Source organism: Eriocheir sinensis, chromosome 1 (assembly GCF_024679095.1).
Source record: "Eriocheir sinensis breed Jianghai 21 chromosome 1, ASM2467909v1, whole genome shotgun sequence".
Lineage (NCBI taxonomy): Eukaryota > Metazoa > Arthropoda > Malacostraca > Decapoda > Varunidae > Eriocheir > Eriocheir sinensis.
Window position 1 is genome coordinate 36768715 of NC_066509.1, and position 71943 is coordinate 36840657.

The window sequence follows — 71943 nt, forward strand, 5'->3', positions numbered from 1 at the left end:
AATCAGAAAATAGAGGAGGAGGAGGAGACAGAAGAGGAGGAGGAGATGGAGGAGGATAAATCAGAGAGAAAGAAAGACGGGAAAACCCAAACCCTAAGGAAGGGATGGGTAGGTAAGGGAAAGGATGTGACGTGTAGGTAAGAGAAGGGTATGGAAGGGAAGGGAAGGGAAGGGCAAAGAAGGGATGGGAAGGAAGGGTAGGGAAGGGACGGGCAAGGAAGGGAAGGGAAGGGTAAGGAGGGGAAGGGAGGGGTAGGGAAGGGAAGAGGAAGCAATGTTTGGAAAGAAAAGGGGGAGGAAGGGAAGAGAAGGGTAGGGAAGGGAAAGGAGGGGAAGGAGGGGTAGGGAAGGGAAGGGAAGGCAAGGAGGGAAGGGAGGGGTAGGGAAGGAAGGCAAGGAGGGGTAGGGAAGGGCAAAGAGGGGAAGGAGGGGTAGGGAAGGAAGGGAAGGAAGGGAAGAGGGAAGGGGAGGGGAAGGGAAGGAAGGGCAAGAGGGGAAGGAGGGGTAGGGAAGGGAAGGGCAAGGAGGGGAAGGGAAGGGAAGAGGAAGCAATGTTTGGAAAGAAAAGGGTGAGGAAGGGAAGAGAAGGGTAGGGAAGGAAAGGGAAAAGGAGGGGAAGGAGGGTGAAGAGGGAAGGAAGGGCAAGGAAGGGAAGGAGGGGTAGGAAGGGAAGGGGAAGGCAAGGAGGGGAAGGAGGGGAAGGGCAAGGAGGGAAGGAGGGGGAAGGAAGGAAGGGCAAGGAGGGAAGGGAGGGGTAGGGAAGGTAAAGGAAGGGAAGGGAGAGGAAGGGAAGGGAAGGGAAGGGAAGGGCATGGAGGGGATGGGTAGGGTAGGGGAAGGGAAGGAAGGGCAAGGAGGGGAAGGGAGGGTAGGGAAGGAAGGGCAAGGAGGGGAAGGAGGGGAAGGGAAGGGAAGGGAAAGGAGGGGAAGGGAAGGGAAGGGAAGGGAAAGGAGGGGAAGGAGGGGTAGGGAAGGGAAGGAAGGGCAAGGAGGGTAGGGAAGGAAGGGAAGGGCAAGGAGGGGAAGGAGGGGTAGGGAAGGAAGGGGAAGGGAAGGTAGGGAAGGGAAGGAGGGGAAGGAGGGTAGGGAAGGGAAGGAAGGGCAAGGGGAAGGGAGGGGTAGGGAAGGAAGGGCAAGGAGGGGAAGGGAGGGGTAGGGAAGGAAGGAAGGGCAAGGAGGGGAAGGGTAGGGAAGGGAAGGGAAGGGAAGGAGGGGAAGGAGGGGAAGGGAAGGGAAGGAAGGGCAAGGAGGGGAAGGAGGGGTAGGGAAGGGAAGGGAAGGAAGGGCAAGGAGGGGAAGGGAGGGGTAGGGAAGGAAGGAAGGGCAAGGAGGGGAAGGAAGGGAAGGGAAGGAAGGGCAAGGAGGGAAGGAGGGGTAGGGAAGGAAGGAAGGGCAAGGAGGGAAGGAGGGGTAGGGAAGGAAGGGAAGGGCAAGGAGGGGAAGGGAGGGTAGGGAAGGAAGGAAGGGCAAGGAGGGAAGGAGGGGAAGGGAAGGGAAGCGAAGGGGAAGGAGGGGAAGGGAAGGGGAAGGAGGGGAAGGGAAGGGAAGGGAAGCGAAGGGGAAGGAGGGGAAGGGAAGGGAAGGGAAGGGAAGGGAAGGGAGGGGAAGGGAAGGGAAGGGAAGGGAAGGGAAGGAGGGGAAGGGAAGGGAAGGGAAGGGAAGGGAAGGGAAGGGAGGGGAAGGAGGGGTAGGGAAGGAAGGGAAGGAAGGGGCAAGGAGGGGAAGGAGGGGTAGGGAAGGGAAGGGCAAGGAGGGGAAGGGAGGGGTAGGGAAGGGAAGGAGGGGAAGGGAGGGGTAGGGAAGGGCAAGGAGGGGAAGGGAGGGGTAGGGAAGGGAAAGGAGGGAAGGAGGGGTAGGGAAGGAAGGGAAGGAAGGGCAAGGAGGGAAGGGAGGGTAGGGAAGGAAGGAGGGAAGGAGGTAGGGAAGGAAGGAAGGGCAAGGAGGGGAAGGAGGGGTGGGAAGGAAGGAAGGGAAGGGCAAGGAGGGGAAGGGAGGGGTAGGGAAGGGAAGGGAAGGGCAAAGAGGGGAAGGAAGGGGTAGGGAAGGGAAGGGCAAGGAGGGGATGGGAGGGGTAGAGAAGGGAAGGGAGGAGCAAGGAGGGGAAGGGAGGGGTAGGGAAGGGAAGGGAAGGGCAAGGAGGGGAAGGAAGGGGTAGGGAAGGGAAGGGCAAGGAGGGGAAGGGAGGGGTAGGGAAGGGAAGGGCAAGGAGGGGAAGGGAGGGGTAGGGAAGGGAAGGGAAGGGCAAGGAAAGGGAAGAGGAAGCAATGTTTGGAAAGAAAAGGGTGAGGAAGGGAAGAGAAGGGAAGGGAAGGAAGAGGAAGGAAGTCTAGTGAAGGGAAAAGGAGGGTAAGTTAGGGAAGGGAAGGAAGGGATGGCTTAGGGGAGGGAAAGGAAGGGAAGGCAAAGGGAGAGATGGGTAAGGAAGGTGTTATGAATACAGTTAACTGACGTCTAGGGGGTGATTTGTGTTGAAAAGATAGCTAACTGGGACATAACATAATTGTAAGGTTAAGTGAAAGCAAATGGTACAATTTCACTTATTATTAAAACTTAACCTAATAAGACAATTAATTAGAACATATGACAAAATAGGCAATGACAAGAATAAGTGGTTTGGTTCCCTGAGGTGATTAGTTATAGTTACAATTACACATAAGGAACTAAGTATGAAAATTATCTTTGAGGAACCAAACAAGAATTACAAATGTGGAACGAAATATTAGTTCACCAAGGTGTTTTAGTTTAGAGTTAAGAATTACACATAAGGAATACAAATATATATGCAAGCGAGAATGGGTATGTGTGTGTAAATGTGTGTCAGACCCCGTGGTAAACCCTGGTTAGCTCACGATAAGTTGAAGAGTCCTTGTGTCCTCGGGGGAAGTGAGCTACCTCGGATGAGACTGCCGGGGTTAGTTCTTCTAGGAGATTTACCCCCTAGGGGAACGGGCCTTTGTCAAACGACGGCCCGTCGTGGGGAACCTGCCGCTGGCGTGCGGCGGGTGTAGGGACGCCTCCGCCGCCGCCACAGCCACAGCTACGGGTAACAGCCGGCGAGCAGCGACGGAGGCACGGGCTATCTGGGCAGGCGCCCAGCAGACACCCGTAGCGGTACTCGTGCGAGCAGCCGACTGGTCGACTTGACCGCGGAGAGGTGGCCCAAAGCGAGGATAACCCCACCAGTCCACCTCGCCTCCGTAGAAGGGCCACCCGGCTGCTCGCCCGAGGAGTGCTGGCGTTCCACTGCCGGGGTTATGTTGTTGTTGTTGTTGTTAAAGATTTACCCCTAGTATCACTAGGGGAACGGGCCCTTGTCCGAAGACGGCCCGTTAAGAGGGTAAAAATGCTCCCTCCCTGCGCGGGGGAGCACGGGCTTAGCCTAATGGCGGCCCGTAGCAGGGTGCCGACAAACCGACTCTATCGACGATCGAAATCTAGCCGACCGAGTCGGTCTGTCGACGAGGACTGGCGTGTCTCTGCCGGGTTTGTTTGTGGAGGTTATTTATAACCTCGGCGGGCGAGACGAGTCCGCGAAGTGTGAGGCTTCGTGATATTCAATTGAATGATGGGTGAAGCCTCGGTGGAGTCACGAGTCCTCGAGTGAATGCGCTTGGTGCGGCTGGAGCTTCGAGGATTCGTGCGTGAGTTGGTTATTGGTGAAGCGGTGAAGTGGTGATGTGTGATGGCGCGCTTCGAGGCTCGAGTAGACGAGGGTACCATTACACCCCCCTGCTTAGGAACGACGTAACGACTGGAAGGAGGTAGTAGTGAGGCGTAAAGATGGTGGGACCTCGTCATTAGGTAGTAGGTGGGCGAGAAAGGGCGTCGGCGATGCAGTTGTCACGCCCCTTGATGTGGTGAACTTCGACGGCGTAGGGCTGAAGCATCAGAGACCACCGGAGGAGGCGTTGGTTAGAGAACTTGTTGCGATGAAGGAAGGTCAGGGGGTTATGGTCTGTGTATACTTGTAGAGGCTGGCTACCGGCTTGTAAACAGTGCTCAAACTTCTGGATGGAGTTAATTATGACTTTCAGATCATGATGTTGCGTTTTCTGATCATCTTGTTGTCCCTCGGCTCCCTGCTTGCAACGATACCCATCCACCTGAAGCCTGGCGCCCTCACGGCACACACATGAGAGGTCTTCCTCATAGAAGATGTGCTCCTCGTAAAATATCCATATACTTCCTTGACCAACACCACAGACACAGTCAGGATAGTCTCAGAAAACTATTCGGCATGGCAGACCCCATACGGGCAACCAAGACAAGGGAATCAAAGGCACCTTCTAGTACCAACTCTCTGAATCCTTTTCAACTACTGGAGGATAGGATTCTGTTCTTACGTGGAAAAGTTGATGAGGTAGACATGGATTATAGTTTTCACTCAGTTCACTCGGGTAAAGAGAGGGTTGCTCAACATCGTTGGGTCCGCTCCAAGTTCCTCTTCGGTACGGCAACCGACGAGGACGTGCGCGATTTGCGGGACAACTACGCCCTTTGCTGCCATTCATATTCCATTTCAGACGGCGGACGTGTTTGAGGCACACGAAATTGTCTAATTTCCTTTTCCGCTAAGGACAGTGTGTTAGCCCTGGACACGTCCCTGTCTCTTGTCTTAATCGCGAAGGATTTCGCTCTGTATTCAACGGTAGCTACTCCCTCTTGCAATATTGCAAGGAGACGGTCTTCAGGGGATTCTATTGCTCTGCGTCTCTTTGCCTTCCTACCGGTTCGGGAGGGTGTGCGAGATCACCACACCCGGGTGAACGCGTCTGATGCTCTTTCCTGTGACCTATAGCAACTACCCCAACACCTGTTTTCCTCTGAATTAATGTAACGGTGTACCGGGGGGCGTTTAAGGGTGTTGATTAAGACTCAGCTTCCTTAAATCGAATATATTCTTAAGCCTATATGTACAGGAGCGTCTGAGCGAGAGAGAGACTGCGGTGTGAGTCATTCGGACTCTCGTGAAGGAGTGAAGAGTTACAGATTGGAAAATAATGAAGTTACAATTGGTCACGTATGTCAAGGTGACCTCCACGCTTAATGAAATGCTTTGTATACAAACTGAGACGGTAAACACTGACGGACGACATTCCTATAAGGTGGCGTGATCTATCTGTCGTGGGTTTTTTCCATTGACAATTGTATGCTAATTCGTGGTGATATTAAATAATAATAATAATAATAATAATAATACATTGATATCCTACTATAACATGCCGGCAACGGGCCCGTGATGGGCCCTTCTTTGTAAACATAATATAGAATAATCAATTTCCTTTGACACACACACACACGCACACACTCACACACACACACCCTACTGTGTGTGTGTGTGTGTGTGTGAGAGAGAGAGAGAGAGAGAGAGAGAGAGAGAGAGAGAGAGAGAGAGAGAGAGAGAGAGAGAGAGAGAGAGAGAGAGAGACTAATACGAAGCGAGTAAACAAACCCAAGACACGTTTCCGACAAGACTGGGCGATAGAGTGTCTCCGAACAGCTGCGGCGCCTTCCAAACACACAAGTTACTGTAAGTGTTTCAGTCACATTCAAGACACGCAACAGTTTTCCTCATTTACTTGATATCCTTCTAAATAATCTCGTAATATCTGAGTCACTGGTCCCGGTCTGGAACTCTTCCCTCAAGCAATATTTTCGTATTAAAGGAATGGCGGAGGTAGGGAGAACCTGACACATCGGCGGCAGTCTCCCCCAACACCCCGCACCTTTACAGGACTGGAGCACACTAACACACCTGGGAGGGGAGGAGCCCGGGCAGCCTAGGAACTCTGGCGCACCACAAGCAGAAGGAACCTGGCTCAGTATTCTCAGACGCTTTCGCCTCGCACATCAACAATTTCCAAAGGCTGAAGAGGTCTAATGCGTGTTTTGTTACATTCTTGGCACAGAGGAATGATCAAACTACCACCAGGGTCATAAAATTACCCCGGGAAATGCCCACAACTCCTAGGAAAACCTTGCCAAATGTGTGCTCCTGGGCGCCCGAAGGTTTGAAAATACGGGTCCTGGCTGACCGCCGATACTGCTTAACTGACCCTAAGGGAGCGAGGGAGAGCTTGACACACCGACGCAAGTGTCTCCTATAGCTTACAGCCTAGACACGACTGATGCTCGTTTTGTTAACCATCTCGGCGCCCAAGCTCACTTATTTGCCAAGGCTTTCGTAGGAGTTTTGGGCATTTCCCGGGGTAGCTTTACGACCCTTCTGGCAGATTAGCCATTCTGCTGTACCGTGAACCAAAGGGAGCACTTTGTGTCGAGTGTGGTGAATTGAGACATTTTTTCCTTATTTGGTTCTGTACTCTAAGCCATAAGAGTGAAGCAGTTTATATTCAAGCTGAGTATGGAGGGGTAAGTGACCAGTTCGCGTGCAAGTGTACAAGACTTTATTTATTTATTTATTTTGTACAAAAATAGAAGGTCACTGATTCAGTCAAGCAAAATGCGGTGAGGTGAGACACTTCTTGGGGTGAATTGAGACATGTGTAAAACTGTTTTATATGGTAAATAAACAAACATCCTCTTACTTGTTGTTGAATTTACTTGATCTCTAAATGAATTAAGATCAGTTCAAACAAAATACACACCTTTCAGACATTTAGTTAGCTGTTTTTTCACCCTTTGGAAAATACCATGATGAATTTGTATACCGGGTAGCTAGTAAAAAAAAGTAACCTACATACTGCTACTTTCTGTAAGTGCCAGGGAAGTGGTTACATCATGCTGTGTTTTACATGCATTTTAAAGTCAGCAGAAGCTTTATCAATTTCCCTAATTGTAGAAGGCGGTGTGCCTGACAATAGCACTGGTCCACTGATCAAGTGATCATATTAACCTCACCAACATCATCACGTTTGGGTCAGTCCTACTGAGTGTTCATCCTTCTTTCTAAGAATGTATTCGTTACACTGGTTTTCCTAACTTTTAGAACTCTTCCTATGTATACCCTCCTATCATAGGTTACTACAAAGTATTTCTCTTCCTCAGGGTAAATCTTCACAAATTTCCTAGGAACAAAGCTCACATAAGCGTCTTGCTCAAACTGTATCATAGTTTTCTTATGTTGTCAATGACAGGATCCACCACCAGGGTGCAGCACCAGCCAAATGTTTGACAGCACTTGCTAAAATGTGTGTCAATTCACCTCACAACTTTTTTTTGTTGGGGTGAATTGAGACAAAGTTATTCAGTCTATATCAGCAAAAATATTGAGGACATTATATTTCTATTTAATTCATATTAAACCTGAACTATTTACCAATCAACATGCAAAAAATTTTGCATTTAAAATCTCAAATAACTTCAGGAGAGTAAAATTACCCAGATTATTGTTTTTGGAACACGAAATTTCGCGGGGTTTAAGAAATCTTACCCTTAGGGAGAATGGATTTTACATGCTTTTAACAACTTCCTACTGAAAAGTTGTATATACAAAATTTGTAGGTCTAGCCTAGGCGTATCTAATGAGCACAACAGCAAAAGCATGTTGAATCAAGCAACTTCGCAATATTGACTGTCTTAATTCACCCCCCAAATGTTGTCTCGATACACCCCACTCGACACTATTAGAATTAGACTGACCTCCTTGTTGATGAGAGGGGTGGAAGCGTCTGACAATACCGCCCTAACACACACGAACAGACATGGAGAGGGAGGGACGCGGGCCACCTAGAAGCTCTGGCTTACCTCAAGACGGAGCTGAACTACCTCGGTGAAGGAAGTGGCGCCACGTGGAGGCGAAGGAGTAACTCGCCTGGGAAAGAGGAGAAATTGAGAGTTAGTGAACACCTCGACGACGGCAACAAAGGGACGAGGCGATGCTAGGCAACTGGGGAAAGGAGAAGAGATAGAATGAAAGAATGGGAAGAAATGGAGAGAGATAAAAAGACGAAAATGGATGCGTGCATTCTGACAAAGAGAAGAAAAGAGAAGACAGTGAGTACCGAACTGAAGAAAGGAAGAGGAGAGATGCGATCCAGGAATGAAAAGAAAATATCCAAAGAAATTAAGAAAGAAAAACGAAAATACAGCTGTTTGATAGGACAAGACAAGACAAGAGAGTGAATTACGAACTGAAGAAAGGAAGAGGAGAGATGCGATCCAGGAATGAAAAGAAAAAATATCCAAAGAATAGGAGAAAGAAAGAAAAAAAACGAAAAATACAGCTGTTTGATATGACACCAAATAAGGCAAAACAAGGCGCCGAGTGGAATTTCCTTAGCCCTCGCGTCTGTTTGTTCTTTTTTTTTCAGTATATTATTTTTCTGCATTATTCGTAACAAACAAGTCTTTCAATGAGTGCATCTATCCATCTGGCTCTCTACATAACACCTGTCAGTCTGTCCGCCTATCTGTCTATGGCCATTTATCTGTCCAACCGTCCACACTGTATTGCCCAACATCGCCTTCACTTTATCTCCACACAGCCGCAGCGCGTCATCAAACACACGAGAAAATAATCCAGACCAGGAAAGGGTTTACCGGCGCCGAGGATCGAACAAGCGACCAACGAGATGGGAAAGCCACTTAACCAGTCGGCCAGAGAGGTGCCTCCTCGCAAAGTGAGTTTTGGGAGGCTGGCCCATCAGGCCGGCCAGCTGCACTGCAATACTTCCACAGCGGTGGGTGGTAAGTGTGAGGGGAGAGGAGTGCAGGGCGAACACACACACACACGCAAAAAAACCCACTTTGTAGCTCAGCAGTAAGGCTTTGCGCCGTCAGGCTTCGCTGCCTGGCAGGCGAAGGTTCGAGCCCCGCTCAGGCCGGGATTATTCCGCTAACAAGGAGCGATTACCGTCCCTTCTTGAGCACGGGGGAGCAAGGGTGTGTGGCGTGTGAAGGTCCCGTCACTGCCCAGAGATCGACTAATGAGCCTTGCTCTAAGCGGGAGGGGACTTGCTGGCGACGACGCGCCCACCTGGCCTGGTGATCAGGCCGTGATGAATTACATGTATTCTAAGCAACAAAATATCACTCTACGGTATATTATTGACATATTTCATTTACAAGTATACATCATTCTCTCTCTCTCTCTCTCTCTCTCTAAGGATGTGTGTGTGTGTGTGTGTGTGGGAGGGGGGTACTATGAGTGTGTGTAAGTAAATATTTATTGCTATTAATAAATACATATACAGAGAGAGAATTACATTTAAAAAAATTCAGCGACAGTCTGAACCGAAGCTCCTGACAGACAGATGTCAATTTATAGATGTTTTATTCCACCTGTAACACATAAAAAATTTGACATATAAAATACAACCTAACAATATATACATTCCTTAGCGAGTAGTTTACTAGTATATATCTTCGTCTCATCAGCTCTCCTCCTACAACTGATAGCATTCTACCTTTTAAATTCCGCCGCGATGTTGCCTCTCTTTCTATCTTCTATCGATATTTCCACGCTGACTGCTCTTCTGAACTTGCTAACTGCATGCCTCCCCCCCTCCCGCGGCCCCGCTGCACACGACTTTCTACTCATGCTCATCCCTACACTGTCCAAACCCTTTATGCAAGAGTTAACCAGCATCTTCACTCTTTCATCCCTCACGCTGGTAAACTCTGGAACAACCTTCCTTCATCTGTATTTCCTCCTGCCTACGACTTGAACTCTTTCAAGAGGAGGGTATCAGGACACCTCTCCTTTCGAAATTGATCTTTTCGGCCACCTCTTTTAATTCTTTTTGGGAGCAGCGAGTAGGGCTTTTTTATTAGTTTTTTTTGTGTGCCATTGAGCTGCCTCCTTTGTTGTAAAAAAAATATACATATATATATATATATATATATATATATATATATATATATATATATATATATATATATATATATATATATATATATATATATATATATATATATATATATATATACAAAAAATGTAGGGCTGCAAGGGTTCTGTTGTATTTTTGTTCTTTTAAATTTTGGGAAACTGCTTGTCTTGAGTAGTTCTTTATATTTAGTGGCAAGCTGTTAAAGAGTTTAGGGCCAGTGCATGGTCTACTATTTTACGTAAAGATGTTCTACACTGTGGACAAAATCAAATCTACGGTACGTTATTGCTTTAGTCTGGTGTAAGTCATCCACAGATTTAAATATTTTATTATCTGAAAATTTGAAAACATTTTATGAATCAGTAATAATAAGTATTTATGTATTAAACCTAATTTATAAATCTCCAGTAAAGAAAAAAATGTCGGACACGAAATCAAACTTACCTAAAAAAATACACCTGACAACTTTCTTCTGTGATACGGGCATATGGCAATCCTGTTTAGGAATGGCGGCCATGTGCTGCCCAGATGGGTACACAGTATGGCAGGCGAGGGCAGCACAATGTGTAATAAACACTGATCAGAGCATCTGTACGTAGTGAGATTATACCGAGTCTTGTACATTATTCCACACACTTTTGAGATTTGAGTGCACACTTCATATATATGTACATACTTTCAAATTCAAATTTTCGTCGATTCGTATCCCAAGGAATTTTGTATGGCTGAAGATACTTAATATTTCGCCTTCTCACTGCAATGGAGGCAGTTTTTTTTTTATAGATCCGTTCTGAAAAAAGCATACAAGTAGATTTAGAGACTGAGTTTTGATCTATTAGATCTTATCCATTGATGGATTAGATTCAGCTCCGTTTTTGCGTTTAATTAAATGTAGGGAGCAAACATCTTTGTCAGCTTATAAGAGACTAGTATCATCTGCGCATATAATATAAAGAAACTTAGAGCTAGCATTTATTATATCATTAATGTAAATAAGGAAAAGAATTGGTCCTAGATTTGATCCCTGTGGTACGCCTCTCGATATAAAAATAAATTGTGAATAAGTGTTGTTACAGATTAGTTTGTGATCTAGGTAGAACAAAGATAACTGAAGAAGTTGTAGTTTGAGTGTGTGTGTGTGTGTGTGTGTGTGTGTGTGTGTGTGTGTGTGTGTGTGTGTGTGTGTGTGTGTGTGTGTGTGTGTGTGTGTGTGTATCCAGTGCTGTGTGTGTGTGTGTGTGTGTGTGTGTGTGTGTGTGTGTGGTGGGTCGAGCTCCTCATTTAACGCCTGTTTACTCCATATTTAATCAAGTTAAAGAATAATCACATATACCAAGACATGCAGAAGACATCGGTGTACCAGTGACTTTTGGGATACAAGATATAATATGTGACACCAAGCCGGATGCCGGTGTTATCAGGCGGTCTGTGTGCGGCGGCTGAACCTTATAAATTACCGACCTGGTACAGGGATATTCTCTGTGCTCTGTAGCCGATAACTGGTGATATAAGTGTATACAATATATACATAATCGCAATGGCCAAATCATTAAGCGAGTTGAAGAAAATGCAGCGCACCCAGTCCCCCCCCGCCTGGGGGGGGACCATAAACTCCCCTTCTGGCTGCCGACTTGAGAGGTGTCCTGATAACTCCTCGAACCTCCTCCTTATCAATTTCTGCAACATTCGCGGTCTCCGTTCTAATTTTCATTCTGTGGAACACCATCTCTCCTCCTCTAAACCTCACTTTCTCTTCCTCACCGAAACACAGGTTTCTGAGGCTACTGACAGCAACCTCTACTCTGTTCCCTCTTACTATCTCTATCCTAAATTTCAATCCAAAGCTGGATGTTGCGCCTACGTGAGCAACGACACCACTTGCTCTCGTGCCCACGACCTTGACTCTTCTGAATTTTCCACCATCTGGCTAAGACTTCATTGTCATTCTATTACTAAATACATCTGTGCTGCTTATCTCTCACCCAACTCTACTAACTATGTAAAACTCTTTGATTATTTGAACTCTAAAGTGGAGCACATCTTGACTCACTCTCCCCTTGCTGAAATCTCCATCTTGGGAGATTTCAATGTTCACCACCAGCTTTGGCTTTCATCCTCTTTCACTGACCAGCCTGGTGAACAAGCCTACAACTTTGCTCTCCTCAACGACCTAGAGCAGTTGGTTCAGCACCCTACTCGTATTCCCGACCGTCTTGGAGACAGGCCCAACATTTTAGACCACTTCTTTACCTCTAATCCTTCTGCTTACTCTGTCAAACTGTTCTCTCCGTTGGGCTCCTCCGATCATAACCTTATTTCTGCATCCTGTCCTATCGCTCCTGTACACCCTCTGGACCCACCGAAGAGGCGATGCTTCTGGCATTTTGCTTCAGCTCGGTGGGACGACCTGAGGATGTACTTTTCCGATTTCCCGTGGAATGATTACTGCTTCCAGGAGAGAGACCCCTCTGTGTGTGCTCTGCGCATCACAGAGGTGATTGTCTCTGGAATGGAGGCATACATTCCACGTACTTTCTCTGCTCCTCATGCTAAAAATCCTTAGTTTAATCACGCTTGTTCTCGTGCTATTAAAGATAGAGAGGCAGCTCACAAAAGGTTCCAGAGCCTTCGAACTCCCACTACCTTTGATTTATACATTTCAGCCCGGAATCGTGCCAAATCTATTCTCCGACTTACCCAAACTTCTTTTATAAATAGAAAATGTCAACACCTTACTTCTTCTAATTCTTCCCGTGACTTCTGGCATCTAGCCAAAAATATCTCCTTTCTGGGCATATTCCTCCTACTCATCCCCCCTCTGACTCCTTTATGCCTGTTATTAAGATTCTTCCAAATAATGTTTTCTATGCCCTCTCTGGCCTCAACTCTCAGAAGGCTTATGGACCTGATGGAGTGCCTCCTATTGTCTTTAAAAATTGTGCTTCTGTGCTGACACCCTGCCTGGTCAAACTCTTTCGTGTCTGCCTATCAACATCTATCTTTCCTTCCTGCTGGAAGTATGCCTTTGTACAGCCTGTGCCTAAGAAGGGTGACCGTTCCAGTCCCACAAACTACCGCCCTATAGCTTTACTTTCCTGTCTATCTAAAGCTTTTGAATCAATCCTTAACCGGAAGATTCAAAAGCACCTTTCCACTTCTAACCTTCTATCTGATCAACAGTATGGATTCCGCAAGGGGCGTTCTACTGGCGTAGCTGTTTCGGTGAAACTTTTTCTGTTGCGCTAGAAATATCGAAAGCCTTCGATAGAGTCTGGCACCAGTCTTTGCTTTCTAAACTGCCCTTTTTCGGATTCTATCCCTCTCTCTGTTTCTTTATCTCCAGTTTCCTTTCCGGCCGTTCTATCTCTGCGGTGGTAAACGGTGCTCTTCCCCTAAACCTATCAACAGTAGCGTTCCACAGGGCTCTGTCCTATCATCCACTCTCTTCCTGTTATTCATCAATGATTTTCTTTCCATAACAAACTGTCCTGTCCACTCGTACGCCGACGACTCCACTCTGCATTATTCAACTTCTTTCAATAGAAGACCATCACAACAGGAAGTACACGACTCCAGACTGGAGGCTGCAGAACGCTTAACCTCAGACCTTGCTATCTTTTCCGATTGGGGCAGAAGGAACCTTGTGTCCTTCAGTGCCTCGAAAACTCAATTTCTCCACCTATCAACTCGACATAATCTTCCAAACACCTATCCCCTATTCTTCGACAACACTCAGCTGTCACCTTCTTCAACACTAAACATCCTCGGTCTATCCTTAACTCAAAATCTCTCCTCTCTCACTAAATCAGCTTCCTCGAGGTTGGGCATTCTGTATCGTCCCCGCCAGTTCTTCTCCCCCGCACAGTTGCTATCCATATACAGGGACCTTGTCCGCCCTCGTACGGAGTATGCATCTCACGTGTGTGGGGGCTCCACCCTCACAACTCTTCTGGACAGAGTGGAGGCTAAGGCTCTTCGTCTCATCAGCTCTCCTCCTCCTACTGATAGTCTTCTACCTCTCAAATTCCGCTGCGATGTTGCCTCTCTATCTTCTATCGTTATTTCCACGCTGACTGCTCTTCTGAACTTGCTAACTGCATGCCTCCCCCACTCCCGCGGCCCCGCTGCACACGACCTTCTACTCATGCTCATCCCTATACTGTCCAAACCCCTTATGCAAGAGTTAACCAGCATCTTCACTCTTTCATCCCTCACGCTGGTAAACTCTGGAACAATCTTCCTTCATCTGTATTTCCTCCTGCCTACGACTTGAACTCTTTCAAGAGGAGGGTATCAGGACACCTCCCCTCCCGAATTTGACCTTGCTTTTGGCCACCTCTTCTGATTCTTTTATGGGAGCAGCGATTAGCGGGCTTTTTTTTATTACTGGGTTTTTTTGTGCCCTTGAGCTGCCTCCTTTGTTGTAAAAAAATATATATATATATATATATATATATATATATATATATATATATATATATATATATATATATATATATATATATATATATATATTGGCGGCACCAGAGCCTGGGAACGGGCAAGCTCAACTACTGGAGCTGGTGAGCAACCTAGTTGGCGAAGTGACAGAGTTGAAGAAAGTTATTACCGCACCTGACAGCAGTATCAACGTGAAGATTGACAAACTACAGACATAGATAGAGAAACAAGGTGAAATAGTTGCCAGGCAACAACGATATTTGGAAGCCATGGACCGAAAGGAGAGAGAAAAGAATCTGGTAATAACTGGAGTGCCAGATGAAGATGAAGCTTTGGAGGGTGCAACAACGGAGCAAGACAAAATTAACAAAATCTGGTCTGAGGTGGATGCCAGGGAAGTTGTCCAGTCACACCGGAGGTTGGGGACCAGAGGTGACACCAACAGACGACGAGCTATACTGGTTACACTTGACAGCATGGAGGCAAAGGACAGGATTCTTACTAAGGCAAGTAAACTTAAGCAGGCGACGGGAGAATTTAACAAGATCTACATAAAGAAAGACGTCCACCCCAGCATCCGGGGAGAGTGGAGGAGGCTGCGTGCAGCGGAGAGGACTGAAAAGGAGAGACTGGAGAATGCTGGGTGTGTGATACGCCTGGACTCACGGGAGAGGAAACTCTACAGGGATGGAGTCGTGACTGACGCATGGAACCTGCAGTTTTTTCTAAGTAGACCACAGCATGTAAGAACTATGAAGATGTTGTCGTGGAATATCAATGGAGTTAAGAAAAAGTTAGAAAAAACATGTTCATGAGCTACTTCAGCAATATGATATAATTAGTCTAAATGAAGTTATGACACCATTACCCGTTGCATTTCCTGGTTATATCTCATAATTATAGAGTTCTGTTAGAGGTTCACTTGAGCGAGGAGGCACGGTGCTATTAATTAAGAACTATTTATCTGAATCCATTGTAAGTGTAGATGTTGGTATCGAGGAGCAGATTTGGGTTCAATTGCGATATGCACCAAAGTATTTATTTGATTTTTGTTACGTTCCCCCAGCGGATTCCCGATATTATTCTCGTGACTCGTTTTCTGCAATACAAGAAAAATTGAAGACAAGTGAAATGTGTAAGGAGTACTGTACACTTGGAGATATGAACGCAAGGTTTGGTCATATGTTCGTTCATTCCTGGTTCAAAGTGAGTTGCCAGATATTGATAATTATTCATACCCAGTATTGCCTGATGATGTACAATTACCAAATGGAAATGCATTTATATTGTCAAGTGTATGTAAGGAATCAAAGTTATTGGTGCTTAATAACTTGCAAACTCCTGCCAACCATTTTGTGAGCAATTAGACATATTTATAAGAAAGGTAATGAATGGGTATCAGAGTTGGACACTTGTGTTATGAGTCCCTCGATGGTGAGCAGAGTGAGCGAGTTTTCTGTGATTCACAATGCTTCGTTACCATCAGATCACGCACCAATTAGTGTAACATTATCTTTGCCCGACGTAGACCTAGAGAACTTGTGTACTCGTGCTCATCAGTTGGGGGGTTACACAGTGCCTCATAATGATTCTGGTTATAGAACGGTGGCCAAACATATAAGAATTAATGATGCTGATGAAAGGTTATTTTTGCATAATATACAACAAACATATGTTAGACAACATTAATGGTGATGCCAAATATGTGACTGACATATTATACCAGTGTGCACGTAGCAGTAAGCGTGAGGCCCGGGAACAGGGTGAAAATACTACACTAGAGAGACGGGAAAGACTGATTGAAAACAAAGATGACTTACAACTGTGGAGAGCCATAACTTGGAATGGGGAATATGAAGGTGAAAATAAGTCAAATGTATGTCCCTCTGATGATGAATTTAAGAACTATTTTGAAAGTAACTTTAATCCCCCCAATATTGTGAGGCTTACCGACTGTGACTTTTCCAGTGATGTGTCTATACCACTGTTAGATGACCTGTTAACCCAATAGAAGTGCAACAACAAGTGAAACATTTGAAATCGGATAAGGCTTCAGGTCCTGATGGTGTATCCCCAGCCATTTCTAAGTTAGTCAGTGATATTTAATAATATATTGTACTCAGCTAGTTACCCATTAGCATGGTCGAAAGCGAAGTTAGTAACAATTTTTAAGAAAGGCGACAGGAAAGATGTAAGGAACCATAGGGGAATAAGTATAATTAACAGTATTGCCAAGGTATACGATATGGTCCTGTGTTCGAGACTGAGACAGTGGTTTAGACCATTTAGGAGCAGGCTGGTGCTCAGGAGAAAAGAGGATGTTTGGAGAATACAGTGGCGTTAAGGTTGTTGTGCGACATGGCAAAGAGGAAGAAATTAAAATTATTTGTAACTTTCATTGATTTCCCCCAAGCTTACGATAGAATACCTAGCCATAAGTTATTTTATATATGTGTTACGACCGTTAGGGTGTGGCTCAGCGATGTTATGTGCATTGATTGCTATGTAGAGTGTGACAGAGAGCTTGGTAGGTAAGGTTTTAGTTTTAATAACACTTGGCGTGAGACAGGGTCCAGCCACCTCTTGTTTACTTTTCATTATCTTGGTCGGTGATCTCATAAGAATCATCAAGGAAGGCTGTGGACACGATGGATTTTTACAATGGTTACATATCCTTGTATTAATGGACGATACTGTGCCTTTATCAACCACGAGGCCTGGCATAATGAGAAAAGTATCTATGTTACAAGACTACTGCACAGAATAAGAAATGAAAGTAAACCCATCTAAGACGAAGTTTTTTGTGATCTGCGGCCGTGAGGGGGACCGTGAACCTTTGGTGGTGGGCGACTTGGTGGTGGAACATTGTGACACGTATGTATATTTGGGTTCACCGTTCACAAGTGATGGTTCACCCACATCTGCCGTCAGAGCTCATGCTAATATTAAGATGTCACACGTATTAAAATTTGTTTCTTTTGTTAGTAAAAATAATGACATTCCTTTTGTAGTAAAGAGACGTGTATGTGACGCAGCTCTCATGTCATCACTGATTTATGGATGTGAATCTTGGATAGGAGCTGACCTAAAACCAATGATCAAACTGTACAATTGGTGCTTGAAAAGACTGTTAGGAGTGAGGAAATTGTTATGTAATGATGTCTGTTACGCTGAGTCAGGTTATCCACCGTTCAAGGATTTAATTCGGCACAAACAACATAAATTATTTTACAATATGTGGCAGGAGAGGCCAAAATATGATGACCCTTTATCATTCACAGTTAGGATCGTCATTAACTCTAATACTCCGACAAGTCGGATTGTTAGAGATATGCCAAACACTAATGTGTCGGACTTAAGCATGTCATTGCAGAGAGTAAGAGATGATATTGTAAATAGTAAATCTTCTAGACGTACAACATATAAGGATATAACCCAGATCTATCAGTGCATTATATATAAGTGGACCTAGTCTGGCGTGTGAGACAGGAAGATGGACGCAGAGGAACATAGGACGCTTGGGGATAAACGAGAGGCTGTGTGTATGTGGTGGTGTACAGACATGTAGTGCAGGATCGTCCTTTAACTCAACATATAAGGGATGACTATCACTTCAACATAGGAACAGTTTTTGATGATCATTTAGCGCCAGGAACTGTATGTAAGGTCATTCATGATATTTTGTCACTACATTATTGATTATGATGATTGGCTATATTTAGGATGTGATTGTTTATGTTAATTGCATAAACTATGTACTTGGAGGAAAGGCTTACCAGTGTTCAACTATATATGCAATTACAAATTTATTGTATTCAGTTGATGCTGGACTACAGTTAGTAGTTATTATAAATTGTTATTGTGTCAGCTATATACTATATGTATTATCAATTTGTATTATCGATTTTGATGCTGTGGTCAATATCTGTCTATCTATCTATCTATCTGTGTGTGTGTGTGTGTGTGTGTGTGTGTGTGTGTGTGTGTGTGTGTGTGTGTGTGTGTGTGTGTGTGTGTGTGTGTGTGTGTGTGTGTGTGTGTGTGTGTGTGTGTGTGTGTGTGTGTGTGTGTGTGTGTGTGTGTGTGTGTGTGTGTGTGTGTGTGTGTGTGTGTGTGTGTGTGTGTGTGTGTGTGTGTGTGTGTGTGTGTGTGTGTGTGTGTGTGTGTGTGTGTGTGTGTGTGTGTGTGTGTGTGTGTGTGTGTGTGTGTGTGTGTGTGTGTGTGTGTGTGTGTGTGTGTGTGTGTGTGTGTGTGTGTGTGTGTGTGTGTGTGTGTGTGTGTGTGTGTGTGTGTGTGTGTGTGTGTGTGTGTGTGTGTGTGTGTGTGTGTGTGTGTGTGTGTGTGTGTGTGTGTGTGTGTGTAGCGCCCAAGCACTAAACCAGCCCGCCACACACAGCCAGATCAATATGCGCAATAAAACACAGACAGACATACGGATAAGCAGAGATTGATATACTGAAGAAAAAAAACAGATAGGTAGATAGATAGATAATAGATAGATAGACAGACAGATGGATATACCAATAGTGATAAATAAACATGAAGGTAAACAGAGGGAACAAATGGTATACAAATCAATGGATGAAAAATAAAGATACACAGACAGACAGACAGCCACGTAGATCAAATCAGGGTAAATGATATAATTAGATTTCCCTTCATTTTCTTCCCTTCCCTCCTGGCTCACGTCACTTCATTCCTTCCTTCTTTCATTCATTCATTATTTCATTCATTCCTCCTCCTCTGCCTTCATTCCTCCCTTCCCTTATTCTTTCATACCTATCAACCTTCATTCATTCATTCTTTCCTATCCTCTCTCTTTCTTTCTTCCTTTCTTCTTTCCTATATAAAGTCCTTTCCTACCCTTCTTATCTATTCCTTCCTTCATACCTGCCTACCTAGATTCCTTTCTTGCTATCTACCTTCCTTCCTTCCTTCCTCCATTCATTTTCCTCCTTCATTCCTTCCTAGAACCCGCCTCTTCTTCGTCCTCCTCCTCCTCCTCCTCATAGCCCGCAGAGGAAGGAGGAAACAATCACTATACCTCTCTCTCCCTTCCTCCCTTACCCCCCTCCCTCCTGCCCCCAACATTCCTCTGATGTTTACCGTTAAGGAATGATGTTTGCTCTCAAGGAATGATGTTTACTTTCAAGGAATGATGTTTACTTTCAAGGAATGATGTTTGCTCTCAAGGAATGATGTTTACTTTCAAGGAATGATGTTTACTTTCAAGGAATGATGTTTGCTCTCAAGGAATGATGTTTACTTTCAAGGAATGATCTTTACTTTCAAGGAATGATGTTTACTTTTAAGGAATGATGTTTGCTCTCAAGGAATGATGTTTACTTTCAAGGAATGATGTTTACTTTCAAGGAATGATGTTTGCTCTCAAGGAATGATGTTTACTTTCAAGGAATGACGTTTACTCTCAAGGAATGAAGTTTGCTCTCAACGAATGATGTTTACTCTCAAGGAATGAAGTTTGCTCTCAACGAATGACGTTTACTCTCAAGGAATGATGTTTACTCTCAAGGAATGATGTTTACTCTCAAGGAATGATGTTTACTCTCAAGGAATGATGTTTACTTTCAAGGAATGATGTTTGCTCTCAAGGAATGATGTTTACTCTCAGGAATGATGTTTACTTTCAAGGAATGATGTTTACTCTCAAGGAATGATGTTTACTTTCAAGGAATGATGTTTGCTCTCAAGGAATGATGTTTACTTTCAAGGAATGACGTTTACTCTCAAGGAATGATGTTTACTTTCAAGGAATGATGTTTGCTCTCAAGGAATGATGTTTACTTTCAAGGAATGATGTTTGCTCTCAAGGAATGATGTTTACTTTCAAGGAATGATGTTTGCTCTCAAGGAATGATGTTTACTTTCAAGGAATGATGTTTGCTCTCAAGGAATGATGTTTACTTTCAAGGAATGACGTTTACTCTCAAGGAATGATGTTTACTTTCAAGGAATGATGTTTGCTCTCAAGGAATGATGTTTACTCTCAAGGAATGATGTTTACTTTCAAGGAATGATCTTTACTTTCAAGGAATGATGTTTACTTTTAAGGAATGATGTTTACTTTCAAGGAATGACGTTTACTCTCAAGGAATGATGTTTACTTTCAAGGAATGATGTTTGCTCTCAAGGAATGATGTTTGCTCTCAAGGAATGATGTTTACTCTCAGGAATGATGTTTACTTTCAAGGAATGACGTTTACTCTCAAGGAATGATGTTTACTTTCAAGGAATGATGTTTGCTCTCAAGGAATGATGTTTACTCTCAAGGAATGATGTTTACTTTCAAGGAATGATCTTTACTTTCAAGGAATGATGTTTACTTTTAAGGAATGATGGTTGCTCTCAAGGAATGATGTTTACTCTCAAGGAATGATGTTTGCTTTCAAGGAATGATGTTTATTCTCAAGGAATGACGTTTACTCTCAAGGAATGATGTTTGCTCTCAAGGAATGATGTTTGCTCTCAAGGAATGATGTTTACTTTCAAGGAATGATCTTTACTTTCAAGGAATGATGTTTACTTTTAAGGAATGATGTTTGCTCTCAAGGAATGATGTTTACTCTCAAGGAATGATGTTTGCTCTCAAGGAATGATGTTTACTCTCAAGGAATGATGTTTGCTCTCAAGGAATGATGTTTACTCTCAAGGAATGATGTTTGCTCTCAAGGAATGATGTTTACTCTCAAGGAATGATGTTTACTCTCAAGGAATGATGTTTGCTCTCAAGGAATGATGTTTACTCTCAAGGAATTACGTTTACTCTCAAGGAATTACGTTTACTCTCAAGGAATGATGTTTACTCTCAAGGAATGATGTTTACTCTCAAGGAATTACGTTTACTCTCAAGGAATGATGTTTGCTCTCAAGGAATGATGTTTACTCTCAAGGAATGACGTTTACTCTCAAGGAATGATGTTTATTCTCAAGGAATGATGTTTACTCTCAAGGAATGATGTTTACTTTCAAGGAATGATGTTTACTTTCAAGGAATGATGTTTACTCTCAAGGAATGATGTTTACTTTCAAGGAATGATGTTTATTCTCAAGGAATGATGTTTACTTTCAAGGAATGACGTTTACTCTCAAGGAATGATGTTTATTCTCAAGGAATGATGTTTACTCTCAAGGAATGATGTTTACTTTTAAGGAATGATATTTGCTCTCAAGGAATGATGTTTACTTTCAAGGAATGATGTTTATTCTCAAGGAATGATGTTTACTTTCAAGGAATGACGTTTACTCTCAAGGAATGATGTTTATTCTCAAGGAATGATGTTTACTCTCAAGGAATGATGTTTACTTTTAAGGAATGATATTTGCTCTCAAGGAATGACGTTTACTCTCAAGGAATGATGTTTATTCTCAAGGAATGATGTTTACTCTCAAGGAATGATGTTTACTTTCAAGGAATGATCTTTACTTTCAAGGAATGATGTTTACTTTTAAGGAATGATATTTGCTCTCAAGGAATGATGTTTGCTCTCAAGGAATGATGTTTGCTCTCTTTTCTCACCGTGGTATTCTAGTTGTCCTCTGCCCTCCTGTCTGTGCGAAAACCATTCTGCTCCTCACCCAGCACTCTCTCTCTTTCAATCCACTTACACAGCCTTTCATTCAACACAGCACAGAAAATCTTTCCCACCGTATTCGCCAGGGCTATCGGCCTATAATTCTTCAGCTCTTTCTTACTCTTATGTCCTCCCTTGTGTATCAGAGTCACTCTGCATTCGTTCCATTCCCGAGGCACTCTCTCATTCTCCCATACACAGTTGAACAGCTCAGTCATCCTGTCTATCGCCACCTCACCTCCATTCTTATACAATTCATACGGGATCTCATCCAGCCCTGCACGAAATAATATTGTATAATCACACTCTGTCCTGCCTGGGGGTTGGGATGGCATGTTCCTCCCTTCTCCCTTGTTGTTTACCTGCAACAATAAACTATTAATCAATCAATCAGAAAATCAGGGCGGGCCGTTGCAAAGGCTGATCCCAAGAACATCAACACAACAACAGAACATGTGTGTGTGTGTGTGTGTGTGTGTCCCCGCCCCTGTAAAGCCTCTTCCCTCGACCTTCTCCTGCCCTCCTGACCCTCACATCCTCCTCAGTGCCGATGATGACCTGCTGCTGACGACCTGCCAAGTGCCAACACGGGGCTGTGCAGGAAGGAAGGAGTAATGGCCTGGGGTGTGTGTGTGTGTCTGGCCGTCAGGGTGAAGGAAGGAGTAATGGCCTGGGGTGTGTGTGTGTGTCTGGCCGTCAGGGTGAAGGAAGGAGTAATGGCCTGGGGTGTGTGTGTGTGTGTCTGGCCGTCAGGGTGAAGGAAGGAGTAATGGCCTGGGGTGTGTGTGTGTGTCTGGCCGTCAGGGTGAAGGAAGGAGTAATGGCCTGGGATGTGTGTGTGTGTCTGGCCGTCAGGGTGAAGGAAGGAGTAATGGCCTGGGATGTGTGTGTGTCTGGCCGTCAGGGTGAAGGAAGGAGTAATGGCCTGGGGTGTGTGTGTGTGTCTGGCCGTCAGGGTGAAGGAAGGAGTAATGGCCTGGGATGTGTGTGTGTGTCTGGCCGTCAGGGTGAAGGAAGGAGTAATGGCCTGGGGTGGGTGAGTGTGTCTGGCCGTCAGGGTGAAGGAAGGAGTAATGGCCTGGGGTGGGTGTGTGTGTCTGGCCGTCAGGGTGAAGGAAGGAGTAATGGCCTGGGGTGGGTGTGTGTGTCTGGCCGTCAGGGTGAAGGAAGGAGTAATGGCCTGGGGTGGGTGTGTCTGGCCGTCAGGGTGAAGGAAGGAGTACTGGCCTGGGGTGTGTGAGTGTGTCTGGCAGTCAGGGTGAAGGAAGGAGTAATGGCCTGGGGTGTGTGTGTGTGTCTGGCCGTCAGGGTGAAGGAAGGAGTAATGGCCTGGGGTGGGTGAGTGTGTCTGGCCGTCAGGGTGAAGGAAGGAGTAATGGCCTGGGGTGTGTGAGTGTAGAGTGTCTGGCCGTCAGGGTGAAGGAAGGAGTAATGGCCTGGGGTGTGTGTGTGTCTGGCCGTCAGGGTGAAGGAAGGAGTAATGGCCTGGGGTGTGTGAGTGTAGTGTGTCTGGCCGTCAGGGTGAAGGAAGGAGTAATGGCCTAGGGTGGGTGAGTGTGTCTGGCCGTCAGGGTGAAGGAAGGAGTAATGGCCTGGGGTGTGTAAGTGTAGTGTGTCTGGCCGTCAGGGTGAAGGAAGGAGTAATGGCCTAGGGTGGGTGAGTGTGTCTGGCCGTCAGGGTGAAGGAGAATGCTAGCTGCTATGTACCGTCGGCTGCTATGTACCGGCTCCTATGCACCACTGCTTTGGCTTATATGTACCATTGTTGGGCTGCTATGTACCGGCTCCTATGTACCACTGCTTTGGCTTATATGTACCAAACAAGGCTGCTATGTACCAGATACCAAGTAGTAAGCTGGCTCTATATGAGATGGAGGTAAGTTTGGCAGCGCCATTATCTGCCGAATGAATTGTCTTACAGTGAGTTGATTAATATAGGCATTTTGTAGAGCTAGTCTCTTCACTCTGCGGTACACTGCTTGGGCCCAGTGAAACCAGCAGCCATGAAGGGAAGCCTCGGGAATGCACACTCGCACTGCTGACCATAGTGCTCTTTCAAAATCCAAAACAACTTCACAAACAGATGTTGACGTTAAATCAGTAATTTTTCTTATGACAGCTACAAAGTCTTTTTTCTTTCTTCTTGACATTAGGACAAAGCACAATGGAACCTGTTTCATAATTCCATCCTCCTTTATAAAACTGTGCACACTAAAAAGTTGAACAAAAGGGGTTCGAACAATTTTAAAAGTTCCGTCCATGTACCAAACTTTAGATTTGGACAGGTGTTGCAACTGAATTGGTTTTGCAAATATGAGATGCTGTTGTCCATTTTCAAATAGATCAGCTTGAAGAAAGTCCTGTGGAACATGATCTGTGTTTAATTCAAAACTAATATCTTCAGGGTGTTTTGGACGTTGTCCTTCCCTGGAGCGATTGGTGCATCTGACTAGAGTGTTTATATTTGGTAAGGGAACATCTGAATTTTCCCAGCTTGAGAGTGCTTTCTTTACTATTTCCCCAGATGATGCAAATGGAAATTCCAAAGCAGACTTTTTAACGAAAGCTTGTGTCAATGCTTTGAGTTCAGCACCAGGATCCTCAGGATGTGTGTGTTGGTGGTGTCCACTTTTGAAGTTCATTGTTCCTAATTGCTGTGAAATTGTTGCATAGCACTTTTTACCACGGTAGCTGCATATCCATGTGACTGAGACAGATGACTCGCTTCCTGGTGTTCGTAAAACCCAAAGAATCAGCGAGGAGAGAGCTGCCTTTTCTTGTTCCACCGGAAACAATTTTGTAGGTCACAGGAGTGTCTGCAAGGATCGTTGTTGGTAACGCTTCATCATCTAATGATGTTTCTGCAGCTGGCGTGATGTCATCAATAGGAAGTGTGATGTTGAAGCCATTGGGTGTGTTGTTGATTGTTGCAGGCTGCTCTTCGACTGGGAAGGCATTAAAAGGATCATCGGCATCACCTGAAACCAGGGTAAAAAATATGAGCAAATGTACAGTGAGAGGGGGGGATGGAAAGTGAGTGGGACAGGGGAAAGTGAGTGGGGAAAATGAAAATAAGAGGGATGAGGGAAAACATGAGTGGGACAGGAAAGTGAGTAAGTAACAAGGTACATACATAGTAATGCAAAGGGGTACAACTAAACCTAAATGACTACAAATGACTTCAAAATACATAAAGGAATACAGAGGAGAGAGAGAGAGAGAGAGAGAGAGAGAGAGAGAGAGAGAGAGAGAGAGAGAGAGAGAGAGAGAGAGTTACAAAGGAAGGCAAACAACAACAGACCTATGAGTCCTCACTACGGCTGTTTGTGTAGAAGAGAGAGAGAGAGTCTATGGGCATAAATTAGTACCCCTCCTCTCCCACCCATCCTTATCTAAATGCTCATGCAATAGAAAGCTAAGGCCCCTAACAAACAGAAAGATAATTGTACCTGAAACTTCCATCCAGTCAGGACAGTCTGGGCAACACCACATGAAAACTTGACCAGCTTTCAATGGTCTGTCTATATTCCGGTACTCAGATTGTGATAGTGCTGTACCACATAAGCAGTGGCGCCACTTGTTGCACCCGTCACAGATAGGGGCTTCCTGTCTAGGGCGAACACACAATCCACATCCTGAGCAAAGGAAAAGTGCTGATGCCATGGTAGTATAAAAAGGATAACTGGAGTTAGGAAGTAAATACTGAGCAAGTTCACTGGAGTTTCGAAGCAAATAGTGAGCAGATCCACTGGAGGTCCTAAGTTACCCTTTTCGAAGCAAATAATGAGCAGAGCTCTATTTGCTCTATTCTCTATTTGAGTGGCAAACAAATAAACATTATTATTAATTATATTAATAATAATGTTACATAGCTATAATCATGATACATAGCAGCTGGTGGTACATAGCAGCCAACGGTACATAGAGGCCTGTTACGGTGAAGGAAGGAGTAATGGCCTGGGGTGGGTGTGTGTGTCTGGCCGTCAGGGTGAAGGAAGGAGTAATGGCCTGGGGTGGGTGTGTGTGTCTGGCCGTCAGGGTGGAGGAAGGAGTAATGGCCTGTGGGGATAAGGCTGGCAGCGGTGAGGTGACGGCGGCGTGGCATGAACCAGCTGGCACCTGTGATGACCTTAAAGCCCTGGAGGAGTGCCAGGCCAGGGTAGAGTCCCTTGATAGAGAGAGAACCAACATTGGCGGCCCTGTGTATAAAGCTGCTGGGCGCTTTTAGTGGCCCATTGAACACTGCGAGGTATTAAAAACATAATTTTACCTATTTTGGAAGCGGATTTGGCTGCTTTTTAATGTGGCAACTCCTTGCAGCCTTGCCTTTGGCTGTAGCAACAGGCCACAGAGGGGATACAAAATTTATGAATTTCCTGCAAGCCCGCTGAGAAGATAGAGTTGTGCTGACTTTTTTTTTTCGTCTTGGGAGGAAACCCTCTCGTTGGTCAGGTTTGTGCCAGACATGCAGTGTGTGTGTCTTGCTGTCATAACTGCCCTCCTGTTGTCCTGATATGGAAATCATTGTGAGAGAGACACAGCTACAAGGCCTGGAGCAACCCTTCGCCTCAGGCCCAGACATCCAAGCTGATGAGGGGAGCTGTACGTCGCCCTTATGACCAAAATTATTGGATTTGATCTCCCCCTCAGGGCTCTAGCTGTTATAACAGACTCACAATGGATACTTCAGTCTCATTGGCTGGACGTGTTACAAAATTTTAGATGAACAGAAGGTAGCTTTTGGGTGTGCCTTACCTGCATTGGTAAAACTCTAGAATCACACCCAACCCACTCTAATGACTAACACTATTTTTTTAATTGTATTTGCTAAGCATCACTCTGATAACTCTTCATTATTATTACTCATTTCTGAAATTTTAAAATGCTGGGAAATATTACTATTTCAGCGGTGATAGGTTACTATTTGGTCATGTGATAGTCTTCAGCGAGAAACTCCTCTAGGTTGGGCTATAAATCTATCTCTATTTAATATCCTAATGTATAAGGTTGCACAGCCTTCATTTCTATGGGTACCAATGTCACTATAATGTACTGAAGACATTTTCCTATAATATTTTCTAAACCTATTTTGATCCTCAAGCAAAATGAAACATGTTTATATGTCCTTAGAATTTTACTGTATTATCTTTTAATCAACAATAAGTATTTCAATTGAATTAAATTCAATGTTAGTGTGTTGGAAGTGGCCTCAAGTACACACAGAGGACGTGTGGTCACCCATCTTGTCCACCTTCATGCAGCTCAGCCACCTTGTCTTAGTGTGTTGGCCAAGAATATCAAAGAATGAACCCAGAGCCTCCTCCTCTCCTGCCTCCCTCACTCTCTTGCCTTGTGTTTTATTATTATTCTGTCTTGTCATTCTTTCTTTGGTTTCTTTCTTGCCTATTTATTTTTGCATCCTTCCTCTGTTCCTTTTATTATTACCACAGAACCTCCACAGCTCACCTCTCCCTGCACTTACAGCACACCTTGGCCTGCACCTCGTCCCTCCCTGCAGGTGCATGGTGCCCAACGGGGCGCTGCACCTCACCTGGGTCAACGCCCGGAGCAGACTGACAAGGGCATCCACCAGTGCCTCCCTGGGTGTGGGCACCTTCATCTCCACCCACGCCAGGCTCAGCATTGTTGGTGAGTGCCACGGCTGTCATCCCTCGCAGTGCCTCTTGACGGGCAGTAGTCAGGCAGTCTTGTGTAGGATTTGGTAAGACTGTCTTTGGCTCAGTGACTTTCTGAGGATGCACATGTTGGTTCATACTCTGTAGAGCAAGGAGAGAAAACTACCTCCTTCCACCTTGTCCTGATTCCTGGGAAGGTCTGCAGCTGTGACATGAACACACTAACAAAATATTACCTACCTACTGGGGTGATTTGGTGTGTGTGTGTGTGTGTGTGTGTGTGTGTGTGTGTGTGTGTGTGTGTGTGTAATTCACCTCTTGGTCTGCTGCGCGTTTCTCTCGAGACAGCCAGCCGTTCCCCTGCGGAAGAGCACAGAGCTCGTAGTACTGATCTTTGGGCAGGACTGAGACAACTCACACACAACACACCGCCACAACGAGGTCACAACTCCTTGCCTGACGTCGTGTACCTACTCACTGCTAGGTGAACAGGGGCTACACGTGAAAGAAGATAAACCCAACTTATCTTCACCCGGCCAGGGAATCGAGCCCCGGTCCTTCTGGTTGTGAGCCAGACGCTCTATCCACTGAGTGACTGGGCCATGTGTGTGTGTGTGTGTGTGTGTGTGTGTGTGTGTGTGTGTGTGTGTGTGTGTAATTCACCATGGTCTCATCACACAATAGACTCAAGATTGTCCGTCACTACCTTCCCCGAGAGGGCATGAAGCTCATGAGTGACGGATCTCCGCATACAGTTTAGACCCCCTCCCCCTGGGGAGGAAGGGCACAGCCCCTGTTAATACCTGATACCCATTCAGTGGTGGGTGTAGAGGTGACTCAGGTTAGAGGAGGCTGCCCATGGTCCCCACTCTGGCCAGGACTTGGCCCTGGAGAGAGCCCTGGAGCTGGTCAGCCAGTCTGTGGGCAGTACTGAGCCTCACTCCCCCAGCCTCGTGGCTCAAGAGGCAGGAAATGGAGAATTCTGGACTAGTTTCATATACATTAAAAAGTGGTTATGCTACTAAGTATCTCTGTAGTATCTTGTACAGGGAAGGTGTCCTTAGTTTTCAAGGCATTACAATAAAACAAAACCTCAGCTGTTTGCCTTGCAAGGAAGAATGGTTTTGCTGCATGTGATGAACTTGTAAATATTCCCATGAGGAATGTATGGCATGACAAATAGCATTGAATAATTCCCTGCCAAGACTCATGCTTGGTTTCTCTCCTCACAGGAAGAGGATGGTAAAGACACCTTGTGCATGTTAATACTCTCTCATACTTGTGCCAAGGCCTAACACTGTGTGGCCAACACTCTCAGCAGGGGCTTTGTCTTGTGATGTATGTTGTTCATTTTGTATCTTGTTCTTTGTAGCTGTGTGAACTGCCTTAAAGTGAGTATTTATGCTCATTTTCATGACAAGAAAGTGTTTGTTATGTTGCTGGCTGCCACAGGCTCTATACAATCATGAGATGTTCATCATTCCACAGGAATATTTTATTGGCTTTACATTTTTTACATTATAGTTTGCTGGAATGTTCTCTTCCCTGCCTGGTGCTCAGCCTTCATCATTTCACAGGCTGACTGATTGAGGGAAGTAAGTGGGTATTGAATTCGATACTGTTTGCTGATGACACAGTGCTTATTGCAGAAAATGAAGGTGACCCACAAAATTTGGTCAGTGTTTTTGATAATGTCTGTAACAGGAGAAAGCTGAAAGTAAATGTCAATAAAAGTAGTGATGGTTTGTGAGAAGTGAGGCTGTAGATTTTGTATGTCCATATAGAGTGGGAATTGAATGTTTTATTTATTTATTTATTTATTTATTTATTGTTTACAACAAAGGAAACAGCTCAAGGGCACAAAAAAAGGAAACAATAATAAAAAAAAGCCCGCTCCTCGCTGCTCCTAAAAAAAGAATCAAAAGAGGTGGCCGAAAGAGAGGTCAATTTCGGGAGGAGAGGTGTCCTGATACCCTTCTCTTGAAAGAGTTCAACTCGTAGGCAGGAGGAAATACAGATGAAGGAAGATTGTTCCAGAGTTTACCAGCGTGAGGGATGAAAGAGTGAAGATGCTGGTTAACTCTTGCATAAGGAGTTTGGACAGTATAAGGATGAGCATGAGTAGAAAGTCGTGTGCAGCGGGGCCGTGGGAGGGGGGGAGGCATGCAGTTAGCAAGTTCAGAAGAGCAGTCAGCGTGAAAATATCGATAGAAGATAGAAAGAGAGGCAACATCGCGACGGAATTTAACCCGTGGGCTTCGGCTATGGGAAAGCCGAGAAGTGGCTGAGAAACGGCACCATTACACTGCATTTTGAGACTAAGAAAAGAGCATGGAACATACATCAGAGTACTCCTCTCATAACCATGAAGCCGTTAAAAATATTTATTTATACTCAAACTCCATTCTTTTTGGGTGGTGTTTGTTACAAAATAAACAGTCTCGTGACACATGGCATCTAGCCGAGAGTCGCTTGTTGTCTACTTTAGATAATTTGACAAGTGATTACTCTATGGATAGCTAATTCAGTCTGCCATGACATTACAGCACCACCTATGACAAATAAGCCCACCTCAAGATCAATCACCCACCACAATGACCCAGGGCATGCATGGTGGGTTGCTCTATGCCGCCACCGCCTACAATTAGCTCGAATTAGGTGTTTTGAGCCGAGCCCCATACGGGGTCCACCATTTCAGCGGACCGACTCGCAAGAGCCCAAAAATGGGTCCACCGACGCTGCTGGGTTAAGAGGTAGAAGACTATCAGTAGGAGGAGGATAGCTGATGAGACGAAGAGCCTTAGACTCCACTCTGTCCAGAAGAGCTGTGTGAGTGGAGCCCTCCCACACGTGAGATGCATACTCCATACGAGGGCGGACAAGGCCCCTGTATATGGATAGCAACTGCGCAGGGGAGAAGAACTGGCAGAGACGATACAGAATGCCCAACCTCGAGGAAGCTGATTTAGCGAGAGAGGAGATGTGAAGTTTCCAGTTGAGATTTTGAGTTAAGGATAGACCGAGGATGTTTGGTGTTGAAGACGGTGACAGCTGAGTGTTGTCGAGGAATAGGGGATAGGTGTTTGGAAGATTGTGTCGAGTTGATAGGTGGAGAAATTGAGTTTTAGAGGCATTGACGGACACAAGGTTCCTTCTGCCTCAATCGGAAATGATAGCAAGGTCTGAGGTTAATTATTCTGCAGCCTCCAGTCTGGAGTCGTGTACTTCCTGTTGAGAGGGTCTTCTATTGAAAGAAGTTGAATAAAGCAGAGTGGAGTCGTCAGCGTATGAGTGGACAGGACAGTTTGTTATGGAAAGAAGATCATTGATGAACAACAGGAAGAGTGGGTGATAGAACAGAGCCCTGTGGAACGCCACTGTTGATAGGTTTAGGGGAAGAGCAGTGACCGTCTACCACCGCAGAGATAGAACGGCCGGAAAGGAAACTGGAGATAAAGGAACAGAGAGAGGGATAGAATCCGAAAGAGGGCAGTTTAGAAAGCAAATACTGGTGCCAGACTCTATCGAAGGCTTTCAATATGTCAAGCGCAACAGAGAAAGTTTCACCGAAATGGCTAAGAGAGGATGACCAAGAGTCAGTTAAGAGAGCAAGAAGATCGCCAGTAGAACGCCCCTTGCGGAATCCATACTGGCGATCAGATAGAAGGTTAGAAGTGGAAAGGTGCTTTTGAATCTTCCGGTTAAGGATTGATTCAAAAGCTTTAGATAGACATGAAAGTAAAGCTATTGGGCGGTAGTTTGAGGGATTGGAGCGGTCACCCTTCTTAGGCACAGGCTGTACAAAGGCATACTTCCAGCAGGAAGGAAAGGTAGATGTTGAGAGGCAGAGACGAAAGAGTTTGACCAGGCAGGGTGTCAGCATGGAAGCACAGTTTTTAAGGACAATAGGAGGCACTCCATCAGGTCCATAAGCCTTATGAGAGTTGAAGCCAGAGAGGGCATAGAAAACATCACTTGGAAGAATCTTAATAACAGGCATAAAGGAGTCAGAGGGGGGATGAGTAGGAGAAACATGCCCAGAATCATCCAGGGTGGAGTTCTTACAGAAAGTTTGAGCAAAGATGTGAAGAAAAAAAATGCAAAATAATTTTGAATGGTGAAGAAATGGAGGAAGTCAATGAGTTTAAGTACCTTGGATCAGTTGTGTGTAAGCATGGAGGGAGAGATAAGAGAAAGAGCATTGCAAGGAAGAAGGGTGGTAGGGTCTTTGGGACGAATCATGAATGGCAGAAGTGTGAGCATGGAGGTAAAGAGGGATTTGAGAAATACAATAATAGTACCAACCCTCACATATGAAACGTGGGTCTGGAATGAAAGTCTAGAGTGCAGGCAGTGGAAATGAGTTATCTGAGGAGTGCTTGTGGTGTGAGTAGAATGGATGGAATGAGTAATGAAAGTGTGTTTTGGAATGTGTCACAGGGGTGAAGGGAAGAAGTGTGGAGTGGTGGAAGAAGTGAAGCGACAGACCTTAAAGTGGTTTGGCCACATGGAGCGAATGGAGGAGAGTAAGATGACCAGAAGGGTGTATGTGAGTGAGATAGAGGGAGGGAATGCTAGAGGACGACCTCCAGTGAAATGGAGGGATAGGGTGCTAGAGTACATTAGGGAGAGGGGGGAAAAATCTTTGAGAAACTTTGAGCAGGCAAGGAGGGAGTGTCTGGATAGAGAAAGCTGGAAGCTCTTCTGCCGTGGCCATCCCCTGGTGGGAGCTCCTAGGAGCAGGCGTCCATGAAATGATGATGATGATGATGATGATGACTGATCTTCCTGTTATTTATGTCATGTAAATTGTTGTGGTCACCTGGAACATAAAACTGTTGCTGCTCTTCATTATGTAAATGCCTAGATAGACTACAAATGTATACTTTTTGCGTTGCATTTCATCATTGTGAGTTATCCGTTTCCCTTCTGAGGCAGTCACCAAAGGCCATACAAACACTGTAATGAAGGTTTGGGCAGAACCATTGGACTGCCCCAGCCTGCCTCCTGTCTTGCAGGAGTTTCATTTGTCTTCATCACTTGTGCCGGGCCACCTACAGCACAGTGGGCTGGGACAGACAGGTTTTGTTCAGTCCACACCTCAGCAGTAATGTTCTTGTGTGTGTGTGTATAAATATATATATATATATATATATATATATATATATATATATATATATATATATATATATATATATATATATATATATATATATATATATATTGCCTGAAAAGATTATGCTTATGTAAAGGCTGGCCTCTAACAATACATACATCAACATATGTAACTGCACCTAATAGGCTATTGATAAATGTTTCAAATGTTTCAAATATATATATATATATATATATATATATATATATATATATATATATATATATATATATATATATATATATATATATATATATATATATATACAAAGATCATATGAAGCATGACTAAATGCATCTTTTATGAAATAGCATATACATATTTATTCTTTTTTTTTCATATGAAGTTTCTCTGTTTCGTCTTGGACATTAGAAGTGGCAACAGACAGTATTAAAAAATATTACGTAGTTTTCATATTTCTTTATGAGTGTGAGTGTTTCAGTTTGGTGTCAGTGTTGGGCAATGCTCTCTGTGTGCTTCCCCACACACACAGCCTCGCTCTCTCCCCCACCACTGCCAGAGTTTGATGAGCAGCCTCAGGACGTGACGGTCATGGAGGGGGAGCGCACTGGGTTCCCATGTGCCCTGGACACCATGCCGGCGCCCTCCATCAAGGGGTTCAGGAACAGTCACCCGCTGGAGCCAGACTCACGAATGACACGCCTTCCATCTGGTGGGTGTCTTCAGGGAGAGGGAAGGGCTGAGAGGAAAGGTTCAGGCAGACTGTTCTGCCCTGACCCATGGAAAATAGCTTTAAGGAAGAAATTGACGATTAACTTAGGGCATTTTCAATCATTCATTAGTGTTCATCATAGTATGAGTCATGCTGTGTGACCTGAGCTTAAATCATATACTTAAGATACTTGTAGCTCCAGCATTGAAGTTGCTTGCCTCTCCAGGTGCCTTAGAAATAGAGAATGTAGCCATGCCGGGGAGTACTGCTGCCAAGCCAACAAGAGCAAGGTGTCCCAGCAAGCCACACTCACAGTCAAGGAAGCCTACGCCCTGCGGGACCCCCAGCGGCCCGTGCTCACTGCTCAGCCAAAGTCCACGATAGGCAAGGTGGGGGACAAGATCACCGTGGACTGTGCGGCCAACGGCTACCCGGAGCCAGCCATGGTGTGCCTCAGGGACAGCGCCACCATCCACATGGCGTAAGGACCTGCAAAGCGTTCCGTTGATGATGAAAGGGAATTTGGGAGATGACTGAGAGGGCCATTTTGATGTGTCTTGAGAGCTTGGATAACAGTGACTGAGGGAGAGGTTTCAGAATCAAATAAATATATACCCATTCCTTTTATTTTTAGTTTGTGTGTGTGTGTGTTGCAGTTATTGCTGTATATAAGGTAAGTGTTGCAGCAGGCTTATTGTAATGGACTGCTTTTGTTGGTATTTTTTTTCCCTCGAGCTGCTTCCTCTACTGTGAAAAAAAGTGACAAACAGCAATTAGATACAAAACTCACTTGCTTACCGTACCTTTCTGTCTTTCCTCAGGGACCTGGACACACTGTTCTGCGGCACCACCAGCAGCAGCCTGCACATCCATGGCCTGCAGGAGGAGGACGAGGGGACGTACAGGTGCCGGGCGGAGAACAGGGACCTGGACACACTGTTCTGCGGCACCACCACCAGCAGCCTGCACATCCATGGCCTGCAGGAGGAGGACGAGGGGACGTACATGTGCTGGGCGGAGAACAGGGAGGATTCGCTCGACGCCGTGGCCCACATACAGGTCCAAGGTGAGACAAAACTATGACATATATATTTTTTTACAGTAATGAAAGAGTTCAAAGGCAAAACAACGAAAACAATAAAGCACTGCTCCTATAAAGAAAAACATGAGAGGTCAATATCAGGTGTAGAGGTCATAGGCAGGAGGAAATACAGACACATGATGGCTGTTCCAGAGTTTACCAGTGAAAGGGATGAAAGAATGAAGATGCTGGTTAACTCTTGTGCTGTGTGTGTATAAAGTTTGGCATGGTAAAAATCTTAGTGTTTGTGAATTATCATATGTTTGTCTCCATTACTAGTATTGAAAATGGTATAAGAAAGACTATTCATATCCTTGTGGTTTGAGTATGTAAAGTTTGGCATTGTGAAAGGTTAGCATTTGTCAGTTATCGTTAAGTTAGGTTAGATGTTTGTCTCAGTACTAAGGTGTTTTCAGTGATATAACAAAGACTGCATATTTTGTGTGTGTGATTTGTGTGGATAAATTTTGCCATAGTGAAAAATCTCAAGTGTTTGTCAGTTATCATTAAGTTCCTCTCAGTTACTAGGGTGGTGAAAATGTTGAAAATGGAATAACAAAGACTAGGAATATTTTTGTGGTTTGAGTGAATAAAGTTTGGCATAGTAAAAATCTTAGTGTTCTTCAGTCATCATGTTTCTCTCAGTTGCTAAAGCTTGAAAATTGTGTGACAGTTGCTCCGAGGTTTCTGAGGCAGCCGGCCAACGCTCTCGCCTATGAGAAGGAGAACGTGGAGCTGGAGTGCAGCGTGTACGGCCAGCCAGAGCCCTCGCTCCACTGGCTCAAGAACGGCGAGCTGCTGGTGGAGACGGACTTTTGTGATGGTGTGGACATTTATCACTTACAGGTTAAAAAGGACAGAGATATGTAGATTCATAAGATTGATAGATTGATGGATACATACATACATACATACATGCATACATACATACATACATACATAAAGGGAAAGGAATGTAAGGCTCTAAATCAGTGGTTCTTAACCTGGGGGGTGCACCCCTCTAGGGGGGGACACGAGGCCTAGGGGAAAACTAGGAATTTCTCTCATTATATTTGTTATTCTCTTAACAAGAGCGTGGGCTAATATTGAGAAGTTTATGAACAAATGCAGACGTATCGCCATTACTTTAGTTGCCTATAGGCTACTTAAGGCCTGCCATTTTCTTTAACATCTGGGAGGAAATTTTACTGCTAGATGCAAGGGGGCGTGGAGGGAAGGACCACTTCCTAGAGGGGGCGGGGTAGTAAAAAGGTTAAGAACCACTGCTCTAAATGGATGTAAAAGGTATATAATACATTGGAATCCATAAGGCTCCATGTAGAAGGTTCTAAAAAGATAAGTAAAGGAAAAGGGATCTAAGGTTCTAAATAGATACATAAGGGATATAAGGCTCTATATAAGGGGAGATAAATATAAGGCTGTCAATAGCTACACAAAGCACAGCTGTGTTGTGTTAGGTGTGTGTAATGCCAAGCCTCCCTGCAGAGTGTGAGCGGCAACAACCTGCAGATCCTTGGCCTGGTGCGCCAGGAGGACTCCGGGATGTACCAGTGTGTGGCGCACAGCTCGCCGGGGACGCCCAGCTGTGTGTCCTTGAGTCAAGTAAGTGGCGGTGCCGTGCGGGGCAGACACTGTTCACACTGTAGCCCTTTGTTTGCATTCATGAGTACTGATGTAGTGTTGTCTGCATTGGACACAGGCAGTGACTAGTCCAGATAATTCCAGGTTGCTAATAAGCCCAGACATTTACAAGGTTACTGAATGTATTCCAATGTTTCTGGCGGGCAGCTGCAGCCGCTGCTACAGACGCTGCAGTTTTAAAAAGTGTACATTACCCAAGTTATTGATGTTGATGCATGTGATTTTCTTAGCATGGCTGTAAGCATAGCCCTTTATTGTGTTTATTATTCCTTGAAGACTGAATAAAATGCATAGATTACACTGTGGGCAAAGCACACGTCTCCAGTAATGTGTTCATATTTGATTGTCCTGAAGTTTGGAAATATCAAAGCCGGTGCTGAGTGTTACTGACTCACTAAAATGTGATTTACCCGAGAATGACTATTTTGTTGTGGTATTTTGATAATACGTTGTCTGGGCTCACCTCCAGGAAGGAGCAGCATGCCCCCACCCACGCACAAGGCAGGTCACAGACACTGTCACCAGAGTAAGTGGGACAGCTCAGGCACACCACTACTACTACTCATTCATCATCATTTCATGGACGCCTGCTCCTAGGAGCTCCCAGCAGGGGATGGCCACGACAGAGGAGCTTCCAACTTTCTCTATCCAGACACTCCCTCCTTGCCTGCTCAAAGATCTTTCCCCCCTCTCCCTAACGTACTCTTGCACCCTATGCCTCCATTTCACTGGAGGTCGTCCTCTAGCATTCCCTCCCTCTATCTCACTCACATACACCCTTCTGGTCATCTTACTCTCCTCCATTCGCTCCATGTGGCCAAACCACTTTAAGGTCTGTCGCTTCACCTCTTCCACCACTCCACACTTCTTCCCTTCACCCCTGTGACACATTCCAAAACACACTTTCATTACTCATTCCATCCATTCTACTCACACCACAAGCACTCCTCAGGTAACTCATTTCCACTGCCTGCACTCTAGACTTTCATTCCAGGCCCACGTTTCAGATGTGAGGGTTGGTACTATTATTGTATTTCTACTACTACTCCTTGGTTTTCAATACTTAGAATGTCTGCTCATTGTTGACACAACTTGTTTGCATCATTTGCCTTCTGTTGGTGTGGCCTTGACAGTCACTGTCTACTAGTCTTTATGCTGTACACAAGAATTACTCCTGAGAGGGGAACTCTTTGATATTGAAGCTGCTTAGGTAAAAATAGGTTTTCAAAAATGGAACTGGAGATCAGTCTTCATATTTCCTCCAGTGTCTTTGTTACTGTGACAGCTCAAGTGTGTGGACAACTGAAACAAACAGTGGCAGAAATATTGCTAACACTCAACTTGTATTTTTAGTAATAATTGCGTTTGTAGAATTTTTGTCTAAACTTCCTTTGTGTATTTTGAGCTTTGAATGCTCTCCATGAAAGGGTTGTAGCACTCCGTCACTCACCATCTTTTCACACATTGAGGATGTCCAGAGAGTCACGCTTCATTCCCTTGTTCAGGAAAAAGTAACATTAGAATTCTTCAGTGTCAGTTGTTGGTTCAGTCTTTGCCTCAGCAGCAGGGTGTTGGCGTCTCAGGTAAGAGGTCACTTATATCGCCCCGTGACCCAAGTCTAGTAATCTTTTTGTTAGTTACTTTCCATAAAACTAATTACTGTTGATAGCTCTCACCCAAAGGAGGTTTACTTATAACTGTGAAGCAGCAAGATAGATGCATCATCTGTTTTGAGTCCATAAAGCTACATCAGTACTTACCAAAGCTAAATCAATTATAAAATTTAATTCATATGATTTTTCTTATACATTTCTTGTATTCTTTTCTTAAAATATTTACCTTTTATTCATCTATTTAGTACTCTAAGGCATTTCTGAAGAAGGCTCTCACCCCTCAGAGGAGCAAGACCCTGGCGGCGGGCACCCCCAGGCCCCCTTGGCTGCTGCAGGCCACCTCCACCAGCAACAGGTTCATCACGCTGGCCTGGCATGAGCCGGAGCTCAACACCGACCACACTGTGGGATACTCAGTCGTCTACAAGCAGGAAGGATCACTCAGGTCAGAACCAAAGGACACAACCTGGGAATATTTATTGCATGAAAAATTCAACACAATACTACTACTGTTAAGATGTAGTTAGCAAATACAGAGTTATCCAACTTCCATTCCAGTGATTATGAAGAAATAATAACATTCTAGTGAGTACATATACAACATTTCATCAAAAGTAAGTAATTCACACATCACTTTCCTCCCTTCACTGCAGAGAACGCGTCCAGAACGCGAGTGCAGCTCCTCCAGCGAGGGACTGAATGAATACAAGACCCAGATCAGCGACCTAAGTCCCGGGAGTAACTACATGGTGCGGGTGGTGGCCCACACCTCCGGCGGCCTGGTGGGCGCCTCCACACACGAGGTGCGGGTGTTCACCAAGCCGGACCTGGACCTGCCCTCCACCCCAGAGTCTGAAAGTTGTCCCCACCTCACCCACCAGTCTGGAGGTCACTTGGTCACCGCCCGGAGTGGCCAAAACGCCCATCACGGGATACGCCATGCTCTATACGCAGGTGTGGACGGCCTTATAGAACTGTGCGCCAAATGTGGAGTCCCTTTTGCCTAACAAAAGTCTCCCCATATCCTTGTGTGTCATTAGTGACCTTACTTGGAGTACAGGGTGACCATAGCCGTGTGTTTGTACAAGTGCCAGTGTGTATCTTAACCATTGTCTCCCTTGTAATTTTCTCCTCAGGTTGGGTCAGCAGAAGAACACGAGGTAGAGGTCACTGGTACGTCACATGACCTCCAAGGCCTGGACCAGGTCACTGAGCACAGCGTGTGGCTCACCGCCGTCAACAGTAATGGCGGGGGAGACGCCATCCCGGAGGTCACTGCCAGAACCTTCTCAGACGTGCCCTCAAAGGAGCCTCAGAATGTGAGCGTTGAGGCTGCCAGCTCAAGGGTGAGTTGTGGAAGGCTTCCAAGGCAAAGATGCATTTTAAAACTCATTTTTAAATAGCTTTCTGCTTTGTTCGTTTCCTTCACATCATCTCTACAAGTTGCACATTCATTGTTTCAGTATTTTTAACCCTTGCACATTCATTATATTTCATTATATTTGACCCGTCCCCTGCGATTGGCATAGATTTGGCCTTCACAGGTAGCCTGAAAACATATACTCCCAGGTCTTTCTCTGCCTCTGTGGTGGATAGTGGAGTGTTTCCCATGTGGTATTGGTGTGCTGGATATCCTCTCCCAGGGTGCAGGACTTTACATTTTTCTCCACTGAATTGTAGCAGCCAGTTTTTGTTCCATTCCTGTAGCTTGGTGAGGTCTTCTGGTAGGAAATCCACAGTCAGGGGGTTAAGTTGAAGCACTCACGGCCTCACACAATGTTCAAACTTTTTAGGTTGTATTTTCATCATTTCTCATATATCTTTTTCCCTCACACGGCCTTTCCCTTCAAAGCCTCATCATCCACTGGGAGCCTCCGCTGGCCGAGCACCAGAATGGGATCATCACCAGCTGCAAGATCCGCTACAAGGAGCGTGGCAAGTCAGGTTCCTCCAAGACCAGTGCCACAGATGGAAACAGACGACTCTTTGCCCTCACAGACCTCAAGACTCCCCTCCCAAGGTGTGCAGGACTTTATATTTCTCTTCATTGTAGCCACAGACACTTTTTGTTCTCACTGTTCATTTCCCATTTCCTTCTGGTTCTCCTCCTATTAGCCTCTCTTTCCTTTCCTTACTGTTCATTTTGTTTTTCCTCCTGCCGTTACAATTTCCCTGTTTGCCCTGCCAAATATTCTCCCGTCATTCTCCTGCGTCTTACTTCTCTGCATTTCCTGATCTGCCTTCCTTCCTTCCTCTTATACTTTACATCTCCATTTCTCCTCCTCCTTCTTTTCCATGTTTCCCATCTCTCAAGTTTCCTTCCCTTATCCCACTCTCCTCCTCCTCCTCCTCAATGATTTTGATGTCGATGGAGCTTAGATTTATTCATTTTGTTTCATTTAATCTCTCTCTCAGGGGGAAGACTTACACACAGTTATTTTTTTACTTCATTTATTTATTTCTTCATACATCTTACTGTTCTCCTGATCTCTCTCTCACACACACACTCTACTAACAGGGAGTTTATGCCAAGGGTGGTGTCGCTTCAGAGAGGGAGAGAGTAAGGGGGAAGGGGTCTTACATATGTGTCTGGGGGGCATGTATCTGTGGGGTTTGTAAAAATACTGTGGGGGACATCCTTTGGGGCCTGTGAGCTGTGGTGAGGAGAGAGAGAGAGAGAGAGAGAGAGAGAGAGAGAGAGAGAGAGAGAGAGAGAGAGAGAGAGCAAGCAGTCAACTTCCAGAGCACTAAGTAAAGGCAACCCACATCCATGCAAAACATCAACTTGGGTTATTATTAGAGTGAAACCATTTTAGTGAGTCCTTTGAGGCATTACTCCTGCAGGTGCTTTCCTGCCCTCTGCTCTGCCACTCAGTCCCAACACTTCCTGTAGACAACACATGACAGGACTGTGTGGCAGGGGAGGAAAGGATCTGCAGAAGCCTACCCCACAATGGACTTACTAAAATGGTTTCACTCTACCACACTATTATTATTACTGTCATTTCTGCTGCTGCTGCTACTACTACTACTACTACCACTACAACAGCTTCTTCTACTACCATGACTATATATATACAAGTAATTCATCACTTTTCAGGTACATAAAGAGACATCTGGCTCTGTAAGTGAAAATAAAAGTTCTGTAATAATTTCCTGAGATTGTTAGTACCCTTGCTTCGTGAGGAGACCTTGTTTGGGAATGTTGAGGAGAGAACAGGCAGAGTGTGATGGAAGGGAGATCCTGCATCCTCCCCTGAAGGCTGTGTGTGAGTCACTGTGTGCTCACTCACCACACACACACAACACTCCCAGATACAACCCTTACCTAACATGATGTGTTATGACCCCTGGGGCGGTATTAATAAAGACTCCTAGCAGTACTTTTTGAGGTCCTGCTAGAAGCTGTTTTCCTTCTAGCAGTAGCTTTTAAATTTACTGCTATACTCTGTCCAAATTACTTGGCCAATAATAATTATTTACACCGGAAAGCCCCTCCCCAACTCTGGTAAGCTCCGCCCCCCCTTCACCTGATTGGCTGTCCATGACGTCATGCATTGTATCAAAAACATGTACCATATATATATGATTGAGATAATCTAGCTAGTTTCATGATTAGAAAAATATTCGTAATTTAATTGAATGGCGGCACTCTAACAATCAATGACAATAATAATACAGCCAGTTTTCAAGGGATAACAGGCGGCCCTTCAAAACAAGCAATGTAGCATTGAAGGCGATTATAGTAGGCCCATTCAATACAATAACGATGATAACAGCAGACTGATGGCCCCGCGCACTGATTATCGTGTCTGAAGTGTTGTGCCAATAAAAATACGGACGAACAGCTGTTCCAGGGGGGAGGCGCCCCTTCAAAACAACCAATATAGCATTGTACGATTTTATATATATATATATATATATATATATATATATATATATATATATATATATATATATATATATATATATATATATATATATATATATATATATGTGTGTGTGTGTGTATATATATATATATATATATATATATATATATATATATATATATATATATATATATATATATATATATATATATATATATATATATATATGTGTGTGTGTGTGTGTATATATATATATATATATATATATATATATATATATATATATATATATATATATATATATATATATATATATATATATATATATATCGTACATTTTCTGAATGGAAACTAATTTACAACAAGTCATCCCTTTGCTAAAAGCCTAAAATGTTAATAAAATCCTATGTTGAATATTACAATGTTTGAAGTCTTATAAAATAAATATCATATAACACTAAAATAATGATATATTACCCTGAATACCTGACATTCCATGAACCACATTCAAAGTTTAAAATATAATGACCGATACTGAGAAAAAAACAAAAAACATTGGGTTTATTTAAAAAAAAAAAACTGGTTTAAAGCATTGGTTTAAAGCAATCCACCCTGTCAGTGTCCTTACAATAGTTAGTGAATCGGCATGTTATCTATCTATTTTTGTAGAGTAAAGCAAGTAACTCAAAGGAAAACAAGCCATCATATCCTTGAAGCTGAGTGTTGTTTCTGCAGGCTTGCTTTCCTTTGAGTTACTTGCTCTACTGTAAGAAAATAGATAACATGCCGATTCAGTAACCATTGTAAGGACATTTAGGACAAATTGTGTGAAGGAGGAGGAAGGAATCATGGGTGAAAGAAAGTGAGATTATTCCCAACTAGTCTAGGGGGGCTTCGTGGTGCAGTGGTTAGCACACTCAGCTCACAACCAAGGGAGCCCAGGTTCGATTCCCAGGCGGAATGGAAAAATTTGGGCGGCTTTTCCGATACCCTACGCCCCCATCCATAGCTGGGAGTTATTGCAATACTTTATCGCTGATACCAAAACCAGGTTATCGGCCATCCGCTACTTATTTAAATATACATCGGTATCTTCGTTACTTTTGTAACCAAACTAGCGATAATCTCTACTTTTTTGCGCCTCTCAGAAAAAAAAACGTTGTCTCTTCCCTACTGCACATGCGTGTCCCGGGCGCCCGGTGTTGTATGAAAAAACTTTGGGGTATGAAATATCTTCGGTGAAGAGATTTCATACTTAGATCATCAACATTAAAACACTAGGTTATTTTTTATGTTAGACTTAAAAATCAATATATCAAAGAGAAAAATCATTTAACTTTGCCCAAAAAATGATTATTCACTGCCTGAAATTTGATATTCCATATTCGTTTGTGAGCATGCCATGGTATTGAAGGCACCCGGTGTTGTGTTATTTGGTGTCCCATCGTGGCGCTTTTGTTTACAAACACTGGTCTCTCGTGAACTGTTCAGACCAGTAAGTGTAGCCCTGTACAGTCTCACAAAGCTTTTTAACACATTAAGAGTTGCTGGAAGGCTGAATCAGACATACAGTGCCACCATCCTCGCCTTTTCTAGAACAACACTCTGTACATATAAATACAACTCGTACAGTGTCGTTCTAGAAACAGCGAGGATGGTGGTAGTGGTACTGGATGTCTGATTCAGGCTTCCAGCAACTCTTAATTACGGTTAAAAAGCTTTGTGAGACTGATCAGGTCAACGCTTGCTGGTCTGAGCATGCTCAGTTCACGAGAGACCAGTGTTTGTAAACAAAAGCATTGACGGTGGGGACGTCAAATAACACAACACCGGTTCAGGCGTTTCTAGTATTACCGTCCATAGGTACGTGTCAACGTGTGGTGTTCAGGTTTTGTAAGTTTTCTAAGATACAGATAATGAAAATTTGAATTCATCTTTGTTTTTTATTTGAAATATCAATATAGTATCGTTTTCGTCTATTGGACTTATCGCTAGCTAGCATCGGAATTGTGAATTTATATCGGGTATCGGTTATCGCCTATATTTGTGTCTCCAGTTAACGAATATCGGTTATCACTGATAAGGTTTTCCATTATCAGTTATCGGTTATCGGGAATAAGGTTTTCTGTTATCATGCCCAGCTATGCCCCTGTCCACCCAGCAGTGTACCAGGTATTAATCGGGGGTTGTGTCCCGTCTCCTGGGGTCTGTTCCCTTCTCCTATAATTCCTTCCCCTTCTGTCTCTCTCCGGCATATGACCACAGATGTTGCGCCGACTAAACCAAACTTTCCCAACTAGTCTTGCTCACTGCTTCTCCAGGGGAACCGAGGCCTCGTGGAAACTACTACCGCTGGAAATACCCACAACTCCTACGAAAGCCTTGTCAAATATGTGTACCTACTTTTTTTTTTTTTTTTTACAGCAGAGGAGACGGTTCAAGGGCGAAAAAAAAAGAAAACAATAATGAAAAAAAAAGCCTGCTACTTACTGCTCCTGAATAGAGTAGAGAGAGAGAGAGAGAGAGAGAGAGAGAGAGAGAGAGAGAGAGAGAGAGAGAGAGTGTGTGTGTGTGTGTGTGTGTGTGTGTGTGTGTGTTGAGCGCTGAAATGTTTAAGTATACAACCTTATTCATGTCTGTGCACTCCATGGCTGGGAAGACACAAGGAGCCGGCCAACACGCTGCCCTTCCAGACGTCTCAACACAAGGCAATCCGTGCGTGTGTGTGTGTGTTGCTGAAATGTGCCTCTTGTATTCTCTCTGAAGATCACACTCTGTCAAAACATAAAAGAATATAGAATTTCTGCCTCAGCCTGAGTTTCCTTCCCACCTCTTACACCCAGAACCAAAGGGACATCCATGCTATAGTCAGGGGTGGCCAAGCGCAGTACTTAGTGCGGTAGTACTGAATCACAAAAAGAAGAAGTTACTGGTCGTGAAGTAAGGATGTTATGCAAGAAAAAGAAGTTACTGGTCGTGAAGTAAGGATGTTATGCAAGAAAAAGAAGTTACTGGTCGTGAAGTAAGGATGTTATGCAAGAAAAAGAAGTTACTGGTTGTGAACTTATATGACATAAAACAAACAAAAAAGTTACTGGTTGTGAACTTATGACACCAAATCACCAAACACCAAATCATTCCACAAGCAGCGTTTTTTATCTCTCTGCTTACATCACAATCATTATGTGCTCTCCTCACAAATCCTAGTAACACATCCTATGGTATAATCTACTGCAATTCACGGAAACACCAAATCATACCACACACAGTGCTTTCCATCCCTGCTTAACATCGCAAACAAATAATCACTATCCTGTACAATCCTACGACACATCTCCTCACAATATAATCTCCTCATTAGGAAGGACAGAAAGGGCAGGAACTGGATGAAGAGAATAGGAAAGGAAATTGAAAGGGAATGGAAGGAAAGGGAAGGGATGGAGACACTTGGGAATGAGTTTGAAAGGGAATGGAAAGAAGGGGAAGGGATGGAGACACTTGAGAAGGAGATTGAAAGGGAGGAAAGGGATGAGAAAGAGTTTGAAAGGGAATGGAAGGATAAGGAAAGGAATAGAGACACTTGGGAAGGAATTTGAAAGGGAATGGAGGGAAGGGAAAGGAAGGATTCTGAAAGGGAATGAAAGGAAAAGGAAGGGATGAAGGCACTCGGAAATGAGTTACAACATGGAGGTATAACATGGCGAACCTAAACTCCTCTACGCATGCAAACAACAACACTAGCTCCTCACCTTCTTGGCGGCTGGGTCCTTAGCTTCCCGGCGGCCCGTCTTGGCGGCCTGCATGCTGTCGTACGCCTCGTCACGCTGGAACACTGACGCGTCCTCCTGCAGAGCCTCGCGCAGCAGCCGCTTCTGTAGACTCTGCTGACCTGAGCTCCCGGCTGAAGGTAAGGAAGGCAGGGATCGGTTTAGTTTACAGAAGAGCCTCATTTACATAACTCCTATAAAGAAATAAATAGAAATGTGAGGCCAGAAGAGAGGTCAGTATTGGGTGGCGAGGTGTTATGATACTCCCCTCGTGAAGGAGTTAAAATTGTAATGGAATATGAGAAGCCAGAAGAGAGGTCAGTATAGGAAAAATCAAGGTTATCTCCTGTACCAGGTAAGCACGTATTGGATAGATCAAGATATCTCCTGTGCCAGGTACTGGATAGATAGCTGTTTTGATGCTCCCCTCATGAAAGAGTTTAAGTTGTACTGGAATATGAGAGAATTGTGAAGGACTCAGAAAGGGAAGGGATGGAGACACTTGGGAAGGAATTAGAACAGGAATGGAGGGAAGGGGAAGGGATGGAGACACTTGGGAAGGAGTTAGAACAGGAATGGAGGGAAGGGAAAGGGCTGGAGACACTTGGGAAGGAGTTGGAACAGGAATGGAGGGAAGGGAAAGGGATGGAGACACTTGGGAAGGAGTTGGAACAGGAATGGAGGGAAGGGAAAGGGCTGGAGACACTTGGGAAGGAGTTGGAACAGGAATGGAGGGAAGGGAAAGGGCTGGAGACACTTGGGAAGGAGTTGGAACAGGAATGGAGGGAAGGGAAAGGGATGGAGACACTTGGGAAGGAATTAGAACAGGAATGGAGGGAAGGGAAAGGGATGGAGACACTTGGGAAGGAGTTGGAACAGGAATGGAGGGAAGGGGAAGGGATGGAGACACTTGGGAAGGAGTTGGAACAGGAATGGAGGGAAGGGAAAGGGCTGGAGACACTTGGGAAGGAGTTGGAACAGGAATGGAGGGAAGGGAAAGGGCTGGAGACACTTGGGAAGGAGTTGGAACAGGAATGGAGGGAAGGGAAAGGGATGGAGACACTTGGGAAGGAGTTAGAACAGGAATGGAGGGAAGGGAAAGGGATGGAGACACTTGGGAAGGAGTTGGAACAGGAATGGAGGGAAGGGAAAGGGATGGAGACACTTGGGAAGAAGTTGGAACAGGAATGGAGGGAAGGGAAAGGGATGGAGACACTTGGGAAGAAGTTGGAACAGGAATGGAGGGAAGGGAAAGGGATGGAGACACTTGGGAAGGAGTTGGAACAGGAATGGAGGGAAGGGAAAGGGATGGAGACACTTGGGAATGAGGAGAAAGTAAAGGGAGAGGAAGGAAAGAAGAGGAAAAACAACATAATCCAGGAGTAAGATAATCAGTGAAGGAAGAAGAAGTATTAGGAAAGAGAGGAAGGATAAGGAGGGAAGCAGGATAAAAACAATAATAATAATAATAATAATAATAATAATAATAATAATAATAATAATAATAATAATAATAATAATAATAATAATAACACAAGGTGTTGTGTGTGGGAGGTCAGGTCGGGGTGTTTTGACACGCCCAAATACTCACATAACATCACAAGGCTCAAGTTTCTATGCATATGCCAAATATATTCTTTGTATATTTTATCTTATTCAACAAGAATAATTTTCTTCACCCACATATGACTGGTATTAATGATTTTAGTCTCCTGTGGTATTAAAGAAAGTTGTGTAAGGGATTTGTTCAGTTGAGTGAGTATGTTTTGGGGGACAAGGATCAAGAGGGAAGCCAAGGGGAGAGAGACTTCATGGTACTACATAAAAGAAGGAAGCATAGAGGAATTTTCTGAGTCAAGACCTGTAGTGACTGTCTGAGGTTGTGTTAGGTTAAGTTTAGGGTATCTTCAAACACATGATAGCCAGCACTTTACAGTATAAATCAACAAAGAATGACCTCACTTTGTTGTATAGAAAGTCTCATTAGCAAGGAAGCATATAGGAATTTTCTGAGTCAAGACCTGTAGTAACTGTTTGAGGTTTTGTTAGGTTAAGTTTAGGGTATCTTCAAACACATGACAGCCAGCAACTTAAGGTATAAAGCAACAAAGAATGACCTCACTGTGTTGTATAGAAAGTGTCATTAGTAAGGAAGCATATATGAATTTTCTGAGTCAAGACCTGTAGTAACTGTTTGGGGTTTTGTTAGGTTAAGTTTAGGGTATTTTCAAACACATGATAGCCAGCACTTTACAGTATAAATCAACAAAGAATGACCTCACTTTGTTGTATAGAAAGTCTCATTAGCAAGGAAGCATATAGGAATTTTCTGAGTCAAGACCTGTAGTAACTGTTTGAGGTTTTGTTAGGTTAAGTTTAGGGTATTTTCAAACACATGACAGCCAGCAACTTAAGGTATAAAGCAACAAAGAATGACCTCACTTTGTTGTATAGAAAGTGTCATTAGTAAGGAAGCATATATGAATTTTCTGAGTCAAGACCTGTAGTAACTGTTTGAGGTTTTGTTAGGTTAAGTTTAGGGTATCTTCAAACACATGACAGCCAGCAACTTAAGGTATAAAGCAACAAAGAATGACCTCACTTTGTTGTATAGAAAGTGTCATTAGTAAGGAAGCATATATGAATTTTCTGAGTCAAGACCTGTAGTGACTGTTTGAGGTTTTGTTAGGTTAAGTTTAGAGTATCTTCAAACACATGATGGCCAGCAACTTAAGGTATAAAGCAACAAAGAATGACCTTACTTTGTTGTATAGAAAGTGTCATTAGTAAGGAAGCATATATGAATTTTCTGAGTCAAGACCTGTAGTGACTGTTTGAGGTTTTGTTAGGTTAAGTTTAGGGTATCTTCAAACACATGATGGCCAGATCTATACAGTTTTGTATTTTTGGGAGGCACAATCAACACTAGGAAAGCCTCCAGCATGGGTCTACACACCTTGAGGGATGCCTCCACCCAGTCAAGGGGGTACTCTTCATCCTGGTCCAGCTCGTCATCTGAGTCCAGCAGAGGGTTGAGTTTCCGCGTGCCTAGCTCTCCCCCAACCTTGTTCTTGTTCTTGCTGGGCAGGATCAAGCCATACCTGTGGGTGAGGAGCATGGGTGAGGGCTGCTGCCCGGGGCATGCCACAAAACAGTACACATGAATGAGGAGACTAAGAGAGGTCAGGTAGTCCTAAGAAACCTCTCCAATAACACACATCCTTCCTCCCCCCTCAACGCCTGAAGGAAATGAAAGGGAAAGCTCAAAAGAGGATAAATAAGAGGTATAAGGGTAAATAAAAAATAAAGAAAAGAAAGTGTAGTATGAGAAACTGTTTTAGACCTTTCCAACAATACAATACATGATAACAATAAGCACGACTGGTGGTGTTAGTTGGGGAATTTCCGGGAGTAAAGAGTGTGTATTTTTCCTACTGACTAGTATTGGGGCAAAGGAGCGGGAAGGGAAAGGAATGGAGAGGGGGAGAGAAGCAAGGAGAGAAGGTAAGAGTCCGTCAGGCCAAGGAAATCTCTCCCACCAATACTGTTTTGTTCTTGACTCTTTTTGCTGGGGCAGAGCTTAGCGGGTTTGGGTTCTCTTGATCTACTTTAATTGCTGGAATAAGAATCTTGTGACTGGAGACTACTTATCAATCACTTGTCCTTCCCATTCACAAAGCCATCCACTTGAAATTCTCAACTCTAGAAGAACTAAATGAAGATATGAATAGAAAGAAAGATATAAGAAGGTAAGAAGGAAGGAAGGAAGATAGGACAGTTATTAGGAGAAAGAAGGAAAGATTGATTAAGAAAGGAAGATGGAAAGAAGGAAAGATATAGGAAGGTAGGAAGGAAGGAAGGAAGATAGGACAGTTATTAGGAGAAAGAAGGAAAGATTGATTAAGAAAGGAAGATGGAAAGAAGGAAAGATATAGGAAGGTAGGAAGGAAGGAAGGAAGATAGGATAGTTATTAGGAGAAAGAAGGAAAGATTGATTAAGAAAGGAAGATGGAAAGAAGGAAAGATATAGGAAGGAAGGAAGGAAGATAGGATAGTTATTAGGAGAAATAAGGAAAGATCAATTAAAAAAGGAAGATGGAAAGAAGGAAAGATATAGGAAGGAAGGAAGGAAGGAAGGAAGATAGGATAGTTATTAGGAGAAAGAAGGAAAGATTGATTAAGAAAGGGAGATGGAAAGAAGGAAAGATACAGGAAGGAAGGAAGGAAGGAAGGAAGATAGGACAGTTATTAGGAGAAAGAAGGAAAGACTGATTAAGAAAGGAAGATGGAAAGAAGGAAAGATATAGGAAGGTAGGAAGGAAGGAAGGAAGATAGGATAGTTATTAGGAGAAAGAAGGAAAGATCAATTAAGAAAGGGAGATGGAAAGAAGGAAAGATATAGGAAGGAAGGAAGGAAGATAGGACAGTTATTAGGAGAAAGAAGGAAAGATTGATTAAGAAAGGAAGATGGAAAGAAGGAAAGATATAGGAAGGTAGGAAGGAAGGAAGGAAGATAGGACAGTTATTAGGAGAAAGAAGGAAAGATTGATTAAGAAAGGAAGATGGAAAGAAGGAAAAATATAGGAAGGAAGGAAGGAAGATAGGATAGTTATTAGGAGAAAGAAGGAAAGATTGATTAAGAAAGGAGATGGAAAGAAGGAAAGATATAGGAAGGTAGGAAGGAAGGAAGGAAGATAGGACAGTTATTAGGAGAAAGAAGGAAAGATATAGGAAGGAAGGAAGGAAGATTGGACAGTTATTAGGAGAAAGAAGGAAAGATATAGGAAGGAAGGAAGGAAGGAAGATAGGACAGTTATTAGGAGAAAGAAGGAAAGATTGATTAAGAAAGGAAGATGGAAAGAAGGAAAGATATAGGAAGGTAGGAAGGAAGGAAGGAAGATAGGACAGTTATTAGGAGAAAGAAGGAAAGATTGATTAAGAAAGGAAGATGGAAAGAAGGAAAGATATAGGAAGGAAGGAAGGAAGGAAGGAAGATAGGACAGTTATTAGGAGAAAGAAGGAAAGATATAGGAAGGTAGGAAGGAAGGAAGGAAGATAGGACAGTTATTAGGAGAAAGAAGGAAAGATTGATTAAGAAAGGGAGATGGAAAGAAGGAAAGATATAGGAAGGTAGGAAGGAAGGAAGGAAGATAGGATAGTTATTAGGAGAAAGAAGGAAAGATTGATTAAGAAAGGGAGATGGAAAGAAGGAAAGATATAGGAAGGAAGGAAGGAAGGAAGATAGGACAGTTATTAGGAGAAAGAAGGAAAGATTGATTAAGAAAGGGAGATGGAAAGAAGGAAAGATATAGGAAGGTAGGAAGGAAGGAAGGAAGATAGGACAGTTATTAGGAGAAAGAAGGAAAGATATAGGAAGGTAGGAAGGAAGGAAGGAAGATAGGACAGTTATTAGGAGAAAGAAGGAAAGATTGATTAAGAAAGGAAGATGGAAAGAAGGAAAGATATAGGAAGGTAGGAAGGAAGGAAGGAAGATAGGACAGTTATTAGGAGAAAGAAGGAAAGATATAGGAAGGAAGGAAGGAAGATAGGATAGTTATTAGGAGAAATAAGGAAAGATCAATTAAAAAAGGAAGATGGAAAGAAGGAAAGATATAGGAAGGAAGGAAGGAAGGAAGGAAGATAGGATAGTTATTAGGAGAAAGAAGGAAAGATTGATTAAGAAAGGAAGATGGAAAGAAGGAAAGATACAGGAAGGAAGGAAGGAAGGAAGGAAGATAGGACAGTTATTAGGAGAAAGAAGGAAAGACTGATTAAGAAAGGAAGATGGAAAGAAGGAAAGATATAGGAAGGTAGGAAGGAAGGAAGGAAGATAGGATAGTTATTAGGAGAAAGAAGGAAAGATCAATTAAGAAAGGGAGATGGAAAGAAGGAAAGATATAGGAAGGAAGGAAGGAAGATAGGACAGTTATTAGGAGAAAGAAGGAAAGATTGATTAAGAAAGGAAGATGGAAAGAAGGAAAGATATAGGAAGGTAGGAAGGAAGGAAGGAAGATAGGACAGTTATTAGGAGAAAGAAGGAAAGATTGATTAAGAAAGGAAGATGGAAAGAAGGAAAAATATAGGAAGGAAGGAAGGAAGATAGGATAGTTATTAGGAGAAAGAAGGAAAGATTGATTAAGAAAGGGAGATGGAAAGAAGGAAAGATATAGGAAGGTAGGAAGGAAGGAAGGAAGATAGGACAGTTATTAGGAGAAAGAAGGAAAGATATAGGAAGGAAGGAAGGAAGATTGGACAGTTATTAGGAGAAAGAAGGAAAGATATAGGAAGGAAGGAAGGAAGATAGGACAGTTATTAGGAGAAAGAAGGAAAGATTGATTAAGAAAGGAAGATGGAAAGAAGGAAAGATATAGGAAGGTAGGAAGGAAGGAAGGAAGATAGGACAGTTATTAGGAGAAAGAAGGAAAGATTGATTAAGAAAGGAAGATGGAAAGAAGGAAAGATATAGGAAGGTAGGAAGGAAGGAAGGAAGATAGGACAGTTATTAGGAGAAAGAAGGAAAGATTGATTAAGAAAGGAAGATAGAAAGAAGGAAAGATATAGGAAGGTAGGAAGGAAGGAAGGAAGATAGGACAGTTATTAGGAGAAAGAAGGAAAGATTGATTAAGAAAGGAAGATGGAAAGAAGGAAAGATATAGGAAGGAAGGAAGGAAGGAAGGAAGATAGGACAGTTATTAGGAGAAAGAAGGAAAGATATAGGAAGGTAGGAAGGAAGGAAGGAAGATAGGACAGTTATTAGGAGAAAGAAGGAAAGATTGATTAAGAAAGGGAGATGGAAAGAAGGAAAGATATAGGAAGGAAGGAAGGAAGGAAGATAGGACAGTTATTAGGAGAAAGAAGGAAAGATTGATTAAGAAAGGGAGATGGAAAGAAGGAAAGATATAGGAAGGTAGGAAGGAAGGAAGGAAGATAGGACAGTTATTAGGAGAAAGAAGGAAAGATATAGGAAGGTAGGAAGGAAGGAAGGAAGATAGGACAGTTATTAGGAGAAAGAAGGAAAGATTGATTAAGAAAGGAAGATAGAAAGAAGGAAAGATATAGGAAGGTAGGAAGGAAGGAAGGAAGATAGGACAGTTATTAGGAGAAAGAAGGAAAGATTGATTAAGAAAGGAAGATGGAAAGAAGGAAAGATATAGGAAGGTAGGAAAGAAGGAAGGAAGATAGAATAGTTATTAGGAGAAAGAAGGAAAGATTGATTAAGAAAGGGAGATGGAAAGAAGGAAAGATATAAGAAGGTAGGAAGGAAGGAAGGAAGATAGGATAGTTATTAGGAGAAAGAAGGAAAGATATAGGAAGGAAGGAAGGAAGATAGGATAGTTATTGGGAGAAAGAAGGAAAGATTGATTAAGAAAGGAAGATGGGAATACCTCGGTGGTTTACAAGTGCCTTAGTTTACAAGTGTTTTGGTTTACGAGCAAAAATATTCACAAAAATTGCCTTGGTTTTCAAGCGGTGACTTGGTGTTCGAGCATCCCGTTTGTAAAAGTGGAAGGCACAAGCGAGGGTTTCTTTTATTGGACACAAGACGCTCAGAGCTGAAAACAATGGGAATGGAATCTCTAGCTGGTGTCACACTGGGCCTCCAACCGCGTTGACTGTAGGCGCAACCGGCAACTCCAACTTTTCTGGGTGTGCACCACACACGACCAAGTTCGGCTGCCCGTGTCCACAACGTAAATAAACCAGTCGCCCAGTATCCACGTGGCGCCGCTTGTGAGAGCTGTTGTGGCTTGTGCTGCTGCTACTCAAATTATGGACTTGTTGATACAGTTAATGGAAGGAAGAAGCGGTTGAGGGTACGATCGCAGCTTCAAAGATGGGAGGACAGGAGTGTTTACCCAAACCAAGAACTCGCTCCGGGTTGGGCGTACGGGCAACCGCGGTTTCTCCTAGCTCCAGCGGTTGGAGGAAAACGTCCAGTGTGCCACCGCCTTCAGTCCACGTTATATACTGGCAGCGGCAGCACCCCCGCGCTGGTGTCCGCTGATGTTTGTTAATGCTCTAGTGTGCAATCTTTGTGTTTTCACAACTATATATTATTTATATCTTATACTACATTATTTATATTATTTATATTATTATACCATATTATTTGTATTCTTTATTACTGTTTGTTAGTAAAATTACTTTAATTCTGTATAAAACAACATGTAAAATTATTTTTGTTAATATTGTTTGGGACATGGGATGCATTAGTGGGACTCACATTAACCCTTTTCCTGCAATATAATTTAATCACCATTGAAAACACATATATATATAATTGTATATAATATTGAACACATTTATACAAACAGTGTAATGCTTCAACATTTCTTAGCTAAGCATCTTGCAGAGAAAGCTTTGTGCAACACTGCACTGCCTGACCAACGATGACAGATGTGTGTCAGGTATAACAGGTACGCTAATGCACTTGTCTTTTCACTAACATAACGTTTTCTGTTTATGTACTTATGTTCAATAACTTGATACGGAATTTAATGTAATTCTATGCCAAAAATAAATAAATAAAAATCTGCCGCACCTCAGCGCGACAGTGTCGTACATCCCTACTGGACATTATAAGGGCTACTGGACACAATTCAAAGTGTTGTACATCCCTACTGGACATTATAAGGGCTACTGGACACAGTTCAAAGTGTTGTACATCCCTACTGGACATTATAAGGGCTACTGGACACAATTCAAAGTGTAGTACATCCCTACTGGACATTATAAGGGCTACTGGACACAGTTCAAAGTGTTGTACATCCCTACTGGACATTATAAGGGCTACTGGACACAGTTCAAAGTGTTGTACATCCCTACTGGACATTATAAGGGCTACTGGACACAATTCAAAGTGTTGTACATCCCTACTGGACATTATAAGGGCTACTGGACACAATTCAAAGTGTTGTACATCCCTACTGGACATTATAAGGGCTACTGGACACAATTCAAAGTGTTGTACATCCCTACTGGACATTATAAGGGCTACTGGACACAGTTCAAAGTGTTGTACATCCCTACTGGACATTATAAGGGCTACTGACTACAATTCAAAGTGTTGTACATCCCTACTGGACATTATAAGGGCTACTGACTACAATTCAAAGTGTCGTACATCCCTACTGGACATTATAAGGGCTACTGACTACAATTCAAAGTGTTGTACATCCCTACTGGACATTATAAGGGCTACTGACTACAATTCAAAGTGTTGTACATCCCTACTGGACATTATAAGGGCTACTGGACACAATTCAAAGTGTCGTACATCCCTACTGGACATTATAAGGGCTACTGACTACAATTCAAAGTGTTGTACATCCCTACTGGACATTATAAGGGCTACTGACTACAATTCAAAGTGTCGTACATCCCTACTGGACATTATAAGGGCTACTGACTACAATTCAAAGTGTTGTACATCCCTACTGGACATTATAAGGGCTACTGGACACAATTCAAACAAAATATGATTTATGTTTGGAAACACTGCAGCAGATGCCACATATCAATTTTCACTTAATTTCCGCACAAAAGAATTGGCGTGCTACTTTGAAATTATCCTGGCCCATATATGGGACACTCGCAGGCAACTGCACCAGTCTGTGTTTCATATATGGGACACTCGCAGGAAAGGATTACCGTAATTTAAATGGAGAAATTTGTTTTGGTCTAAGTTTTTGATTTGCGAGCAAATTCCTGAACAGATTAAACTCGGAAACCGAGGTCTGATTCAACACATCTCTCTCTCTCTCTCTCTCTCTCTCTCTCTCTCTCTCTCTCTCTCTCTCTCTCTCTCTCTCTCTCTCTCTCTCTCTCTCTCTCTCTCTCTCTCTCTCTACTCTCTCTCTCTCTCTCTCTCTCTATTTCTAACAAATACTTACTACTAATGTTACTACTAATATTATAAATATTATTAGATATTTTTATTGAATTATCTGTCAAGGCTGCAAGCCTTCCCTCTCCTAACACTACCACAGCTGTCGCGACTGTAATTATTAGGAAGGGAATTTAATTTGAGAAGAACGAGTGATGTGCCACCATACGTGTATTTGTATGGATTATACCGTTTACTGCTGATGAGGCCCTGCTGCTGCTGGTGATGATGATGATGATGATGCAGCGCTCTACGTCAACAATTACAACGTTAGCCTCAATAATAGTCTTCTATGCACTTATTCTCAAACATGACCCTCTCCCAGCATGACTTCACCCAAAATGACATCCCCCAACATGACCCACGCCAACATGACCCTCTCCCAGCATGACCTCACCCAAAATGACATCCCCCAACATGACCCACGCCAACATGACCCTCTCCCAGCATGGCCTCACCCAAAATGACATCCCCCAACATGACCCACACCAACATGACCCTCCATGGCCTCAGAATGACATCCCCCAACATGACACTCTCCCAGCATGACCTCAGCCAAAATGACATCCCCCAACATGACCCACACCAACATGGCCTCACCCAAAATGACATCCCCAACATGACCCTCTCCCAGCATGGCCTCAGCCAAAATGACATCCCCCAACATGACCCACACCAACATGACCCTCTCCCAGCATGGCCTCACCCAAAATGACATCCCCCAACATGACCCACACCAACATGACCCTCTCCCAGCATGGCCTCACCCAAAATGACATCTCCCAACATGACCACCCAACATGACCCTCTCCCAGCATGGCCTCACCCAAAATGACATCCCCCAACATGACCCACACCAACATGACCCACACCAGCATGACCTCACCCAAAATGACATCCCCCAACATGACCCTCTCCCAGCATGACCTCACCCAAAATGACATCTCCCAACATGACCACCCAACATGACCCTCTCCCAGCATGACCTCACCCAAAATGACATCCCCCAACATGACCACCCAACATGACCCTCTCCCAGCATGACCTCACCCAAAATGACATCCCCCAACATGACCCTCTCCCAGCATGGCCTCACCCAAAATGACATCTCCCAACATGACCACCCAACATGACCCTCTCCCAGCATGACCTCACCCAAAATGACATCCCCCAACATGACCACCCAACATGACCTCACCCAAAATGACATCCCCCAACATGTACACCCAACATGAACACCCAACATGACCCTCTCCCAGCATGACCTCACCCAAAATGGCATCCCCCATAATGACCACCCAACATGACCCTCTCCCAGCATGACCTCACCCAAAATGACATCCCCCAACATGACCACCCAACATGACCTCACCCAAAATGACATCCCCCAACATGAACACCCAACATGACCCTCTCCCAGCATGACCTCACCCAAAATGGCATCCCCCATAATGACCACCCAACATGACCCTCTCCCAGCATGGCCTCACTCAAAATGACATCCCCCAACATGACCACCCAACATGACCCTCTCCCAGCATGACCTCACCCAAAATGACATCCCCCAACATGACCACCCAACATGACCCTCTCCCAGCATGACCTCACCCAAAATGGCATCCCCCATAATGACCACCCAACATGACCCTCTCCCAGCATGACCTCACCCAAAATGGCATCACCCAACATGACCACCCAACATGACCCTCTCCCAGCATGACCTCACCCAAAATGACATCCCCCAACATGACCCACACCGACATGACCCTCTCCCAGCATGACCTCACCCAAAATGACATCCCCCAACATGACCCACACCAACATGACTCTCTCCCAGCATGGCCTCACCCAAAATGACCACCCAACACAACCACACCCGACATGACCTCCCCCCAACCTGAGCTTTCTGACACTCACTCCTTGGGTTCCTGTGGCAAGGGGAGGGTGGTCAGGTCACTGCTCACCCCTGGTCACCCACACCCTGGGTGACTCTTGTTGAAATGTTGACCTCTGGCCTCACCGCCAAGTATCCCCCTCGGCCATGGACAAGGAAGACGTATTAAGAGACCTGCCAGGCGCTAGACGTAATGGCAGCGACAAGATCGTTTTGAGGCAGTAGTAGTAGACGGTCGGGAGTTTTGCCTTTGTAATTGTAACGGCACTCCCTGATGTGTCTACTGTCTGGGTCTATTGTTTTCCTTTTTCTTTCATTCTTTTTTCTCTTATTGTCCAAAACTTGTGTACTGTTGTTTTCGTTTGTTCGGTGTGTTCATTTTCAAATAAAAATGTTCCAATGTTGCAGCCTCACGCACTTTGCTCTTTCCTCTGCACAGGCCGGGCACCAGAGCAGAAAGTGTCGCAGGTCTTCGTTTTCAGCTTCGCACATGTCACACTTGGTTTCCTCTTGCCGGTGTCTGTTTCTGTCTTTTAGTTGCATGTTGTTTGTCCTGCATCTGAATAGCACTTCTGAGGCTTGGTTGTTGTTGTATACCTCCTCTTGTCCTCCCAACTCCTGTCTCCATTTTCTATATATCTTAAGGCTTGCTTTCTCATTCATTTGCCTCTTCCACTCTCTTGTATCCAGCTCTCTCATTCTCTGCTTTATACTCTCCTTTGTCTCATTCCTCACACTCACACTCAGTCCCTCTGTTGCTCTCAGTTCATTCAACAAATCTTTCACCCACCTACTTTGTCTCTTCTCTATCATCTCCTCTCCCACCCTTCTCACCAAATCGTTTCCTTCCACAAGAACATACCTTAAGTACTTCCACTGTCCCTCCCTTATCCTGTTTTTAACACTGGAGCTTCCTATCTCCCCCCTGAGTGCTGCTTCCTGTGCATACATTGGTGCCCTCAAAATCTTCCTGTACACCCCATTCTCTATCCTCTGCAACTTTTTGATGTCTGTCTTTGTGATGTTTATTATATTTACCCCGTACAGGATGGATGGCAGTGCAACATTTTTCCAATAAGTCTTTCCTTTTAACATTCTTGAACAGCTCTTTTCAATTCCTTTGTATGTCATATTTGCTAGCCTTCTCGCTTTCCTGAACATTTCTTCCTTTTGCATTTGAAAACAGTTCCTCTTGTCATTGACTATTATTCCTAAATATTTAATTCTATCCCCAACACTAATGCCCCCTATACTTTCTGGTTTGTTTTCCATATTAAAAATGATAATATTGCTTTTCTGCTTATTTACTTCTCGTCCATATTCTTTAGCTATAGTCTCCATCTTCTCTATCATCTGTACTGCTTCCCCTACACTATTTGCCAAAAGCATGCCATCATCTGCAAAGAAGAGAGGTAATCCTCAATGCCTCATCTTTGTACCCACATTCTAGCTCCACTAGCTCCTGAATTATTTTAAAAGTAATCATCTTCAACAGTGTAGTTGAGGCAGTACATCCCTGTCTAATCCCACTGGTCACTTCTATTTCTATCTCCCCCTCTTCTTTATCGTATTATAAGCCATTTCGCCGCCCAAGAACACATATTTGACAAGGCTTTCGTAGGAGTTTGGGTCATTTCTTCATTTAACTCTGATTTTCGTATGTGTATTTTTACATTACTGATACAATTTTATGCTAGTGTGATGCAGAATTTTCTCAGCAAGATGATGGTGGTCTCAGTTTTTCTTGAAGATGAATGTTGGGGTCGGGAAACAGGGTGGCGGTGAGGTGTGAGGCCGTCGGTTTTGGATGAACTGCGCACACCCACGGGCCCACGCCGGCTGCTCTCATATCATTATATATTCTCTTGTAGTTTTGAATAGAAAAAAAAGAGCACCATCATCATCCTCTCTTTATTTTCCATTTGGTGTATGTTCATTTTATGTGTCTTTGACTTTGATCTTTAAGGTTTCAACTTCAGAGACAGCAGTACTTATGTTGTGTGGACTCCCATTAACTGAACTAATTATAAAAAACAACAATCCAGAAGATCAGAATATAGCTGGATATCGTAGACCTTAATCACCTCAATTTTGTCCATCTTAATTCAGCAATCTTTTAGCCCAGCACCTCATTGACTTGCCTAACAGATCAGAGCACTCATTGAACGTACGCGCTGGACACTTCCATTCACTCCCGTCGCAACAAATGCCATTCTTGAAAGGACTTGATCATTTTCGCAACTCTTTAAACTGATTGACTGACTAACTGACGATGTGGGTAAGTGAATGAGACAAGGAAGAGGAGGCGAGGATGGAGAAAATGACAACGAGAACAAGGAAAGTGAAAAATGATAGCAGAGAGAGAGAGAGAGAGAGAGAGAGAGAGAGAGAGAGAGAGAGAGAGAACCATACTAATATTTAGCGAGGGGCTGAACCTTGGCCATGATAAGATTAGGCTGAAACTAAGCTCCTTAGAATATTATTGCTCAGTGCATAAGCGTTGATAGGAATGGAGGAGGAGGAGGGTGGGAGGAGGAGGAGGAAGAGGAGGAGAAGGACGAAGGAAGAGGAGGAAGAGGAGAAGAAAGACATGGACTATGAGGTAGAGAAGGCAAAGCAGGAGGAAGCGAAGCAGGAGGAAGAGGAGAAGGAAGAGAACTGGTGGGGGCTGTAAAGGGAAGATTTAGACGAGATGGAGACCGACTGGACAGAAGCATGAATTTTTGTGCCTGTAACCTTTAGACCACCTACTTCTGATCTGAGACCGGTGCCCTGAAATGTATCCGGTGGAACACCCTTTTTTTCCCACATATATTCGCGGCATGTTTATCGAAAACGTACACGGTGAAATCATACTGATAACGTTGCCTGAGGTAGATGCAACGACTATAACATCTTTATTGTAGCCTCTTCACATTGTTTAGGTTCTGTAATATAAAAAGGAGACTATCCCCGTGGACTGTACGCACTCAGCGTGTGACGAGCTGCGGCGTGGGGGACGTGATGGACTGCGCCTCCACTTACGTGTGTTCTTATTCCAGTCTGGACGTGTTATTCATAACATTTCCGATGCTCAATAGAGTAACCCGAACACACGGAGGCATAAACACTATGAAATGTATGTCCTTTATATGCTTCACAGAGCACGCCTACTCCTCATGCGTATTAACCTGTTTCATATGCATATGTTGCTGCAGAGATGAATGAATACATGAATGAATGTGCTAACCAAATCCAGTTTTAACTTGTTTTATAGTTACGTTTCATATACGCACGTTGTTAAACAGAAAGAAAGGGAAGTCTCACACCACTGTTCTCCGGCACTCTGTGCTCCTTCTTGCATAATGTCATTGTGTGTCCTCTGAAGTTGTTTGCACTTCACTTTTGTACATTGCGCGTGCTGGCAGAACTGTGAGTGAAGATGTGCCGGTCTGCTGGATGTTTGCACTTCACTTTTGTACATTGCGCGTGCTGGCAGAACTGTGAGTGAAGATGTGCCGGTCTGCTGGATGTTTGCACTTCACTTTTGTACATTGCGCGTGCTGGCAGAACTGTGAGTGAAGATGTGCCGGTCTGCAGGATGTTTCCACTTCACTTTTGTACATTGCGCGTGGTGGCAGAACTGTGAGTGAAGATGTGCCGGTCTGCAGGATGTTTGCACTTCACTTTTGTACATTGCGCGTGCTGGCAGAACTGTGAGTGAAGATGTGCCGGTCTGCTGGATGTTTCCACTTCACTTTTGTACATTGCGCGTGCTGGCAGAACTGTGAGTGAAGATGTGCCGGTCTGCAGGATGTTTGCACTTCACTTTTGTACATTGCGCGTGCTGGCAGAACTGTGAGTGAAGATGTGCCGGTCTGCTGGATGTTTCCACTTCACTTTTGTACATTGCGCGTGCTGGCAGAACTGTGAGTGAAGATGTGCCGGTCTGCAGGATGTTTCCACTTCACTTTTGTACATTGCGCGTGCTGGCAGAGCTGGAGACGTGCCGGTCTGCTGGACGTTTGTTTTTGTATAGTATATATGACCGGTGATGTGTGGGAGATGTGGAAGCACTCCAGCTATTGTAGTTTCGTTGATGTGGCAACGCCCCCGCGAGGAACATGATAAGAGACGAGTGATCATAGCGGCGGCGAGTGCACGATGGTTCGGGGAGAGGCGAGGCTGAGCCTTTTGGGCGAGTGCAGAGTGCAGACGCTGCTGTGTTTCCGAGGAGTGCGAGACTGAGACTGTTCAGACGCTGCGGTGTTCCCGAGGAGTGCGAGACTGAGATTGTTTGGGCCAGAACAGAGGAGCGATGCAGAGTGTGTTGGAAGGAGGATACCGAGGACACGAGATGCCAGGGCGGAGAGGAGGAGGAGCTTCATGGACGCAACAGAGGAGCTACGCCATGCACTCCGGGCGGCACTCTGCAGCGGTGAGCGTGGAAAGCCTCCAGGGCAACTCTGGCATCACACTCGCCGCTCCGCCCTCTGCTGCCCCTGAAGGCGTGCTCCAGGGCCAGGAAGGCGTGGGCAAGGAGGAGCCCTTGCGTGGCCCTAGTTAGAGGAAGCCTCCAGGACCACGCTGGCCCATGCTCCTCGCCCTTCGCCTTCTGTTGGCCTGAAGGCGTGGGCAAAGGAGGAGCCCTTGCGTGGCCCTAGTTAGAGGAAGCCTCCAGGACCACGCTGGCCCATGCTCCTCGCCCCTTCGCCTTCTGTTGGCCTGAAGGCGTGGGCAAAGGAGGGAGCCCTTGACGTGGCCCTAAGGGCGGCTGCCTCACGCCCCTTACTGCTCGCCGCCGCTGCCGCCCTGCCGCTAATCCTCGCGGCCAATGGGTGACCACCAGATGGCCGTTGCCATGATTGCCGCGGAGCCCAACATGAGCAGGGCGGGGCGGGCGTATTGCCACGCCACCCCCAGCCTCTCCAGGAAGCCGCCACCCGCCTTCCCCGGGCCTCCGGCAGGCCCCCGCCCGGCGCCCTGCTCGGCGTCCTCCTCCAAAGTCTCCCAGCCACTGCCATCCGAGGACTCGCCACTTTCATCCTCCTCGTCCGCTCCTTCAGTGTCCGCCTCCCAGCCACTGTCGTCGTCGGCTGTGTCTCCGTCAGCCTCGTCGCTCTTTTCTTCAGTCTCCTCGTGTTTAACTTCATCGCGCGCTTCCCAGCGACTCTTGTCGTCGGCTGTGTCTCCGTCAGCCTTGTAACTCTTTTCTTCAGTCGTCTTGTGTTTTTCTTCATCGCGCGCCTCCCAGCGACTCTCCTCATCGCTGTCTTTCTGCTGTTCGGCATTGCCAGGGTCTTGGGCGCCCGGTTCCAGCCCTGGGTCAATATACATCCTGTACCGTTGCCGCTTGGGTGGGGCAGCGGGCTTGATAACGTCAAACGGCCACACTGCTGTCGCCTCCGACAGTGGCCGGTGCGCCTTCAGCAGGGTCACCTTCTCCCTGTCGACGTGCAGAGAAAAAGACATGTTTGAGCTGTTCTGCTTCAGCTGCCTCATGAAGGTGTTGGGCTCCAATTTGGCCACGCGCTTCTCACCGCTGAGCAGCGCCAGGGTGACCCTGACCTGTGCGCCGCCCTTGGCGCTGGTCCTGACAAGCTGCGCCAGGTCCAGGAAGGAGTAGGTGACGACGGGGCGCACCACGCGGTCTACGTAGGTGAACCTGGCCACCTTCTTCGTCTCCTTGAAGCGCCACCCCACCCAGCCCCAGCGCCGCCGCACCACGCTCACCGAGACGCTGTGGGTGTCGGGCAGGGCCACCGAGCACACGCCCTGCATCCCGTTCCAGAGCTCGGGGCCCCAGAGTGGCTCGCTGCGACGCTTCCTGGGGATCATTGTCGGCAATGTTTTATTAATTCAGAGAAAAAATGACGCGGCAGCGGCCAGGCCAGAGACGGCTGGTGGCGGCGCCCTTGTCTTCAGCCCCCCTATCCCCCCCCTCCCCCCCCCGCTACTGACAAGGCTGTTGCCCGAACTGTGTGTGTGTGTGTGTGTGTGTGTGTGTGTGTGTGTGTGTGTGTGTGTGTTTGTGACGTCTGATCTATTTATCTATCTATCTAGATTTCGTGATGTATATGTTTATGGGACTTAATGGGTTACTCTCTCTCTCTCTCTCTCTCTCTCTCTCTCTCTCTCTCTCTCTCTCTCTCTCTCTCTCTCTCACTGGACGAAGAAAAGAACTAAGAAAAAGAGCATTAAGTAAAAGACAGAAAAAGTCACCAATCCAAGCAAAGCAAACTCGTAGCTCAAACACGCAATGCATTATAAGAAAAAAGAAACTCATTAATAATGTAAATAATGCATCAACGCCGTACGTCATTTTTCACGAGACAGTAAAGTTTGGAGCACGCCAGGATTCGAACCCGTGCTCGCAGATTCGGAGTCACGGGGTCGTTTTATAAGCCATTTCGCCGCCCAAGAACACATATTTGACAAGGCTTTCGTAGGAGTTTGCACTTTACTTTTGTACATTGCGCGTGCTGGCAGAACTGTGAGTGAAGATGTGCCGGTCTGCAGGATGTTTGCACTTCACTTCTGTACATTGCGCGTGCTGGCAGAACTGTGAGTGAAGATGTGCCGGTCTGCAGGATGTTTCCACTTCACTTTTGTACATTGCGCGTGCTGGCATGTTCACTGTTCTCCAGCACTCTGTGCTCCTTCTTGCATAATGTCATTGTGTGTCCTCAAAAGTTGTTTGCCAGCACGCGCAATGTACAGAAGTGAAGTGCAAACATCCTGCAGACCGGCACATCTTCACTCACAGTTCTGCCAGCACGCGCAATGTACAAAAGTAAAGTGCAAACAACTTTTGAGGACACACAATGACATTATGCAAGAAGGAGCACAGAGTGCTGGAGAACAGTGAACATAACATAAGAACATAAGAACGCAGGAGTCTACAAGAGGCCGGTAGGCCTGTACGAGGCAGCTCCTTTGACCCTAAGCTCCCGTGTATCTAATCCCACCTAATATCGCTGTCCATGAATTTATCTAGTCTATTTTTGAATGTGACAATTGTATTGGCACTCACCACATGACTGCTAAGCCCATTCCACTCATCCACCACCCTGTTAGTAAACCAATTTTTGCCTATGTCCCTGTTGAATCTGAATTTATCCAGTTTAAACCTGTTACTTCGTGTCCTACCCGGTTCTCTTACCAACAAAACCTTATGAATGTCTCCCTTATTAAAGCCCTTCATCCATTTATAAACCTCGATCATGTCTCCACGCACCCTTCGCCTTTCTAGAGAATGCAAGTTTAACTGTTTGAGTCTTCCCTCGTATGGCAAGTTTCTCAACCCCTGCATCATCTTAGTCATTCTCCTCTGCACCGATTCTAACATTTTGATATCCATTCTAAAGTAAGGTGACCAGAACTGAACCGCATAGTCAAGATGAGGTCTAACTAATGCTAAATATAGTTTGAGGAAGACTTCGGGGCTTCTGTTGCTTACGCTCCTTGAAATAAATCCCAGTACCCTATTAGCTCCATTTCTAGCTTGAATGCATTGTGCCCTTGGACGGAGATCAGAGCTCACTAAGACCCTAAATCCCTCTCACCCAGACCTACTTATGAGAGTGTCATTTAAGCAATAGTTATGTGAGGTTGCTCCTACCTACACTCAGAATACTGCACTTCCTACATTGAACTCCATCTGCCATTTATCCGCCCAGTCATATAATCTGTTGAGTTCACCTTGGAGAATACTAGCGTCCTGATCCGACTCAATTACTCTACCGATCTTGGTATCATCTGCAAATTTACTAACATCACTACTAATTCCTGTATCTAAGTCATTGATATAAATAATAAACAAAAGTGGACCTAATACCGAACCTTGTGGGACCCCACTCGTAACACATCCCCAGTCAGATCTTTTACCATTGATTTGCACTCTTTGCTTCCTATTGCTAAGCCACGCCTTGACCCAGTTCAAAACTTTACCCTCTACTCCGTGAGCCTGTAATTTAAGCAACAGTCGTTGGTGAGGAACTTTGTCAAACGCTTTACTAAAATCAAGATAGATTACATCATAATTTCCATCTCTGTCAACCGCCTCAAATACTTTATTGTAGAAGGACAAGAGATTGTTGAGGCATGACCTACCTTTTGTGAATCCATGCTGCGAGTCGTGAATTAAGCTATGTTTCTCTAAATGCTCCCGAATGTTCCTAGCTATTATGGACTCCAGCATCTTGCCTATAACCGATGTTAAGCTAATTGGGCGATAGTTTGAAGCAACTGACCTGTCCCCTTTTTAAAATCGGCGTCACATTAGCTACTTTCCATAGGCTCGGCACATAGCCAGTATTTACCGACATCTTAAAGATGTCGGTTAGTGGTCACTGATTACATCACCTAACTCCTTTAATACCCTCGGAAATATCCCGTCAGGACCTGGCGACTTGTTCTTCTTAAGCTTATCTATCTCATCCTGAACTACTTGCCTGGTAATGATTATATCCCTCAATTTATCTCCATCCCCGCCCTCGTACACCTGAACTCTTTCCGGTATAGTCGTTCGATCCTCCTGTGTGAATACTGAAAGGAAGTAGTCGTTCAACAATGTGCTCATATTTTCGTAATTTTCTATTAGCTCCCCTGTGTTTGTTTTCAGCGGTTCAATTTTCTCCCGTGTTTTTGTTCTATACATCTGAAAGAAGCCCTTAGGATTACTTTTCGCCTCATTTGCTACTTTGATCTCATAGTTCTTTTTTGCTATCCTGGTGTTTTTCTTAACTAATCTAGATAGTTCGACGTACCGGCCCCTGAGATGTGTTTCCCCATTCTTTATTTTCTGATAAATTCCCTTCTTTAACCCAATCTCGTGTTTTAGTCCACGAGTCATCCACTTAGGATCATTGTCTTCTTTTCTAAGTGTTCGCTGTGGTATATGCTGTTCTTGCCCCTCTACTATTACCCTAACTAAATTATTGTAAGACATTTCTACCTGGTTCTCCTGGCTTTCCAATCCGCAGCTCTGGCCCTCATGAATCCCTAGATTATCCCAGTTTACCCCTTCAAGATGTCTTCGAAGCCCCTCGTAGTTTGCTCTTCTAAAATCTGGCACTAACACTGGGTTTGGTTCGCGGGTTACCGCTCAGTCTAAGCTAAAACGAACCGTTCTGTGATCACTATTTCCTAACTCTCCGCCCACCTCCAACTCACGTAGCAAGTTCCCATTATTGGTTAGGACTAAGTCTAATATGTTATCTCCTCTGGTATGCTCAGTAACTACCTGCTTAAGGAAATTATCTTGTATAACTTCAAGAAAGTCCTCGGTTTCCAGGTCACCCACTAGATCTTCCCAGTCTATATTCCTATAACTAAAGTCCCCCATTACGCAGACATTTCTACTCATACTCGCCCTGCCAATCTCCTGTAGTAATATACTCGTGTCCTGCCTGTTAAGGTTGGGTGCCTAGAGTTAGTTTTTCTTTCCCTTTGTAAACGTCCACCCAAACTGATTCTGAATCCATGTTAGTTTTGACTGAGTTGTTAACTAAACATTTAAGTGAGTCTTTAACATATAGCGCAACTCCACCTCCCTTTCTGCCCCTTCTGTCTTTGTGAAACATCTGATAACCCGTTATTTCAAATTCTGATCTAAAATTTCTATTAGCAGTGTCTACCCATGTCTCAGTGATCGCTATTATGTCAAAATTTTCTGAACAAGCTTCACCCCTTAGTAAGTCTATCTTGTTTCTGAGGCTCCTGCTGTTAGTATAGAAGATTCTTAGCCCGTCCTCTGTTACTCCCCTAGAATTACTTCTAAGCTGCCTGGTTATATTATGAGGTAGATGTCCCCACCCATTACTCCTCCCATTGCTCCCATTACTCCTCCCCCCCTCGCCTATACTAAAAAATCCCTCAGGGTACCAAGTGCTCGCTCAATGGAGTCTGAGAGAGCCTCAACACCCTTGAACGTCAAGTGTATCCCGTCACGGGCGTAGAGGGCGTCGTTGCCAAAGAAGAGGTCCCAATTGTCGACGAACAGCCACCCATTGCGCCCGCAGTGCTCAGCAAGTCTGCTGTTCACTGCTATCGCCCTGGACAGCCATCCATCGCCAACGCCCCTCCTTGGCAGGACGCCTGTGAGACTTCCCTTTCTTTCTGTTTAACAACGTGCGTATATGAAACGTAACTATAAAACAAGTTAAAACTGGATTTGGTTAGCACATTCATTCATGTATTCATTCATCTCTGCAGCAACATATGCATATGAAACAGGTTAATACGCATGAGGAGTAGGCGTGCTCTGTGAAGCATATAAAGGACATACATTTCATAGTGTTTATGCCTCCGTGTGTTCGGGTTACTCTATTGAGCATCGGAAATGTTATGAATAACACGTCCAGACTGGAATAAGAACACACGTAAGTGGAGGCGCAGTCCATCACGTCCCCCACGCCGCAGCTCGTCACACGCTGAGTGCGTACAGTCCACGGGGATAGTCTCCTTTTTATATTACAGAACCTAAACAATGTGAAGAGGCTACAATAAAGATGTTATAGTCGTTGCATCTACCTCAGGCAACGTTATCAGTATGATTTCACCGTGTACGTTTTCGATAAACATGCCGCGAATATATGTGGGAAAAAAAGGATTAAAGTTTAAAAGTTTAAAGAGTTGCGAAAATGATCAAGTCCTTTCAAGAATGGCATTTGTTGCGACGGGAGTGAATGGAAGTGTCCAGCGCGTACGTTCAATGAGTGCTCTGATCTGTTAGGCAAGTCAATGAGGTGCTGGGCTAAAAGATTGCTGAATTAAGATGGACAAAATTGAGGTGATTAAGGTCTACGATATCCAGCTATATTCTGATCTTCTGGATTGTTTTTTTATAATTAGCTCAGTTAATGGAGTCCACACAACATAAGTACTTCTGTCTCTGTAGTTGAAAACTTAAAGATCAAATTAAAAGACACATAAAATGAACATACACCAAATGGAAAATAAAGAGAGGATGATGATGGTGCTCTTTTTTTCTGTTCAAAACTACAAGAGAATATATAATGATATGAGAGCAGCCGGCGTGGGCCCGTGGGTGTGCGCAGTTCATCCAAAACCGACGGCCTCACACACCTCACCGCCACCCTGTTTCCCGACCCCAACATTCATCTTCAAGAAAAACTGAGACCGCCATCATCTTGCTGAGAAAATTCTGCACCACACTAGCATAAAATTGTATCAGTAATGTAAAAATACACATACGAAAATCAGAGTTAAATGAAGAAATGACCCAAACTCCTACGAAAGCCTTGTCAAATATGTGTTCTTGGGCGGCGAAATGGCTTATAAAACGACCCCGTGACTCCGAATCTGCGAGCACGGGTTCGAATCCTGGCGTGCTCCAAACTTTACTGTCTCGTGAAAAATGACGTACGGCGTTGATGCATTATTTACATTATTAATGAGTTTCTTTTTTCTTATAATGCATTGCGTGTTTGAGCTACGAGTTTGCTTTGCTTGGATTGGTGACTTTTTCTGTCTTTTACTTAATGCTCTTTTTCTTAGTTCTTTTCTTCGTCCAGTGAGAGAGAGAGAGAGAGAGAGAGAGAGAGAGAGAGAGAGAGAGAGAGAGAGAGAGAGAGAGTAACACATTAAGTCCCATAAACATATACATCACGAAATATAGATAAATAGATAAATAGATCAGACGTCACAAACACACACACACACACACACACACACACACACACACACACACACACACACACACAGTTCGGCCAACAGAGTTGTCAGTTGCGGGGGAGGGGGGATAGGGGAGCTGAAGACAAGGCGCCGCCACCAGCCGTCTCTGGCCTGGCCGCTGCCGCGTCATTTTTTTCTCTGAATTAATAAAACATTGCCGACAATGATCCCCAGGAAGCGTCGCAGCGAGCCACTCTGGGGCCCCGAGCTCTGGAACGGGATGCAGGGCGTGTGCTCGGTGGCCCTGCCCGACACCCACAGCGTCTCGGTGAGCGTGGTGCGGCGGCGCTGGGGCTGGGTGGGGTGGCGCTTCAAGGAGACGAAGAAGGTGGCCAGGTTCACCTACGTAGACCGCGTGGTGCGCCCAGTCGTCACCTACTCCTTCCTGGACCTGGCGCAGCTTGTCAGGACCAGCGCCAGGGCGGCGCACAGGTCAGGGTCACCCTGGCGCTGCTCAGCGGTGAAGCGCGTGGCCAAATTGGAGCCCAACACCTTCATGAGGCAGCTGAAGCAGAACAGCTCAAACATGTCTTTTCTCTGCACGTCGACAGGAGAAGGTGACCCTGCTGAAGGCGCACCGGCCACTGTCGGAGGCGACAGCAGTGTGGCCGTTTGACGTTATCAAGCCCGCTGCCCCACCCAAGCGGCAACGGTACAGGATGTATATTGACCCAGGGCTGGAACCGGGCGCCCAAGACCCTGGCAATGCCGAACAGCAGAAAGACAGCGATGAGGAGAGTCGCTGGGAGGCGCGATGAAGAAAACACAAGACGACTGAAGAAAAGAGTTACAAGGCTGACGGAGACACAGCCGACGACAAGAGTCGCTGGGAGGCGCGCTGAAGTTAAACACGAGGAGACTGAAGAAAAGAGCGACGAGGCTGACGGAGACACAGCCGACGACGACAGTGGCTGGGAGGCGGACACTGAAGGAGCGGACGAGGAGGATGAAAGTGGCGAGTCCTCGGATGGCAGTGGCTGGGAGACTGTGGAGGAGGACGCCGAGCAGGGCGCCGGGCGGGGGGCCTGCCGGAGGCCAGGGAAGGCGGGTGGCGGCTTCCTGGAGAGGCTGGGGTGGCGTGGCAATACGCCCGCCCGCCCGGCTCATGTTGGGCTCCGCGGCAATCATGGCAACGGCCATCTGTTGTTCACCCATTGGCAGCGAGGATTAGCGGAAGGGCGGCAGCGGCGGCGAGCAGTAAGGGCGTGAGGCAGCCGCCCTTAGGGCCACGTCAAGGGCTCCTCCTTTGCCCACGCCTTCAGGCCAACAGAAGGCGAAGGGCGAGGAGCATGGGCCAGCGTGGTCCTGGAGGCTTCCTCTAACTAGGGCCACGCAAGGGCTCCCTCCTTTGCCCACGCCTTCAGGCCAACAGAAGGCGAAGGGGCGAGGAGCATGGGCCAGCGTGGTCCTGGAGGCTTCCTCTAACTAGGGCCACGCAAGGGCTCCCTCCTTTGCCCACGCCTTCCTGGCCCTGGAGCACGCCTTCAGGGGCAGCAGAGGCGGAGCGGCGAGAGTGTGATGCCAGAGTTGCCCTGGAGGCTTTCCACGCTCACCGCTGCAGAGTGCCGCCCGGAGTGCATGGCGTAGCTCCTCTGTTGCGTCCATGAAGCTCCTCCTCCTCTCCGCCCTGGCATCTCGTGTCCTCGGTATCCTCCTTCCAACACACTCTGCATCGCTCCTCTGTTCTGGCCCAAACAATCTCAGTCTCGCACTCCTCGGGAACACCGCAGCGTCTGAACAGTCTCAGTCTCGCACTCCTCGGAAACACAGCAGCGTCTGCACTCTGCACTCGCCCAAAAAGGCTCAGCCTCGCCTCTCCCCGAACCATCGTGCACTCGCCGCCGCTATGATCACTCGTCTCTTATCATGTTCCTCGCGGGGGCGTTGCCACATCAACGAAACTACAATAGCTGGAGTGCTTCCACATCTCCCACACATCACCGGTCATATATACTATACAAAAATAAACGTCCAGCAGACCGGCACGTCTCCAGCTCTGCCAGCACGCGCAATGTACAAAAGTGAAGTGGAAACATCCTGCAGACCGGCACATCTTCACTCACAGTTCTGCCAGCACGCGCAATGTACAAAAGTGAAGTGCAAACATCCTGCAGACCGGCACATCTTCACTCACAGTTCTGCCACCACGCGCAATGTACAAAAGTGAAGTGGAAACATCCTGCAGACCGGCACATCTTCACTCACAGTTCTGCCAGCACGCGCAATGTACAAAAGTGAAGTCATCTTCACTCACAGTTCTGCCAGCACGCGCAATGTAAAAAAAGTGTGTGCAGACCGGCACATCTTCACTCACAGTTCTGCCAGCACGCGCAATGTACAAAAGTGAAGTGCAAACAACTTCAGAGGACACACAATGACATTATGCAAGAAGGAGCACAGAATGCCGGAGAACAGTGGTGTGAGACTTCCCTTTCTTTCTGTTTAACAACGTGCGTATATGAAACGTAACTATAAAACAAGTTAAAACTGGATTTGGTTAGCACATTCATTCATGTATTCATTCATCTCTGCAGCAACATATGCATATGAAACAGGTTAATACGCATGAGGAGTAGGCGTGCTCTGTGAAGCATATAAAGGACATACATTTCATAGTGTTTATGCCTCCGTGTGTTCGGGTTACTCTATTGAGCATCGGAAATGTTATGAATAACACGTCCAGACTGGAATAAGAACACACGTAAGTGGAGGCGCAGTCCATCACGTCCCCCACGCCGCAGCTCGTCACACGCTGAGTGCGTACAGTCCACGGGGATAGTCTCCTTTTTATATTACAGAACCTAAACAATGTGAAGAGGCTACAATAAAGATGTTATAGTCGTTGCATCTACCTCAGGCAACGTTATCAGTATGATTTCACCGTGTACGTTTTCGATAAACATGCCGCGAATATATGTGGGAAAAAAAGGGTGTTCCACCGGATACATTTCAGGGCACCGGTCTCAGGTCAGAAGTAGGTGGTCTAAAGGTTACAGGCACAAAAATTCATGCTTCTGTCCAGTCGGTCTCCATCTCGTCTAAATCTTCCCTTTACAGCCCCCACCAGTTCTCTTCCTTCTCCTCTTCCTCCTGCTTCGCTTCCTCCTGCTTTGCCTTCTCTACCTCATAGTCCATGTCTTTCTTCTCCTCTTCCTCCTCTTCCTTCGTCCTTCTCCTCCTCCTCCTCCTCCTCCTCCTCCCACCCTCCTCCTCCTCCATTCCTATC

The 71943-nt window shown here is 44.9% G+C and overlaps 1 protein-coding gene and 1 long non-coding RNA gene across 12 annotated transcripts; one reads left to right on the forward strand and one right to left on the reverse strand.

Annotated features, from left to right (window-relative positions):
• The first annotated feature begins 23408 nt into the window (after positions 1-23408).
• Positions 23409-38511, forward strand: LOC126996303 (neogenin-like). Of its 10 annotated transcripts, none has more exons than XM_050856715.1 (10): positions 23420-23699; positions 27308-27472; positions 33135-33287; positions 33514-33768; positions 33922-33960; positions 34109-34353; positions 35042-35214; positions 35878-35970; positions 37907-38067; positions 38276-38418. In XM_050856715.1, exons 3-10 carry the CDS (start codon positions 33193-33195, stop codon positions 38319-38321), a joined length of 1107 nt encoding a protein of 368 aa, XP_050712672.1. In that variant the 5' UTR covers positions 23420-23699; positions 27308-27472; positions 33135-33192; the 3' UTR covers positions 38322-38418. The 10 variants fall into 10 exon arrangements, 9 of the variants coding, with proteins under 9 accessions (XP_050712642.1, XP_050712640.1, XP_050712655.1 ...); XR_007751136.1 differs by having other exon boundaries at positions 23424-23699; positions 35042-35191; positions 35854-35970; XM_050856708.1 differs by having other exon boundaries at positions 23424-23699; positions 35854-35970; positions 38276-38511.
• A 1633-nt stretch (positions 38512-40144) lies between these two features.
• On the reverse strand, positions 40145-57266 carry LOC126996368 (uncharacterized). 2 transcript variants are annotated; one of them, XR_007751138.1, is made up of 5 exons: positions 57065-57266; positions 48218-48362; positions 45244-45395; positions 44120-44268; positions 40145-40276 (listed from the first exon to the last, which is right to left on the reverse strand). It is a non-coding gene; the product is annotated as an uncharacterized LOC126996368 (long non-coding RNA). The 2 variants fall into 2 exon arrangements; XR_007751137.1 differs by lacking the exon at positions 40145-40276 and having other exon boundaries at positions 43167-44268.
• Between the last annotated feature and the right edge of the window lie 14677 nt (positions 57267-71943).

What these genes read in the sequence shown, in the direction of transcription:
- LOC126996303 (XM_050856683.1), top strand. Translation starts at nt 33,193, where the DNA reads ATGTGCCCTGGACACCATGCCGGCGCCCTCCATCAAGGGGTTCAGGAA. An exon ending in GGCCCACATACAGGTCCAAG is followed by an intron (nt 34,354 to 35,041) that starts GTGAGACAAAAC and finishes ATTGTGTGACAG; the next exon opens with TTGCTCCGAGGTTTCTGAGG. An exon ending in TGGACATTTATCACTTACAG is followed by an intron (nt 35,215 to 35,853) that starts GTTAAAAAGGAC and finishes GCCTCCCTGCAG; the next exon opens with AGTGTGAGCGGCAACAACCT.